A 72,089-nucleotide genomic window follows, 5' to 3' on the forward strand; every position below is an offset into this window, starting at 1 on the left:
CAGAATAATGAAGCGCCTTATTTTACTGAGATTAATGAATGTGATTAGAATGCAGAGACAGGGATTTAAAAGAGACAAAAGAGAAACAGGGGCTTAAAAAATATATAAACTAGATAAATGTGCCTGTACAATTTAAGGTAACACCAGCTACTGTTAGCATGAGTGAAACACTGAAATGCATAGAATGGTCTGATGTTATAAATGCAGGCTAGTGAGAAGTGCAAACGCATAAACCTAAGAGTTTAATTTACATATTTCTACTTGATTCAGAAAGCTATTGGTAATCTAATGGCATTGATAATGTTTATTATGAGTATTCTGCATATAAATTATTTTATTGTCATTTTTCCATTATTAAGCAATATGTTTTAAATGTGCATTTTGCAGTGAAAATCTGTGATATACACCGATTACCCATAAGATTAAAACCACCTGCCTAATATGGTGTAGGTCCCCATTGTACCACCAAAACAGCTCTGACCCGTCGAGGCATGGACTTCATAAGACCTCTAAAGATGTGCTATTCTGCTGAAAGAGGCCACTGCCATTAGGGAATATTGTTGCCATGAAGTGGTGTACTTGGTCTGCACCAATGTTTACGTAGGTGGTAGGTGTCAAAGTAACATCCACATGAATGCCATAACCCAAGGTTTCCCAGCAGAACATTATCCACAACATAACACTACCTCTGTCGGCTTGACTTCTTCCCATAGTGCATCCTTTTGCCATCTCTTCCCCTTCTCTTTCTCTTCAACTTTGGGAACTGACTGTTCACTTGCTGCCTAATATATTGCACACTTTGACAGGTGCCATTGTAACAAGATAATTGATGTTGTTCACTTCACCTCTCAGAGATTTTAATGTTATGGCTGATCAGTGTATATCAGAAAATCAAATCAATATTCGCTATTAATGTTTTATAAGTAAACTGGAAACTGTGCTCTATACACTGGTACCAATATGAACCAAATAAAATCGAAGGCCCACCACTTTGCTAAGAAAAAAACAAACAAACCAACAACAACCAAAAAAAAAAAACATTGACTTGTAATCTGTATTCCTAGCTATGCTAACTCCTCTGCAACAGGGTTTTAGCTTCTTCAATCCTAGCATAATTGTGTTAGCTTGTGAATAAGCTTTTCAACAACATATGTAAGTCTCTCTGTATAGGAATGTTTGTTAAATGCTGTAAAAGTAAACGTAATGTAGACAGTGTTTTTAAACCCCAATAAAATGTATGTATCTGTATGACACTGGTCTAGAACGCATACAATACGTGCTCAGATATAGTTCCTTTACACTGATGGTTCAAATGGAGGTGGGGTGACAAACTGGGCAACTACCATCAGCAACTGCAACTGGAGCTATACAGGAGAACTTAAAATAAATAATGAGTGCAGCTACAAGGACGGGATTGGGTGTATATATTCTTGAGACGAAAATATGATGAACATTGAAATTGTAGGATGAAAACTGTCCATATGAGACAGTTTGAGCAGCAAACAGAAATACAGTGCAATCTGGAGTCAAGATGATAATTAGGTGCACTTACAGTGATAATCAGCAGGATGCCTTTAAGGAGTGACGTGATTGGCTGGATTATAACCTGGGTCAGGAGAATACCAGGAGAAAACGAGAGCGTCCATGTAAATGCAGGAATAACACAGACGTGACTGCAAAGTACAAAAACAGGCTGGTAGTTACACAATGTTCTCCTTTCCACTCACATCGTGGATTTAAATAACAACAGGTCACAAGCAACAACATCTCAAAATTACATTTATTATGATGATCTGAACAGAATCTAACAGAGTAAATATCATATCTATGCTACAAGATCTATGCCAAGCTCACAGTGTTCCTGTAGTTAAACACATCATATGTACACACACACACACACACACACACACACACACACACACACACACACACACACACACAAACATTTAAATGATTGCATTTTAAACTGCATTTAAAAGAAACTCGATAGAAATTCAGGTCAAGAAATTACCATATAACACAGGCAGAAGATCTTAAAACAAGGCAAACCCAAATCAATAAGCCAATCATATCCTGCAGCTAAATATAAAATTCAGAAATGCAGTCCAGACTGTAAATAAAGCTCCTGTGATAGAATAAAAATAAATTGAATTGGTTCACTTTAACTTCAGTCCCTTTCTTCTCCTGACCTGTTTTAGAGCAAGCATCTGCCTACACTGCAATCTTAATAAACCATTCAAGCATTTAAGTCAGGCGCAGCCAGCCCTGTGTGAACAATATCCAGGTTAAGTGTTTACTGGGATGGAACAAAATAAATTACCTTTCCACAGTGATAAGTGCAATAACAGGGGGGGAAATCCACTGGGAAAAGAACGTGAGGTATCTGAATTGACACTGAGTATCTAAACGAGCTCTGGTGTTCCAGGCTTAGCTTCAGATCTGTTAATTTTACCAAGAGCTTTTAAGTTCTTAAGCCATCAGCATCCACAATGTCTGCTGCTTTTTTGTTCCCAGGGAAGCCTACATTCTGGCCATTATTGGATTCCATCAAATCAAGGCCATGTAGAGAGTTTTGTGTGTGTGTGTGTGTGTGTGTGTGTGTGTGTGTGTGTGTGTGTGTGTGTGTGTGTGTGTATGCGTGTGTGTGTGTTTACGAAAATATGCATAAATTTCCTATAAAGCCTTTCACTCTGATCACTATTGGTGCTCCAGCTTGCATTCACGCAATGATTTATTGCACTATATTACAGTAGAACAGTGCATGGGCAATTTGTATTTGATTTGATGGAATCCAATAATGTAAAATAATCAACAGCAGGGTTGCTGCTTAAAGCAAGGCATAGTTACCATTGCCGCCCTAAATTCAATTACTTTTCTAACATGTCTTGAAGTGGTTCATTCCTTTCAAACCACAGCAACTTGATGATTACAATTTATTAATGAGTGACACATCATAATTTTACTATCCTGTTATCAGCTATATTATAGCAGCGACAGTGCCCGCCACTAATACTAGCAACCTTGGTAAATATGAGCAAGGATGGCTGTGAAAATGTGTCTTTATTGTTTAACCTTTTGATCTTTTTTTATTTTTTATTTATTTATTCATTTTCATATGATTCATTTTCATGTGATAAATTTTCATGTGATTCATTTACGTATGATTCATTTACATGTGATTCATTTTCATGTGATTCATTTACTGATTTGCTTCTCTTTAAATCCAGTTTTAGACTGTGATATTACAAAGGTCTTCCCAGATTATTACTTGCCACACTGTATGAGATAACCTCAGTAAAATTGCCTGAAATCTAGAATATAATATGTTCACCATGTTAGGTTTAAATCCTCTAAAAACAGATTCGCAATTGAATAACATTGCTCTGTTCCAATTCACATCCTTCAAAGCATTGGCATGTTTTGTTTACTCTCACAATCCCCCAAACTCCCACACCCAAAGTCTCCATAAAACAAATGAGACAGCAGTGTATCCTACAATCAGTGTATCCTACGATCTTTTGTTTAAAAAATTCACAAAAATACTCTGCTCTCATGGACATCAAACAATTGCAAACAAACTTTGGAAAGTAATTGAGTCAATAACATGAAAAATGCGATAAGGGAATAAGCATTCACACTAGATATAACAATATTTGGTCAATTAGGAGCCACCAAATAGGCCATTGCATTGTTGTTCTCCTAATTATCATATTTTAGAATAAGAGCTTGGTCGAACCTGCAAATAGGCTTTCATATGAATAAACCAAATTGTCAGTGCACATTTTTTGATACTACACAATTAAATAGATAACATAATCCTATAGATTTTATATCGATGTGGCTGAGAGGATGGACTAATGCAGCCGGATCAAGCCTCCTGGTTGCCATGACCAGTCTCTATTGAGCTGAATTGTTTAGTGAATGGGATCTAAAACAGCTGCCATTAAAGCTTCATTTTAAATTGATGATGCCTCACCAGTGAAAAGCCTGACAGACTCGACTATAGCTTCAAACAAAACCATCCATAAATAAATAGTTCCTGAACACACACAATTAACTGACACATGATTGATTACATTGATTCTGCCCTTAATAATTTGTGCTCCAAAATGAGAAGGCCTGTTTTTACAAGCTTGCCACCTTTATGAACCCCAATGCTCTTAATATCACCAGGAGAATATCAAAACTGCTAATCAATGCACCTCATGTAAACATTTTCAGATCCATTTATGCCTTCATTAGTGCATTTGCTTAGCAGGATTTGGCACTAATGACCCCCAGTGGACTTGTAAAATGAGCATTGAGGACTCTGGGACTGTAGGTTGCTAGTGAAAGGGGAGGGGAAAAAATAAAAGGATTGATAGAAGAGCAAGGACTAAGTGAATAGAATGACACTGTTTGAGCAGTGAGTTCGAAAAATTGTCACTGCTAGAGCAAATGGGATTGAAAATGGAGTATTGGTATACTACATATTCATACTATTCTGTACATTGATGGTGCTATTGAACTGGTGGTTCCACAGAAATCCAAACTAATTACTCTTAAGACATTTGTTAACAGCCAATAATCTCATGTGGATGCCAAAGATGCAATCTTCCATTGATGTTTAAAAATAAATCTTTCTATCTTTATGTCTAGCCCATTTATACCAGCTTCACCTTCATCTTACAGACTTAGCTATGATGTGGAACTTACTACATGGATAAACTTGGTAGAAAAAAAACAAGCAGGTTGCAATTACAGCCACTCGTTAATTGAATTATGAGACCGTATGGTACTCTTGGAAAGGGCTCCAGAGTCAATTTATTCAATTTCCCTGTTTAAGCTTTAGAGCCCTGGACTGCATATTGATGCACACATAGAATGTGTCACTGCACCATCCAACACCTAAGTATTGTCTGACAGACCAGAACCAACCTTTTGCAGACATTTCATAATGGTTTAACAAGGGAAAAAATATTCATCTGACCCAGTTATTGCTGCAAATCTTTTACATTTGGAAAGCATGCTTGAAAAAAACAAATCCTCTATTCAGACAGCTTAAAAACATTGCTACTTTTCAAGACATTATGATGAAATATGCCTGCTCTTCAATTTGAGAGATTATATGCCATTGGCAAGATATAATAAGTTAATTAACTGCATATTAAATCAAATATGCAACTGCTTTTTCTCTTAATGGGCACATTTCTTGATATATGTCTAGCAGAAAGTGCAAGGTTGTGCTTCAAATAGGCTTTAAGAGAATAAAGAAAAGTGCATCTTCTTACAGTATATTCAGAAAATTAGAGAGCTAAAAATATCTCTCTAGTGTAACAAAGTAATTTTCAGTTACAATTTATTTTTAATACAGTGCCAAATAGATTTGATGCAGATTTGAAAACTCAACTTTTACATCCCATTATCTTCTGTGTGCTAGACATTTTGGCATAAATCAGCTATAATACTGACTCTGTGTGCTCACATATCCATTATGGCAGAATTTTAATAAAAGTGGTACTCCCGTGTATTCTGAGCGCTCGCTCTCAAAATGGTCTGGGTCAGAATCAATTATGCTTGTCCCTCTCATCCCCTGGGGATGTGTGTATAACTTTACAAGGACGTTTGCAGCCAAATGAACACTAAATCACATTAATGCTGCATCAAAGCAAAGCACAAGCTGAATGATGATTTGATCACTGAAGAAAGTATGCGTGCAATATATTCAGGACAAATTAGCTGACAATGTCCAGAACACCTGGAAGAGTTCAGTCTGTTCATGCATGTTTAATTTCTTGACATTAAATGAAAATGATGGAAGAGAAGTGTAATGCAAAACAGGGCTGTATTCCAACATTGTTTTTAACATGTCCTTGTCTGCTTACTGACCCTTGAAGCCCTCTAGGAGGGTTGTGAAATTTGTAAGTTGCAGACTACAGGGTTTCTGTAGGATTCCTGTGATAACAATGGGCTTTTGGGATCTTATTTTACCATCCCAAAGTCAAAACATTTAGTGTCTCTTCACAGCACAAAGATATCGTCATTGACTTCACTTATGCATTAGGGAGAGATACATGTTTATTGCATTTTAGTTATTTACTCAGAGTTTATAGCAGCTTAAAGTTTTGTTAGCATCACTGTTTGGTAAGTTTCTCAAACAAAAGTAATCCACTTCAGATTACTAATTACTACTTTAAAATTGTAATCCGATTATTAATTACTTTACTTTCAAGTTAATTTCAAAACCTATCAAAGCTACAAAAATACACTACAAAGTGAAACTCATAGTTCTTTCAGTAATTTTAGTGCGCGACAATGTATGACATGATCAGAAAAAGTTGGCTTTATCATAAAACTTGCCTTGGATGTTATCACTGTTTATAGGACTGATAAAATATAAAACTTTTCTAAATAGGCCCGTTTGGTGTCACTAGCCAAGAGGAGGCACAGCTAAGCTATCATTTAGCGACTACAGTACCATGCAAAGTATATTATCTTTCTTTATGCTCTGCTCATATCATGTTCATGTAAACTCAAACTCATATAGACATTTACACACCTTGTTTTCCTTCAGTTTCAACCTCTTTACTGGTTTAAAAAAAATTGCCGTATATCCATTCTTCCTCACACTAACTGTGTGAGCTAGCATTTGGCAGAATAAGACAAGTACTTCCACATATTTTCCTGTAAACCCTGTCTGAATGGTCTCGCCTCAGTTTGCTGAAGATATAAAATTACAACACCGCCAACTTCTTTTACTGACATTCAGTTACGTAGAGACAAATGTCTCCAAGTAGAGAATTACTCGGGGCTAAAGAAAAAATCTTAGTGGCAAAAATGCATTTTACTTAATATTGTTTTCTTAACAATACATTTGTAATGCAAATAACGTAATTTTACTGACATCAGTAACTGTAATCAAATTACCTAAATTTTCAAATGTAATTCATTAAATTACTGCATTATCAAAAAAAGTTATTAGAATACAGTAGTTACAAAGTAATGCATTATACCCAACTCTAGTTAGCATTAGCAATGCCGTTATCACCCAGTTCTCCTTGGAAGGGTGAATGATCAAGTCAGCATGACCATAGGCATTGGGATGACATGGGAGATTAGACTAAGAGTTGGCATACAATGCATGATTTCCAGTATGTTTATTGTGTTCAAAGAATGCACACATTATGAGTCCGTTTTCCTAAAAGTCATTCAAAGCAGTTATACATTACACCAGCTCATGATGTACTGTATAATGAAACTTTTGAACACTGCAAAACAGTGAGCTTTTATGAGTAATTTAGAGGATTGAAAAATCTTTACACCATCATCTTTAAAGGTCATTGATTCATTCATCTTCAGTAACTGCTTTATCCTGAACACGGTTGTAGTGGATGAGGAGCCTATCGCAGGGACATTGGACATGAGACTGGAATACACATTGGGTTGCCAGTCCATCACAGGGAACCATGCACACACACACACATTCACACACTCATTCACATCTAGGTGCAACTGCGTTGCCAATCCACCTACTGGCTTGTGTTTGGGAGATGGGAGGAAACTGGAGAACTAAGAGGAATCCCACACAGACACAGCGTGTACATATACAGAAACTTAAAGTTCAAGATCAAGATCAAACCAGGAACCCTGGAGCTGAGAAGCGTCACCATTACCCGCTGCGCCAATGTGCTTCCATATTTTTTAAGAGATATCAGGCTCCAGCAAAAATGTCTGAGTCTGGTTGGTTAGTCAAACGGCCTCTGTCTGAGAAAGTAGGCAGTTCTTACTTCCTACTAATGATGACATAGCACACTCTCTAATGAAAGCTATATGTCTCGTTTGCAAGCTTAAATCAGATAGAAACAGTTCATTTGTAACATGCAATCAGAATGAATTAAATTGGATTGATTAAAATCTTGTATCTATTCCATACTGGGTATAGTCTAGTTAATATGCCGTATTTTTACTGTGTACTAACACTATCTATGTACACTGACAGACCACTTTATTAGGAACACCTGTACACCTGGTCATTCATACATGCATCCAATCAGCCAATCATGCAGTAGCAGTGATCATAGCAGATGCATAATCATGCAGATACAGTTCAAGAGCTTCAGTTAAAGTTCAAATCAAATGTCATAAAGAGAAAAATGTAATCACAGTGACTTTGACTGTGGCATGGATTTAATGCCAGATGGGCTGGTTTGAGTATTTCAGAAACTGCTGATCTAGGATTTTCATACACAATACTCTCTAGAGGTTACAGAGAATGCTGATGAGAGAGATCAGAGGAGAATGGGCAGAGTATTGGGTTCGAGCTGACAAGAAGGCTATAGTAACCACTCTTCACAACCATAGTGAGCAGAAAAGCATCTCAGAATGCACAGCACACTGAACCTTGAGGCAGATAGGCTACAACAGCAGAAGAAGAGTGTAGAGCCTGTACTTTTATTCTGTATGCTATTATTTATTTGTATCAGTGATATTTCCCACCAACTTCTGTAGGACAGCAATAAAAATTCTTTGCTTTGTGCTAATTGTCTGAATGCTCATGACACATTTTTTAGCAGAGCTGAACCATTCAAATGTGGCTAATTGTGCAAAGATGACGACATTTGAATACTATTAACACATCCATGGTGTCCTTGGAGCCCCTCTACAAAGCACTGTTAAGAATCCACAAAGCTGCAACCTTTTTCGTTGAGGCATGCTAATTTTCACATCAATAAATTAGCTGAACAGTACTGTGCTCTGCACAGACACACACCTACATTAAAAAGTAATGACAATCGATCAGCTCAATGTATCAATGTCAGGTTTTGTAAAGTCTGAGGGCTTATAAGAATAGGCTAACTCTTTAATCAGAAACATGAGCAATTTCTATACATATTAAAAATGCCAGTTAAAATTTTTAAAACATTGATGAATGTACAATTGGTCACTGAACAAAATTCACTGGATTAACCATGGCATATATAAGACAAGCTGTTGGTTATGGCACTGATGACATTTAATGTGTAAATAAAGCTCCCCTTCCTGCCGCTCTTCAGGGCACGACATGGATTAAAAACCTACTTAGCACTCAAATCTCACGAGGCCTTGATCTTCTCTTGCCTCAATGCAGAATGCAGCTCAGCTCTATCTTTGTGCTTTCATTAACCTTTTTGTTGATTAAGATAAAAGGCGAACAGCCCTAGGCTGAATCTCTCTCCTTAACTGGAGGTGGGGGGGCAATGTTGACATTTTATTTCCCTAAACGTTCCCTCAATGTTGCGTGAGCTTCACGCTGTGGGAATGCCTCTGTGCATGACCGGTGAAGTCTGTGTAAAATTATGCCAATTTATGGCTTGACGTGGTCAGGTGGCATGGCATTTCGCTCACTGCGTGACCTTAAAACGCGCCTATCAGCTTCTTTGTCTTCAGTGCTGCATAACTGTTGTCTCTGTGAACAAACATTGCAAAAACTATTCACTTTCTCTGTATTTTTCTGCTTTCCTTAAGCCTATATGTACATTATATATATATATATATATATATATATATATATATATATATATATATATATATATATATATATATATATATATACACACATACATATATATATATATATTTTAGAGATGCACCGATGTATTGGCCGATAATAGGCATCAATAAAGGTTATTTTTCATGCTAGTTTAAAAACATCCGATGATCAGGGTTGATTATATCCTGTCAATCAAAAGAGGGTGGGAAAACACCTAGATTTTGTGATGTCTTGTGTAGAACGATGACAAAACTGCAGTTTGTAAGCACTGTACTGCTAAAATTTTACACCGGATGGTGCAGCAGTGAAGTGGGAGTTTTGGCGTCGAGTCTAATATATATATATATATTTTTTTTTGCTGAGCTGCTCATGCTGAATTAAAGTGCCAGTACACCGTTGAAAGATTTAAATGAACATGAGTTGACAAAAAAGTATATATTGCACAGAAAAATATATTTGTAGAGTAGTATATTTCATATCCAGTTAATGTTAATATATAAAAAAAATTATATTACATATTACCAGTTTGATGTCAGTGATGAAGTAGAAATGCTTTTGTTTCTGGTGAGTGAATGTGAGACTAACAGGAGTTTTTTTAGAATTCAGTCAATGTTAATATGAATTAATAAAATTCAATAAGTGAAGAAATCTTACTTTAATATTCAGAATTTAGTTCATGTGTTAATGTTAATTTGAGTAATGTATTTTCTGTTTATGAGACCAATTACTGTGAAACAACTTGGTGAAATGGAGAGAATAAAGTTTTTATTTGTATTTCTTTCAGAATTGTGGAATTAATTATTATTAATTTATAAGAAGGCATAAAGGGCAGAATATCGGTTATCGGTATCGGCCGATATCACGCTGAATAATCGGTTATCATATAGCATCAGTGTACCTCTTATATATATATCTCTCTCTCTCTCTCTCTCTCTCTCTCTCTCTCTCTCTCTCTCTATATATATATATATATATATATATATATATATATATATATATCTCTCTCTCTCTCTCTCTCTCTCTCTCTCTCTCTCTATATATATATATATATATATATATATATAGAGAGAGAGAGAGAGAGAGAGAGAGAGAGAGAGATATATATATATATATATATATATATATATATATATCTCTCTCTCTCTCTCTCTCTCTCTCTCTCTCTCTCTCTCTATATATATATATATATATATATATATATATATATATATATATATATATATATATATATATATATATATATATATCTATCTGTGTGTGTGTGTGTGTGTGTGTGTGTATATATATATATATATATATATATATATATATATATATATATATATATATGAAATCATTCCCTCTTCTGTCGCTATCCTGTTGAAGCGGAATGAGAGAGAGAATTCCTCTCTGAGTCTGAGGAGTCAGAGGGGGAGCCAGTGAGAAGGAGAGTGCTCACTCACACCACAGAAAACTCCCCTTTTCCAATGAAGTGCGCCATGAAGTGTCACACTTCTAGGGAAAGCTGTGTTTATAACCCCACAATGTCAGATTATCCAGCCATTGTGGGGAATAAACAGTACGGTTATTTTGCAATGCCGAAGGTGGAGGAGGCGCTTGCAGGCTAGCTCTCTCCATTGACAGCAGCAAAATCAGGGGGACTGGCTTTGCCATCCAAGCTGTGTAAGACCACCTCCGTGTTGGCTGGCAAACTCTATGCAGAAGCAGGTCTTTCTTGTGGGTCTCTGCATACAGTGGCAGTGTTGCAGGCCTACCAGGCAGACCTGCTGAATTAAGAGGGAGGCACAGAAGGTGAGAGTGGCGGCCCGACTCCCCCAATAGAAATCCAAGGGGACTGGGTGGCCACAATCACATTTTTCCCATCTGGTTCCTTCAAATGTATTATGCAGAATCCACAGTGTTTCAACTGATACTTTAACTAACAGAAAGGGTTGCTAAAGGGAACCCCTATCCAAGAAAGAACCCTATCCAAGAAATCTTTTACATTAAAAAAATAATAATTACCTTAACACCTTAACTTTCTCCACACATTTTCACCTTTAATATTATAACAATATTCAAAGACAGCCTACAAGCAGTATTTTCCCCCAAATATATTTTTAGACAGTTTTTCGGTTTCAATTTTACTCGTCCAAGAATTTCTTCTGGGATAAAGAATCTGCTACATGCTCAGTAACTACACTCACAATTTATCAAATTGCAGCTGCAAATTAGGCTCTTTACTAGGTATCCTACTAAATTTTGCATGGTCTGTGTATCATGTAGTCTGTATATCATGATCATTTATGCAGGGATAAATAAAGAATAGAATGAAACTTGGATACATTAAGTAAAATCAGGGCACTGCATATGCCCTGCAGCAGTTCCCTATAAACTATAAAAGTACTTTAATTAAAGACTTTTACTATAGAAAGCCAGTATGGCTTATGATCGGATTTCTATTTTAAGGAACAGTAAAGAAGGTTTTATGACTTACAGTAGCAGGGTTGAGATCACTCCATAGGGCACGTTTATTAAAAAACCTTTAAAAGCACTGTGTGTATGCTGAACTCCAAGGAGTTAAATACAGAATCATGAGACAAACACTCAAAAGAGAAGAGTCGTTTGTAGGCTGTGAATGCAAGTCAGAAATACACCATTCCAGATAACCATAATATGCAACAATTTTCTCATGTTGCTTTTCTTTGAAATTGTAGGATCAATCAATGCGCTGCACAAAACTGGTATGAAATTGGTCCAAAGTGTCAGTATCATTGAACTTGTTGACATTTATTTTAAATAAAAAATAAAATAAAAATAAAAATAAAAAAACATGATTACACGTGATTGTTGACCTGAGCTCTGTTCTTTGGACGATCAAATAAAAAGCCTTTGTTTAAGCAGTAATATATGAAATAAAATAATTAAGTACTAAAACTACTCAGGTATTATGGATAACCAGGTGCATATCAAACATAAGAGACATCAGGCACACGTTCCCCGCACTTTTGTAGGTAAATGAATCTGTCCCCTGCTTTTTTTTTTTTTTTTTTTTTCTTTGCACGTTGCACATGTCCTGACTAACAATCAAAAATCTCTGAGGGGGAAAATAGCATACAACATTTTTAGACAGCATTTTTCAAAAGCATTTACAAGGTATTGTTTATTTTGGACTGACTGACACTGTGTGCAATTAAAGCTGTGTGTGGCCCAATCAGAACTAATGCATTGCATGAAGTCAGTGGCAGTTTTATGAAAAGACATTCACATGAAGTTTTGAGGGAGTGAATTAGCTAAATTAGCTTTCAGACTGAACTTGACAAGAAGTTATGAACATGTACAATTTGATTATGTTCTGGTATAAAAATGATATTACACAGGGATGTGTTTGGCACAGAGCATGCCTAAATGCACAGATTGCTACCATCTTAAGCGCAATGTAACAAAAATCTCTTATTAGATAGAGTTAGTAAATGATAATATTTTAACTGCATCCATTTTTTTGTTGGATCATATCAACTGTTTTTTTTCCCCCTCAACCAAGCAGTGTCATTGGAGGCTTATTAGTAGATTTATTTCATTTGTTTAGGCTACAACATCTGTACTGTACTCCATACTTGAAATAAAAGTCCTCATTGGGATATGTCTACTACTAAAAAGCTAACTCCTAATCAGAACATACTGTACATTAGCCATGTACTGGTATAAGTGTAATATTTTAGAATAGGTGAAATATATTCAAGAAGAGTCATAATGGACACATAAGTTAATCATGCATAAACAAATTTCAATATAAATGAAACTATAAGCAACTTTAATTGAAAAGTAATTATCCTCTTGTGTATTTTTTTGGCCAAAGCTAGTTGTTATGATCTAAATTCATAAATTCAAACAGACACTGAAAGAATGCCATCCATGTTGTTATGATGTTTGTTCGATTCTTAAGGTTGGTGCTTTGATTAATTGGATCCTTGTGGGGATTAGTGTCTGGGTGTGGGTGTGAGGAGTGGAGGTGTGGGGGAGCGAATCATATACTGACAACTCTGTGTTCTTCACTGTTAAAATGCCTGTTACACCCCTGCTAAAAATAAATACAATTTAGCAAATTTTGTGAGTAATAATGTGCCAGTTTTACCTACCAGAAGTGGTCCACTCACTCTTGCATTTCACACCTGGCTCCAAGCAAGAACTTTCCTTGCACAGTTTCTCTGGAAATTTTGTGTACTTTGCCTAATTTGTACTACATCTACTACAAGTGCTTAGGAATATTTTAGTTTTATTTGAGTCATTTTAATAGGCACTAATACAGCACTTATTGGAGTAAGATTGGAGTAAGCTGGAGTAAGCTGCTCTAGGCACTTCTAGTACTATATAAATAAAAAGTATAATTATTACTTACAAATGAAAAAGCAGGATAAAGCTGAAGGCTGCTGTGTTTGCTCAGGAAGAGTACGCCAAGCACATGCAGGTTTGGATGAAGTTCCTCCTGAAGCTTCAGTACTGTGTCGCCCTTCTGCAACAGGCCTGCATCTGAATGCATACAAATCAGAATCAGAATGACTTTAATGGGGCAAATAAGATTCACTTCTGTGGAATTTGACTTGGCAGTTGCTAGTGCAACGGTTGGATTAGGAAAAGAACAGCAGGTTTACAGCGGTACAGCACAAGACAACGTTGCTTTTCTCTTTTTATTTGTCTCCCTTCGATAGCTGCTGCTAGTGACAAGTACATTTCAGACAATAAGCGTGCAGAATGGATGGGTCAGAGAGTGAAACGCCTCAATCTGGCAGTGAGAGTGCCATGGACGAGTGAAGCCATCCTTCAGCTGCGCACATCACTCTTCATCTGGGGCTTCGGCTGCGTTCAACCACTTTTATGGGGTAAATAATGAATCAGGGTGCAGATAAATGGAGGAGTGGTGAGAACACAGAGAGGACAGATGAATATGGATGGAGATAAGGGAGGAAATGAGGAAGCCTGTCAGAGCATTGAGAATAATTCGTACTCCTGCATGAGGGGGCTAAGAGACACAAGAGAGGCCTGTTTACCTTCAGGGATTCTGCTCCATATTTTCTACTTACTGTCTTGTTACTGCTTCATCTCGACCTTAAACATGTTCCCTGATCACTGATGTCATCTATCTGGGTATTGGCTTCATTATTCTGTCCATATGCAGCCTTTCTTGTGATTTGTCCTTGTGAAGTCATGTATGTTGTGGTATAACTGCAATTCCAAGCTGTTTTCCAAGTGTTTAAGTTTTCTAGTTCTTAGATTCTTGAGTTTATAGTTAACAATTTCCTAGTCTTTAGTCTCATACTAGTTCAGGATTGTAGCCAGCCACAAGCTTTAGATAACCTTAAATCATTTTGTAAACCTTTTTTTATTATTATTATTTTTCAAATAAACACAGAGGTGCCAACATTACTAGGAAGAAAATACTAGCAGGCAGAAAAAATCCCCTGAATTTTACCATAAAAATCCTAGCATATATTGGTGGAAGAGCTGGTTCCATGTTCACAGCACAAATGACAAACAGCACATTCTACCTTGTGCTTGTCACGTTTCGTGACGTAACGGAGATATGACGGATGCAAACGCAGTTTGAACAGGTTTTATTTAGGAGAGACACAGGCAGGAAAATCCAAAACGTGATCCAAAATGTAATCCACAAACATGCAAGAGGTCAGGCGATCGGCAAACAGGCATACACGGGGCAAGGCAGGAATCAAGGTCGTGGTCACGGAAAACAGGATCGAGACACAAAACATGAAACATAAACAATGACTATGAACTGGGAGCGGAGAAACCAGCGTGATCTAAACAAACGAATCGAAACATGAAACATCAAATGAACTATGACTATTATCTATCGTAAGGACTCTTAACTAATCTACAATACTATATCTTATCTAATCTATCCAAGCTACTCTATCTAACTCAATATTCCGCGTTGTGTGCTGGGAGGCGCGTGGTATATATGCGGACATAATCAGTGTTGTAATTGCTGACGGCTGAGGGCAATTCAGACACACATGAAACAACAACCAATGGCCGAACGGGGAGGAGACATAACAGAAACATAAACAAATGCACGTGTCGAAATGTCACGATCCTCAACAAGGGAAAAGCAGGTGCTCGGGCACCTGCTCATGCACGCCCGCTCGCTCACATGCTCCACAGCACGCTGCTTAAAGGGGAACTCGTGACAGAACCTCCCCCCAAAGGCACTCCTCCCGGAGTGCCATGAAACATCCATCTTCATTGGCGGCCCCGGCCCCCTGGGCAGAATGTCCCAAGCAGAGCCAGGAGACCGCACGGCGTTCTTGGCAAAACAAAAAAGCAGAGTGACGTTCATGGCGAAGCAGGAAAGCACCATGACGTCCCCAACGAAACAGGAAGGCAGAGCAACGTACACGGCAGAGCAGGGAAGCGGAGCGATGTTCTCGGCGGAGCAGGCAGGCTGAGCGAAGTCCTCGGCGGAACCGGGAAACAGAGCGCTGTACTCAACAGTGCAGGAAAGCGAAGCGAGGTCCCCTGCGAGGCCAGGGAGAGGAGCGAGGGCCTCCGCGAGGCCAGGGAGAGGAGCGAGGGCCTCCGCGAGGCCAGGGAGAGGAGCGAGGGCCTCCGCGAGGCCAGGGAGAGGAGCGAGGGCCTCCGCGAGGCCAGGGAGAGGAGCGAGGGCCTCCGCGAGGCCAGGGAGAGGAGCGAGGGCCTCCGCGAGGCCAGGGAGAGGAGCGAGGGTCTCCGCGAGGCCAGGGAGAGGAACGAAGCTCTCGTTAAGCAGGAGGGGGGAACGAAGTTCGCCATGGAGCAGGAAGGCTGAGCGACGACCTCAGCCGAGCAGGGTGGCTGAGCGACGGCCACAGCCGAGCAGGGAGGCTGAGCGGAGGCCACAGCCGAGCAGGGAGGCTGAGCGGAGGCCACAGCCGAGCAGGGAGGCTGAGCGGAGGCCACAGCCGAGCAGGGAGGCTGAGCGGAGGCCACAGCCGAGCAGGGAGGCTGAGCGACGGCCTCAGCCGAGCAGGGTGGCTGAGCGACGGCCTCAGCCGAGCAGGGAGGCTGAGCGGAGGCCTCAGCCGAGCAGGGAGGCTGAGCGGAGGCCACAGCCGAGCAGGGAGGCTGAGCGACGGCCACAGCCGAGCAGGGAGGCTGAGCGACGGCCACAGCCGAGCAGGGAGGCTGAGCGACGGCCACAGCCGAGCAGGGAGGCTGAGCGACGGCCACAGCCGAGCAGGGAGGCTGAGGGACGGCCACAGCCGAGCAGGGAGGCTGAGGGACGGCCACAGCCGAGCAGGGAGGCTGAGGGACGGCCACAGCCGAGCAGGGAGGCTGAGGGACGGCCACAGCCGAGCAGGGAGGCTGAGGGACGGCCACAGCCGAGCAGGGAGGCTGAGGGACGGCCACAGCCGAGCAGGGAGGCTGAGGGACGGCCACAGCCGAGCAGGGAGGCTGAGGGACGGCCACAGCCGAGCAGGGAGGCTGAGCGACGGCCACAGCCGAGCAGGGAGGCTGAGCGACGGCCACAGCCGAGCAGGGAGGCTGAGCGACGGCCACAGCCGAGCAGGGAGGCTGAGCGACGGCCTCAGCCGAGCAGGGAGGCTGAGGGACGGCCACAGCCGAGCAGGGAGGCTGAGGGACGGCCACAGCCGAGCAGGGAGGCTGAGGGACGGCCACAGCCGAGCAGGGAGGCTGAGGGACGGCCACAGCCGAGCAGGGAGGCTGAGGGACGGCCACAGCCGAGCAGGGAGGCTGAGGGACGGCCACAGCCGAGCAGGGAGGCTGAGGGACGGCCACAGCCGAGCAGGGAGGCTGAGGGACGGCCACAGCCGAGCAGGGAGGCTGAGGGACGGCCACAGCCGAGCAGGGAGGCTGAGGGACGGCCACAGCCGAGCAGGGAGGCTGAGGGACGGCCACAGCCGAGCAGGGAGGCTGAGCGACGGCCACAGCCGAGCAGGGAGGCTGAGCGACGGCCACAGCCGAGCAGGGAGGCTGAGCGACGGCCTCAGCCGAGCAGGGAGGCTGAGCGACGGCCACAGCCGAGCAGGGAGGCTGAGCGACGGCCTCAGCCGAGCAGGGAGGCTGAGGCTCTGAGGTCACCAGGTGAACCTTGGGCATGGGCGGATCTTGGGTGGCCGTGTCGGCAGACTCGGGCGTGAGCAGAACTTGGCTGTGCGTGTCAGCAGACTCGGGCGTGAGCAGAACTTGGCTGTGCGTGTCAGCAGACTCGGGCGTGAGCAGAACTTGGCTGTGCGTGTCAGCAGACTCGGGCGTGAGCAGAACTTGGCTGTGCGTGTCAGCAGACTCGGGCCCAGTGCTCACCAGCTGCTCCGCCCAGTCACGGGCCGGACCACAAAACCTGGACACCAAGAACCCGATCCACTGTCTCTTAGTAGGCTTGGGAAACGCCAGGCTGCAGAAATATTCCTGGCAGCTGAAGAAAAACTCCAGCGGGTAGCTCCCCAATCCCGCTGTCTCTGGTGGCAGTTCAACAGCGTACCGTTGAGGGAACTGCACGGACAAGAAATGTGGCCAGTAATCCGAACGTTTCCCAATAAGGTATTGTCCTTCTACTCCCATTGTAGTGTGATGTCTCTCTCGTCCTCGTGCTGCATCCATGGTATGGCGGAATATTCTGTCACTTTCGTGACGTAACGGAGATATGACGGATGCAAACGCAGTTTGAACAGGTTTTATTTAGGAGAGGCACAGGCAGGAAAATCCAAAACGTAATCCACAAACATGCAAGAGGTCAGGCGATCGGCAAACGGGCATACACGGGGCAAGGCAGGAATCAAGGTCGTGGTCACGGAAAACAGGATCGAGACACAAAACATGAAACATAAACAATGACTATGAACTGGGAGCGGAGAAACCAGCGTGATCTAAACAAAACATGAAACATGAAACATGAAACGAACTATGACTGGTTATCTATTGTAAGGACTCTTAACTAATCTACAATACAATTTCTTATCTAATTTATCCAAACTACTCTATCTAACTCAATATTCCGCGTTGTGTGCTGGGAGGCGCGCGGTATATATACGGACATAATCAGCGTTGTAATTGCTGACGGCTGAGGGCAATTCAGACACACATGAAACAACAACCAATGATAGAACGGGCAGGAGACATAACAGAAATATAAACAAATGCACGTGTCCAAATGTCACGATTGTCAACAAGGGAAAAGCAGGTGCTCGCTCGTGCACGCGCGCTCGCTCACATGCTCCACAGCGCGCTGCTTAAAGGGGAACTCGTGACAGTGCTTTTATTGACCAAAGACCACAGCCCCACCCTTTTGTATTTTATATAATAAACCCAGGGTTCACAAATTCACAGGTCAAAGCACAGTTATTTGGCTTTTCCACTGGGTAGATTTTATTCGCATTTGGTATGACCACAGCTTTTAGCTGAATAAGTGAGGTTTTCAGGGATTTTATAACAAAGGACTGCAAATGTTGGCAGCTTTGTCCCTGAGTTCCTTTTTTACACCCAGTTTTGCTGTTTCATCACAGCTGGTTCTCTACTGTAAATTTTCAATAATGGATGGATTGTCCGCTGTTTTTGACCATCATCAAGAATCTTGACAATTAACTTTTGGTTTAATTAAAAAATAAAATAAAATAACAAGAAATGCAGTAGAATTTTTCTGGCTCCAAATTATTCGAAGTGTGATGACATATGATAGCATTTTATAAGGAAGTCAGAGTAGCATGTTCCTCTGCAAAATACATGTTGTATGACATAACCATGTCATATATGTGTCATGGAGTCATGGAAGATGGAAGAGTTATCATGACAGTCATATCCAGTTCTATAGCGCTATGGTGTTACTATTACCCTACTACTATAGACCCTTTTCACAATGATATCAGAAAAGGGTTTCGCCTTTCCGCAAAGCAGTGTATTCATGCTTCCATTTTACCTTATGTTGCCATAGTACCATGGGTGGCACAACTAAAGTTCCACCTTTGACAACAAAACAATTCTTGCTGTTAAAATTAAACATTATGAATGGAAAGCAATTTTATATCAAATTCACCAGTGTATACATATGCATCATTTCCTACTGGATGAAGGAGAAGTGGTGTGTGCTCGGCTGTGTACCTTCAGCAAAAGCACAAGCGCCAATTAGCTTAGCTTAGCTTTTGGCCTTAGTGTGTTTAAAGCAAAATAATAATAATAAAACACACTCACTTTTTATTGCAATTGTCAAAATCCCGGTGTAACTCTTATCTCAGTGTCATCATCAGGGTGTCATTCATTATATGTCCCGGTGACCGGGAGTCAGACCGCAGCTCTTCGGCCGAGGTGAAATGCCCAAAATCATATTGATTTTACTTTGAGGAATGTTCTCAAAGCATTAGATTATTCGTTGTCGCATCTGTTGTCAGATTGGCGAGCCTCAACCCAGCCTTGCTCGTGAAGGACTAGGCCTTTTTTGGAGGCTCCTTATATACTATGATTAGACAATTGCCTCACCCGTTTCACATCACCTTCTTATTTCAACTTCCAATTGCCCCTGTGCCAACTTTTTTTGGAACATGTTGCATGCATCAATTTCAAAATAAATGTTTACCTTCAAAAAACTATGCAGTTGATTAAATAAAGCATCAAATACCCTGTCTTTATATGTTGTTGTTTAAATACAAGTACATTTACAAATCATTCCTCTTTTTTTATTAGCATTTTCCATACTATCCCAACTTTTACAGAATTGAGGTTGCATGAAAGATGTTAGAGAGTCTTGATCTGCATACCTTTTAAACTTCATCTAAGAAATTAGACACATAAAACAAGTGAAATGGGCTTACAACTTAATTCCTAATGGCACGCTAGTTTGTACCGTTCATTAAAATGATGAATAACTTTGTAAATTGTTTGTGTCAGTCAGCCACCAATCTTGTTAATGATACTTTGGTGGAGCAATCAGATTTGAGGGTTTTTTTTTTTTTTTGACATTAAGACTACTGTAAGAATGACAGGGGAATATGCATTGCAGAAATGAAAGCTACATCATTAATTTCTGAGAAGGGCCCATCTGCTCTGGAAAAAACAGACAGCCGAGTAATTAAGACAGAAAGCTGCTCAATCTCAACACCTGTCTCTGGATTTCTCACTTTGAGGCAGCAAGACAAAAGGAAAAAATCAGTGAGGAAGCACAATATAGTGCAAGAAGTGTTGGTAAGAAATCTTAAAATGCTGTGGTATAATGATAAGGCTCATTATGGCTGCCAGTGTGCCTGGAGGAACACCCTTCCATTAAATACCAGTTAGGGTGGCTTGTGCCCATGCAAGCTTTTTCTGTTGGACAAACTGGCACATCATACCACAAATTCCTTGCAACCATTCATAATTACTCTTTTAAGCAATTGAAAATTATTTTTCAATTTATATATAAAATGCTATGATTGATGTACAATCAATAATTGATGCACATACTGTATAGCAAGTGATAATTTGAGCATAAACATGTGGCTTTGTTTTTTTTGTTTTTTGTTTTTTTTCTTCAAGGCAGTGTGTTCAAAATGATCAGCAACCCAATAATTAATATTTGTTTAAGCCTTCATTGTAGAGAAAAACAGCACTGGCTCACTACATAACACTTATGTCTTGAAGGGTCTTGGACCATTCATCCATGTAGAACATTTAAAAATCCTTATTTTTCGGTTTGTGCATGTGGACACATTTTTCATATTCATGGTTTCAGTAGGATTCAAATCCAGAAACTGAGATGATCATTGCAAAACACTGATTTTGTGTTCCTGTAATGATTGACTTGGATACGTGTTTGAAGTTTAAAGTTAAACTGAAAGAAGCCAAGCCTTAACTATCTGGCAAAAGCAGCCTGTTTTGGCTAAATATCCAGTTGTTGAAAAAGTCATAGCAACATGAGATGGAAGTCATGCTATTTTGAGAATACAGTCAAAGCATTACGAGAATAAATTCAGAAATTTTGATAATAAAGTCGTTGCATTATGAGAATAAAGTATCATTTTGATAACATATATTAATCGTAGAAAAATGGCATGATCACAATGATAGAAAGCTGAGCCAGGTGATCATTTTCATCACCTCATCCTCTTGACAAATGAAATTCAGTAACGCGTTGCTGAGGCGTTGCTGGGGCTTGTTGCTGAGGCTCGTCAGTAGAAGACAGACGATCAACGACACAGAGAGACGGAGAAGAGTATATCCTGAAAGTTTTGATATTTCATCAAAGTCTGGAAAAACCACCATGGCTTCTAGTTGGAGGTTTTTATCTACTCAGGAAGTTTTAGTTGCGCTTTTTGATGACAAGGATGATGGAAATGCTTCATCTGATTTGGGAAGCGCATGGTCAGATGAAAAAAAATCATCCTGGAGAGGGAGTCGATTTACTCCGAGAAAAAACGTAAGTACACACACAGACACACACACACACACACACACACACACACACACACACACACACACACACACACACACACACACTCACACACACACACTCACACACAGCCATATCCCAACCTTCTAGGGGAAGAGGAAGGCAAAAAAGACCTGGTACAGCCAAAACAGCCAGCCATAAATATACAGCACAGCCCTGGAAAACAGAAAGGGACCCTGATGTTGCCACTATACTCCACTGGTTTCAGCCACAGAGAACTCCTGGAGTCCAGGTTGATTCATCACAGCACTCTACCCCACTGGACCGCTTTCAGTTCTATTTTTCAAAGGCTTCTGTGCAGACACTTTGCACAAATACCAACAAACAGGCAGCTAGAAATCTGGACAAGGGCAAAAAGTACGTATGGTCTGATGTCACTGTAGAAGACTTTTAAACTTTTTGTGTTAGCTGACTCCTCTAATGGCTACACAAATAATTTCTTTGTATATACTGAGTAAAAAAAAGAAGCAAGTGGGAATGGACTATTTTATGACAGCGTTATGGCTATAAATCCAGCTTACCTGGGAACTGGATACAACATATATGTGGACAACTTTTATACAAGTCCCAGGCTTTTCTCAGACTTGGCACAGGCACACTTTGTAGCTTGTGGGACATATAGAGACAGTCGGAAAGGCTTCCCCCACAACAGGCAGAATGTTCTGCACCAAAAATCCCCCAAGGGATCCATCAGGTGGATCAGAGAGGACCCTCTTCTTTTTGTCAAATGGATGGACACACGAGAACTGTCTGTATGCTCCACAATTCACCAGGCCTTCTCAGGGAATACTGTCCGAAGGACCATCAAAACCAGAGACAAGAACTGGACTGTGGAAAATGTTCCCTGCCCTGCTGCAACTGTAGCATACAACAGATATATGGGTGGAGTTGACTTGTCTGACCATCTGTTGCACTATTATACCATGCAACATATGACTTTTTGTTGGAACCGGACAGTCTTTTTTCACTTTCTGGATATTGCCACCACAAACTTCTGCAATGGGAGATTGCCCAAACAAAAGGTCAGAACCCAGTGACACAAAAAGTTTTTATGGAGGAGTTCATTGCCCAGCTGTGTGGGTCAGAGATTACTGGGTGTCCCATAGAAATGCCATGAAGACAGTGCAGCACCTGGCCGTGGCCATTTACAACCCCACAAACACAAGCACAAAGGCCACACAAGGATGCAGGACCTGTGAACGCTTCTGAACGGTGGATAAAAAGAAAATGTGGACACCATGGACATGCAAGGCCCGGGTTAAAGCATAAAAGCCATACAGGAGGAAAGAATTAATAGTGCTTACAAAAAAATTATTCAATTATTATTGTATATTATTTTTTATTACATTTTTAAATTGCTATGTCGGATTAGATTCTTAAACAAAAGCACAGTAAAGCACTCTGGCCTTGGTCACCCGTCTGGTCCCACTGAATCTAGTTATATTTTTTTCTCTTTCGCCAGGGACACATTTAAAACACACATCGGATACAATCAATAAAATCAGGGGGGCAAGCTTTGTCATCCAGGCTGTGTAAGACCACCTCGACATTGGTTGGTGAAGCCTATTCAGCAGTGGGTCTTGCTTGTGGGTCTCAGCATACAATGATAGTGTGGCAGGACTACCAGACAGACATGCTGAACTGTGAGGAAGGCACAGAAGACAAGTGTGGTGGCCGGCCTCCCCCCGCCGAAAGTCAGGGGGACCGGGGGGCCACAGTTGAAGCCTGATAGTAGGCCTGATTTAAAATGATAATCAGTACCGAAAAGGCAAAAGGATGCAGCCCTGAGGAGGCACAGAAGGTGGTATCAGGGGACGAGTGGTTGTTAGGGCAATTCACCCCCAGTATTACTGTAGGGCTCCCCTAGCCATTGTCATCAGTTTTCAGTTTCTCTGGTCAGTGTGCTGTCACAGGGCAACAAAAATCTGATGCTTTCCCTCCAACAAAATGTGGAAAGTTAACATCACTAAAGACCATCTGGCAGCATGGAAACTACTGCCAAATGTGTCTCCATGGGTTTTTTCCTCCATAGGAAAGGGTACTGGGTGCAATTCATAGCTCGACCCCCCTGTTACAGAGCTGTACTCAGCACAGCAATCAACACATTGCAGAGCCCGAGAGAAGCCCATGAAGTAGATCTCTCTAGGACAAAGGGGCCATAGAACATGTACCTCTTCTCTGAGGGAGGGACGGTTTCCAGCCATTATTTCCTGCTACATAGAAAAGACAGGGTGTGTGGCCAATTTTAGATCTGCATCATCTAAACCATACTCTTCGCACATGTTGACGCTCAAATGTATCGTTGCACAGACTCAGTTTAAAGATTGGTTTGTGATGATAGATCTAAAAAAGATGCATATTCCTCCATACAGAATTTCTCCAGATCCTTCAAATTTCAAGGTCCATGCTGGTAGACTCTCATCTTCAGTTCACCCCACAGGTTTTCTATTTTCATGTCAGGAGACTGGGATGGCCATGGGACCTTGATATTGTTGTCAGTAAAAAAAATAGTGTTGATTTTGATGTATGCTTTTGATCATTGTCCTGCTGGAAGATCTAACAATGGCCCATTTCAGTGATGGCTTAGTGGTTAAGGCTCTGGGTTTCTGATCGGAAGGTCGGGGGTTCAAGCCCCAGCACTGCCAAGCTGCCACTGTTGGGCCCTTGAGCAAGGCCCTTAACCCTCTCTGCCCCAGGGGCACCATATCATGGCTGACCCTACACTCTGACCTCAGCTTCCTGACTCGCTGGGGTAAACGTGCACTGTGCTCTACTGTATATGTGACCAATAGACCAACTCTATCATTATCATTATTTGATAGAGTCCATGATGCCATGTATCCTAACAAAATGTCCAGATTCTCTGGCAGAAAAAACAGCCCCAAAACATTAAAGAGCCATCACCATATTTAACCGTGGGGATGAGGTACTTTTCCATATGACTACCTCTCTGTGTGCACCAAAAAGCTCTATTTTGGTTTCATCTGACCACAGAACCCGATCCTATTTGAATTCCAGTGGTGTCAAGCAAGCTGAAGATGCTTGAGGTTTTTTTGGATGAGAGTAGAGGCTTTTTTCTTGAAAGCCTTCCAAACAACTTGTCATGATGTAGTTGTCTTCGGACTGTAGTTTTGGAGACTTTCTGACCCCAGACTAACCAAGTTCTGCAATTCTCCAGCTGTGGTCCTTGGAGATTTTTTGCCACTCGAACCATCCTCTTCACAGTGTGTTGAGGCAATATAGACACACGTCCTCTTCCAGGTTGATTCATAATATTTACAGTTGACTGGAACGTCTTAATTATTGCCCTGATAGTGGAAATGGGCATTTTCAATGCTTATGCTATTTTCTTATAGCCACTTCCCATTTTGAAGCTCAAAAACCTTTTGCCACACATCACAGCTATATTCCTTGGTCTTACCCATTGTTATGAAGGACTAAGGGAATTTGGCCTATGTGTTACCTCATATTTATACCCCTGTGAAACAGGAAGTCATGGTTGAACAAGGTCCTGTTTCTAGTCACCCAGGTACACTAAAAACAATTTAAAATATGAGAATATTCTTCAAATATACTTTTCTCATATTATAGGGCTGCCAATAATTGTTGCACACTTACATTTATAAAAGATATATATTTTTTTATAAACCTGTGTTTTGTTTGCAATTGTATGATATCCATGAGAGAGAGTATTTTTGTGATTTTTTTTTTAAACAAAAGATCAAAAGGTTAAACAATAAAGACAATTATTCACAGCCTTCTTTCCTCCAGGGTGCCAATATTAGTGGAGGTCAATGTGTGTGTGTGTATCAAGCAAATTCCGCAATTTTCAAAGGAGCTTGCACACAAATGACCACAGATTTGAGCCAAGATGCATTATGTGACATCATAACAACATGCATTCAGTCAAAGCCCTCTTCAATTCACATACATTGAATTCACATACATGTACTCAGGGTACAGGTAAAAGGTAACAATTTCATGCAATTAGAATTTCGCCAATTCAATTTCCTGCAAAAAAAAAGCACAACAAACTCTGCAAGCTGCATCACAATTTTGGGGGGGAAAAAAGCCACAGCAAAAGCAAGCGTTTTTGGCCGCACCAATCACAAAAAAAAACTCCTGTACAGTACAGTTCTGAAACTGTCGTCTTTGGGCTTACCAAACCAAACACAGAACTACAAATTCAAAAACAAAACAGCAAAACTAAAAATAATCAACAAACAAACAAACAAACAAACAAATATTAACTCACAACAGAAAGTGTAGGTCCCCACATCACATGCTCAAGCTAATATCATATGAATGCCCTTGATCAAAATCAGTGTGAATAAAAACACAATAGATTAATTTAGGCTCATATTTTCTCTTATGGTAAAGATCCTTACAGTTCTCTGTTTTCTACCATCTCTCACATGGCTATATGCTGTAGCCAATCAGCAACAAGCATGTGACATCCAATAAGGACCTGCCCTACCTCCATTTTAAGTTGATCTTGTGTTTTTGATTTTGCTGTTGTGTTTTTTATTTGTTTTGGGCCACTGCAGAATCCATGACAAGGTGCATTGAAGCTGTCCTGGTGGCTTGTGGTGGTGCAAGATTTTACTAAGACATTTATTTTAGATTTTTCTTTAATTTGTCACTCATAGCTACACGTGTTAAACCTGGTCAAAAGACAACAATTTCTGGTTACTAAGAGCAATGATTTATTCATATATTTGTTTGTTTGTTTGTTTATGTAATTATTCATTTATTTTAAAGGCTGAATTATTTTACATTCATTTTAGTTCCACATGTTCTTAGTTAAATATTTATTTACATATAGTATTGATTTAAAATAGTAATTAGCTTTTAATTTTAAAAAACGTTTCTGTTAGAATGGTTTGTGTTCATACATATTCCTCTAATACTTGTCATATTTGTATACTTTCCTCTTTCTGGTGTTGATTGTATTCATGGTTCTTCATCTATAATTCATCATCATATTCTTTTCATGGTTCATCACAAAAACTCATTATCCTTAGTAAATAATCAAACATACAAATGTGGTTGTAAATAAGAATAAAGAAAATGGTTGCTCTGCTTGATGGCACTTAAAACCTGTTAATGGTTGGGAGGAACATTATGTATAGTTTATTAGGGCTTTTCCAGAAGCCAGAGTCAGGCCAGGCAGTGTGGTCAAGAACACTACTAGGCAGGGTCAGAACAGGTAGATTCATAACCAAAAACACAGAGACAAGCAGAAATGTCACAACCAGAATAACACAATGCAAAAAAACTACAAACATTGCACTAGTGAGACTTGCAAAGAACTGAGACAAACTGGACAACATATCTGAGCATCCTAATGAGTCCACAAACAAGTGACAGGAGCTAATGAGCAGGCGAAGGCAGAACAGAGAGACCAATTAAAAACAGAAGGGCCAATCCTGAGACTTCAAAAGGTGCAGGCTAACTGACCGTGTCCGACTGAACATTCATTATCTATGGGTAATTAAGAAAATCAACACATGTGGTGGATAGTAATGAAGTTAAAGTACAGTCCCTGTAAATTTTAGTAACTCTTTTGTTTAACTTTAAGTGTTTCAATCAAGTTGAAGTACCACCACATTTTTAAAAACTATAGCTACCCTTTCTTCAATAAATGTTTCTAGATACATTTGTTACCTACTGCAATATTAACGTTTTCATGTCGTATTAAAGAATCTATGACTTTATGAGTCAGGTTATGAAAATAGAGAGATGCTAATGCAGGTATGCGTGTGTAACGGGTATGGAAAGTGTAAAATTACACAAAAGGAAATTTATACCTGATAGTAGCTGTCTATTTGTGTGAGTACTTTCCCTTTAAATAGTCATGATGTCGTTAGTCTGTGTAATTTCCTGTTTTGGCTCTTCCTCTTCCCTTTCCGCAACGTGTCTTCATGGGAGAGGTAGGATTTTATTTAGCTCTGATAAATCTAATTTCATCTTTGCCTTAAGAATTACTTTTAAACTAATATTCTTTTCCATCCATCCACCTTCTACCACTTACTCCTTTTCAGGGTCATGGGGAACCTGGAGCCTATCCCAGGAAGCATGGCACAAGGTGGGGTACACCCTGGACAGGGTACCAGTCCATCACAGGGCACAATCACATACACACTCATACACACACAACAGACACTTTAGACACATCAATCAGCCTACCATGCATGTCTTTGGACTGGGGGAGGAAACTGGAGTACCTGGAGGAAGCCCCCGCAGCACAGGGAGAACATTTAAACTCTGCACACACATGGCTTCCGTGGGACTTGAACCCCAGACGCTGGAGTTGTACACATGATTTATTATTTTCATATTTCTACTTTAATTAAGGTTATTATTAGTTTGATGCATCATCTGCATGTTCTTTTGTCATTTATGTTACGTCTTTATATTATTTTACCTCCTTTCTGTTCCCTTTCCGCAATGTGTCTTCATGGGAGAGAGAGAAGAGAGGAGAGAGAGATTAAATGAAGATTCAACCCAGTTGCCGTCCGCATATTTATTTAGTTAGAAGAAAACACACAAGGCAGACTACAACCAGTTACACTTGGTGCCGCGACCATTTCGGATCATCAGATCAGCGCTTCGCCGATCGCCGTGGTTGCATGACGGCTCGCCTGCTTTGCCAATCTTCTCTCCCAGTCGTCCTCCTCATCAGCGTCGTTCGTTGTCGCTCCGTGTTTGTGCATAAGGAGGTCGCGCATGTGAAATGAACAGCATGTAACATCACAGGACAAACTGTTGAATCTTAAAGGAATTTAAGATTTTCTAATTTACTTCGACTTTGACCTTTTTTTCCTCCGGAGTACTTTCTTTCATCGTTGGTGCATATTAAACAAGAGACTTTGTGATTAGCACACCAGGACGCTTCAGTGACCTTCGAGCATAGTATCCTTTATCTGAACAGTATATAATAAATGACTGTAGATGCATTTTAAATAAGAAACAGTGCCTAATAACTTATGTGGTGTGAGAGAAAAAATTATTTTTGTCAAGAAAAGGAGCGTTTCATTTTTTTTTTTAAAATTATTTATTTATTTATTTATTTATTTGATTGATGTCCTCATTCTGATAGTGAATAGTTTTGAGCTAACTTTATTTCATATATTTCCCTGCGTGTATGAAGTATACTTGAACATTTGCCAGCTGGTTAAGGTTTGCTGTTTGGGCCATATTCATTCGCAGTCATTTTTACATTTGATGTGTTTTCACTTTACATTTGAACACATGTTTGAGGATATTGTCCAAGACAATTTCAGCCCTGTGAAACAATCTAATGTCACTTTCCCATTGGGCAGGGGTGGTGGACCCGAAATATATCGCAATGAGGGAGTGTCTGAAATTACTACTCGTTGTTATTGGAGAAGGAGTGCCAAATCTAATGTGGGACTTGACCCACGCAGTTGATTCAGTGATTGGTGCTTCTGTAGGTCCAGCAGCTAGCTCTACCCCAATCACGTGCCCAGATACTGAACGTGTCGTTATTCCTGAGTCATTAGGGGGCATCATTTCAGATCTGGCTCAGAAAATAGGGGAGAGTATTTCAGCCAGCCTTAACCTTGCGCACCAGCCCAGCCCAGTGCAGCCTGATCCACCTTGCCAGTCTCAGGACTCCAGTGAGTGCATTGATGCATTAGGCCTGAAGGTGGTAGTACAGCAAGATCCGGCACCTCCACCATTCTTCAGGGGCAATAAGAGTGATTACTTTACTGTGCATGAGTGGGAAGATATGATGTGCATTTATTTAAACAGAATGAAAGGCAGAACGCGAACTGATGTCTCTGATCTCATCAGTAACAGAATGGCTGGCAAAGCTAGGGATGTGGTTAAGGTGTCTCTGCGAAGCCGCCCTGAACTGAGTGCCAGTGAGCTTCCAAGTGCAGTGTTTGACATACTGAAACACAACTTCAGTGAGTTGGCTTACTCAAACATGCCTATGGCTGACTTCAATAATGCGGCTGACTTCATACCTTCCTGGGACCCCATTTGAGCCCTTAGGGTCAGCCACTGAGAAGCTTCTGACTCTAAAGGTAGCTATTCTGTTGGCCCTGACATCTCTTAAGCGAGCAGGAGACCTACAAGCTCTCTCTGTTGCCCCTTCATGCCTTGACTTTGCCCCTGGATTAGCCAAGGCCTTCCTGTATCCTATGCCGGATTATATTCCTAAAGTGCCTACATCGGCTGCCCACCCTGTGGTGTTGCAGGCTTTCTGCCCTCCTCCATTGCCTACACCGGAACAAGAGAGAATGCACCTGCTGTGTCCAGTAAGGACTCTCTGTACTTACGTCCACCGCTTCGGCCAGTGGCGTAAGTTGGAGCAGCCGCTGGTCTGCTTTGGCGGCGACAGTAGAGGTGATGCTGTGTCAAAGCAGCGCATCTCTAATTGGATAGTGAAAGCAATCTCGATTGCTTATGAGGCGCTTCCCATAGTGTTATGCTAAACGCAACGTTTCGTTCCCTTCTCATCGAACAGGGTTACATGGTTAACCCAGACGTTTTCTAAACGTGACCCAGTAAGACTTCAGTAGCAGATGCTGTGTTATGACAGGCCTCAGTTGGAGATTTTCAGCTTATGCAATCACATGCATATAAGTAAATTATTTAGGCAGCTCATCAGACCAGAGAGTAGCTACAGCGCTAGATACATTAGCTCAGAAAGGGGTAACGTTTCACAGACTTTCATAGTTTTTTCATTTTATGTTTCCTCTCTGGTCTGATTAGTGAACTAACAACATGGTAAAAAAAATTATAATCAATGATGAATATGTTTAAAAGTGAATGGAAAAAAGGTGTTTTTTTTTTTTTTCTTCCATGTGTCAAATTCAAAATCAATGTCTCTCATCTGTCCATGGTGCTAGTCAAAGTGGTAATGTGAAGTACCACTAAAAAACGAAATGTAAGCACTTTGAATCGTCTTATTTATGCCTATGAATTAACAGTTAAGCATTAAAAGGTAACTGTTGTTGCCATTCACTCAGGTTAGTTGCTTATTTGGACCTTTGTAAGCAAAAAATGAACTGGACCATTACACATTTGAATGCTTAAACTGCTAAACCACCATACTGTCACAAAAACCATCCCAAGATTTTGCATAAGCAAATTCATATAAAAAGTTAGAACTGGTTAAGAAAAGCATTGGTCACAGCTTTCCATATGATTTCTTTTATATGACTTTTAATTAAATCTGTCTGATAAAGCTCAAAAATAAAGATCACATCAGTTAAGCTTTTTTGTTTGAATTGAATCCATATTATAAAAACTGTTGAACTTTGGTTCAACTATGTCAAGCAAATAAATACAATATATTTTAGCACAATGCAGCATAACTGATGCAAATTAATAAATTGTCAAAAGTTCTAAAATGTAATGAAAGAGGTACATAAAGATTTTGACCCACGTCATCTATCTGCCAATAGATTTCATCCATTCTGAAAAAAAAGCACAATGCAGACATCCTAAAGTGCATGTCATACCCAAAAAAGCACAGTCATTTTCTTGAGCAGTTGTCACTTTTCTACTTAGAGATGCTGGATGACATGCTGAATGTGATGTGGGGAATAAAGGTTGCCTAGTTACAAAAATAAGACTACAATGGAGAAACATGATAAAAAAAAGTGTTTATACACTCTGTGGGAAGATGCACTGACATTGCATCTGAAGTCATTTTTGTCAAGGTGACTTTGTTACAGATTTTACTTTTATTATTATCTTGAGACCTCAAACCCGAAAAACCCAACTGGCATTATACCTGACACCCAATATTCATCTTGCAGGTCGTGAGCCCACAAGATGATCTGACGGGATTATGTAGGTCACTCATTCACCAGCAGCCCAGCTATGGACACTACCCCAAGCCTGGCTCCAGGGGTGGGACCTGGTAACCCCAATCCAGGCAGGGTACACTAAAGCCACATTTCCACCGAAATTACCCCGAACATTTAGTCACAGGAACTTTTTTCAAGGGACCATTTGGTTCCTACAGACCCTTGCTGTTTGCATTTCCATCATGGTCTAAAGTATTGTATAGATTAGGGAAATTAGTCTGGTGCTGTTGATCCGCTCCTGTTATTTTTGTGATTTTTAATTTTTCTGCAGTCCTGTTTTAATTTCTTGAGCTTCTCTCTGCACTGTTTTCCTGTGTGAACAATGCCCAGCTCGCTTAACCGACTTAATATTTTTAAGTATACTTTTTCACACCATTTCCAGTTCCCTCTGTATTTCGTCCTCAGCATAAATACTTAATAAGGCCTCACCAAAACCAATCAAAATACTGCATGCACGCAACCAACCAGCATGTTCAGCGCCCAAGTCCCACCCCACAAAGTTCATGAACTCTGAAAAAGTACCACCTCCCGAATAGGGACCCTGGTCCCTGCGGTGGAAACACACTGAGTACCTCCAAAAGTCCCTAGTTCCTGGGAAAAGTTCCTGCGGTGGAAACATGGCTTAAATCTTTTTTGTACCTTTCATTGGGGTCATTAGGCTTGATATTTGTATGACCTCTCTCCTCAAGGTTCACCAAGGGTGGCCATACATGAAGCTCCTAGTGACATAGACATGGAATCTTGGCATATACCCTCTGCTCCTTCAATTTGAGAGGAGCCAGTTTGAACAGAGAACCCATAGTAGACTCAAGACCCACTGGAGAGAGTATATATTTCACAGCTGGCTTGAGTACCACTGGGGATCCCCCAGGAGGCCCTGGAATCTCTGGCTGGGGATGGTGAAGTCTCAGGCTGTTGCTACCACTGCAGGGAGAAGTGGAAAGAAAGTGAATTAATTAATGAACAGGTATAGTGACAATTTTGGTGGGGCAGCAGGGTGGCACAACAGATACTGTTGCCTCTATACAGCTCAAGGGTCTTGGGCTTGATCCTAAGCTCTGGTTACTGTTTGTTTAAAGCTTCTCTTGTTCTCCTTGTGTCCAGACAGGTCTCCAGTGGGTTCTCCAGTTTACTCCTACCTCTCAAAAACACGACATTTTATATTGCCTGTAGGTGAAAATAAGTGTGTTAGTGTAGATGCCCTGCAATGAACCTTGCAATTCTTTCCAGGGTGTATTCATACTTGGAGTGTTCCTGGTTTACTCTCTGGATCCACCATGTCTCTGACTAGGGTAAAGTGATTACTGAATGTGAATGAATTAGTAATATTTTGAAATGTCACTGATGACAATATTGCCCTATCATTACATATTTTATAATCAATCTGTATCTGTGTCCTTTCTCCTTTTTGACCACTGGGCAGCTGTTGGTCTAGTAGTAATTAATCAAGAAGACTTGATTAGGCATTTCATTACTCATCCATGGGCCTCAAGAGTTCCACAAACTAGTGGGAAGCTCATTGACATTTATATATCTGTGTGTGATTCACACCTATTATAGGTCACAGTCATTGATGATAATAAATGATAGGTTGTGGTTTGTTCCACCTCAACTCATTCTCCTTTGTAGTCCTTCTGCATTGTCTACTACGTTTTTCATGGGCAGTCCATCAAAATGGCACTTTTTTGAGCTTGAAAGCTCCAGCTACATTATTGTTCTTGACAAACCATAGTTTCTGGGACCTGCTTTAATATTCCTTTCAAACACAATTACCTACCAGATCTTTTTTCTTGCGCATTCTCCTAAAAGTCCTTTTTAAACTTCTCATATTCTTCATCTTAAAGTAGTGTTAAACATTTAAATCAATTATGTATTGATTATTATGTCAATTATGACATAAGAATAATATCATTAAACACACTATATCTAGAGTATGTACTTAGAGTGTTTGCTGTAGATACAGCCAAGAAAATATGCTTTCAGGTAGTTACTTTCAGGATGGTAATTCCTTTTTTTTTAATCTCTGCATGTTCTGATTAAAAAAAAAAAAAAAAAAGAGGGACTTTTTACAGTTACTCCAAAAATTCAACCCAGACTTGAAGGTAATTCCTCCAGTTGCAACTAATGTTTCTGTAAATGGTGTACAGAAAAAATTATTTATTTTGTCACGTACTTTGCACTGCAATCCCATGATGAATGAATACCTATTGCATATCACATTTTCTGGAACCTACATTCACCCTTACCATACTTAGCAGATAGCAGATGCACATTCTCTCCTCAGAGACATCCTTCTTTTTAATGGGATTCTTATCAAACTGCAACAAGCCGGTCTGTGCAGCCGGAGTGTGAACGCCTAATTGAATCATAGAATACCGAGCTGTTACGAAAGATATCTGATGACACTGTCAACCTGGAATATAAATTAAGCAGGGCTCTGGCAACAGAAAATAGTGGTGTGCACATCAACCGGCTGTAATAAACCAAATCTTTAGCATTAACTTTTTATTTAAAAGTGCATTAACACAGATAGGTTATCAATTTCAAGGATTTTATGAGTATAATAGGCCGCATGGCATGAAAGGCACCTTCATCATGTGCTAACGGCATAAAGCAGCAGAGAACAAGTAGACCTGCTGAGGATTTACAGGGATGTAGGTGACTTTGTGGATTGAAAGTCTATTCACTCCCAGTAGTGCAGCTTTCGCTCATCTTTTCAGGAATATGATTGCATTTGACTCACTTTATCTCCAAAAAGGGTACTATGAACTAACCACTGGTATTAAAATTCTTTCAAAAATGAATTTTAGCAGATTTGACTAATTTGACTAAAGAATTGACTAATGTTAATTACTTGAAGGGGCAAATATAACATCTCCAATTAAACCTTCCAGACTGCAACATGCAAGTCGTTAGTGTAGTAATTATTAAGAAGACAGAAACTAAAATAATGCATTTTTTCATGTTGACTCAGCCCTCCTCTCTTTGAATAAAAAGCTCTGCAAATCGCTCATTTGCTATAGTCACACTCACTTGAGGGGAAAAAAATGCTTATCCTTCTAAAATGATTTTCTTTGATAGAATGCTGACTCTCACACTTGAAGTCATTCATTAAGCATAGAAAAGAATATGCCAAGAAACTGGGACTACGTTGAGTGATATTATTCAAAGTTAATTCTGTACATGGCTTCAAAGCCGTGCTGATTTGCAAATTGTGCTGAGCCAACAAAAGATGTGCCATGGCCATCATCATGGTGAGGTCTACTGAAACAAAACAATAACACCATTTTCAATGTTCATGAACTGCAAAAAGCTCATATTTTTAATAATGCAAAACAATGCAGAATGTTTCACAGTAACAGAAAGATTAATATATGCAGACCACAGTGCTTGGCAAATCACAGCAATGTTAATGCTTTAGGTCACATAAGCTACCTTGACAGATATTTATACTTATTTTTGTAATCCTGATGCTTTGATTTCAATCACAGAATTTAGCTATTTAGTCCTGCTACTTTCTAGATCCACTGAGCCCATAGTGCTGCCAAATTAATTTGCTTGAGTTATAGCTCGAGGTGGGCACACTGAGTTGATTTATGGTCACAAGGTATATGCGGTGTATTTTGTATTCAATTAACATGTCAGGAGATACAGACATATTTAAATATGAATGCCAGGGAGAAAATGAAGGAGGTGAGCTATCAAACTGTCAAGGTGAAATATACGTATACAGTCAACCACAGAATTATTGGCACTCCCAATAAAATGCGCAAAAAATGAATATTTAAAATGGATAACACACACAGTGCGTCATATTTTACTGCAAAACATATGGGGGCACTATATTTTTATTTCTGCCAGAGAAAAAAACAACAATGAATTTCTTCCTGTAATGTTTAATAAGGTTGATGGAACTTGTAGAAGAATCATGGATATGTTCTTCATACAGAAACTTTTCAAGATTCTTCATATGCTAGGATTTGTTTGTGTGGATTTTCTTCAATTCAGACAGTCCAGAAACTGAGAAGTCATCGCAAAACACAGATGTTTGATGATTTGCAAAAACACAATCATAATTTTTTTGAAAGAGTCATCAATTTTAACATTTTTTGTACCTCATTGCAGAGGCAGTCTGGTTTTTATGGAACCCTCAAGAAACAGCTTGAATCTTATATATCAGTAGAACAACATCTATCGTTCTTGTGCATGTAGTTCTTGTGTCAGTAGAACAACATCTATTGTGCACGTGTATATAGGTGTGACCAGTATATACGCTGTTGCAATTGCAGCTCAAAAGTTAAGGCTCAGAGCTACTGCTGAGCCCTTAAACCATCATCTCAGCCCAACCTAAGTTCATTTGGACAGAAGCATCTGCCAGATAAAACTTATGTGCTGTAACCCACTGAGGTGGTCAGTGACCCATGATGCTCACCATTAAGTGTGTTATTGAGCATTGTTTGCCTTCTCTCAACTTCTAACATCCTTGATTGACTGATCTATGGCTTGCATTTATAACACTCCTGAATACTAGCACTTACTTCAAACCTTATAATTAATTTTAGCTTTCTCTTCTGCTAGCCCAATTTGTTGCTATTCAAAAGTATACTATCAATTAGCAAAGTGAGAACTGTTCTAAGTCTATGTACATACCTAACGCAAAGCTACAATTCTGGCAACCAACATTTGAATTGAGATTTTCTCAGTTCTCTTCAAATTAGTTATGACATGGTTAAGTGACAAATTTATGTCCCAGGGCACTTTCATGCCTTGTTACCTTCTAGTTCTCCCTTTTAGTTACACTGTCATAGTAAGTCTTAGCAAGCCCCTACTTGCAATTTTTGTACACATCCTCTTAAACCACTATAAGAGAAAAGCACCTAATAATCTGTTTTTTTTTTGCTCGCTCGCTCACTCGCTCGCTCTCTCTCTCTCTCTCTCGCTCTCGCTCTCTCGCTCTCCCTCCCTCTCTCAACATACACATGATATTATTGCTTCCTGATTTGATACCGGTACCTGACCCTAAATGCTTCTATCCTCTGGAATAGGGTTGGGTGATACAGCAAAAAAAATATATAAAAAAATTATCACAATATAATATTTCATATCATTCGGTATCAGTAATTACTGATAAATTTGAATCTTTTTTATACAAAGACCAATAGAAAAAAAGGTTTGAATTTAACCACTGTATTATTAATTTACCCACTTTATTAACAGTCAAACAAAATTGAATTTAAACAAATATCTTCTCTTATATCTTATATGTAGATTAAACAAGTGTTAAACAAACTCTTGAACTTAATAAATAAAATGTTACAAAATGTGTGCAATGTAAATGTGTAAACATTGAACAATCAAGGAAAACTTTAAGGAAGCTCAACATTGCATTATAGCGCAGAATGTGCTCTGGTTTGTGCTCAGTCTGTTAGCATAGTTAGCCTAGCCTCAAATAAAACTCCACTTTAACATTTACTTCCGCATAATACTGTGCTGAGGTCTGCGTCTGATGAGTCAATCTCCTACTCTGAGGACACTCACCGACATTTTAACAGAAAACACAAAAAGCGGCAAAATGTCACATTTCTGCACTGTACATGCGCAGACTACAAGTATCTTGGAGCTTGTTTCTCCGTACTTGGCCAGGACAGGTTTTTTCTTTTCTTTTTTTTTTGCGAAGCTTAATTGTGTTCTGATGTTGGTCAGACGAAAAGAAACCAAAAAACTGCCACACTGATGAGCTAACATCCTTTTTTATTCACAATCTCCTCGGCAGGCTCTGAACTCATTTTCACATGTTTGTGTGTTCTGAGGTCACATGACAATGGCACAACTAAACCCCACAGATATGCAACTTGTTATTAGCTGTTTGTTGTCACTCCTTTATCAAGGCATATGATAGGCTGTTTATGATTCAGGGATAGCGCACGCTTAAGGGCGGTTCATGCAACCAAGCTTCATGTCTGTTTACATTTTATCGAGTGTTATACCGAACATCTTTTCTATTGTTACTGATAAAGGTGTACTGTCAATAAATACAGATACCGTTTTACCGTTTTAACTCTACTTCTACATGGAGTTTCCTTCACCTGAGATTCACTTGCTACTGCTGAGGATGGCCCCACATGGATAGCATAAATATTGCCATGAGGTTGCTGTAGATTGTACCACATGGATACCTTAACGATGGCTGTGGATGGTTTCACTTGAATAAAACTGAATTCAATTGAATTGAAATTGGCTTCAGTGAATTTCTCAGACCAACCTAACAGTCCTAGTTGTCTGTTCCCCTGAAACTTCTACTCTTACAACTTTAGTAGCTACTTACATGTTTATGTGGTCCCCATTCAACCATACTTATACTTATTTTAATAGCATTAAAAGAAAAAGTTAACATGGTGTATAGAATGTGTGTGTGTACATACATTTTGGATACTATTATATCATATCATAGTATAACAAAAAAAAAGGTCGATAAATGCCCACAAATAGTACTGATAAGTATAAGGACAAAAGAGGCAAACTACAAATGACACTTGTTAGTGTGACTGAAGTGTTAAAAAGAGAGTTTACTTTTATAGGGTTTATAGCTTCCTACTATTTTTCTCTTATATGGAAACACACAAAAATTCAGTGGCATCCGGGGTTTATTTTGTAATAAAATGCTGAGCAGATTTTTAAAAACTTATTTCATCTACATGTGGAGTTTCCTGCATTACCAACAATGCTGCTTGACTACCTCCTGATAGTCAGATAAACAGATAGGCGCCAGTGGGATTTAACCCTTAAATTCTTCTCTACCTGAAGAGAACGATGCAGCAGTGCTTTAGTCCTTTATTCTGTCCAGCTCTCATCTATTCTTTTCTGAACACTATGCTCAAACAGATCAGCTTCCAAAGCTTCAACGTTCATGCTAATACCAACATCAGCTCATAGATTGCTCATGTCTATCATCTTATAGATTGCTAACAAGCTGAGATTCAAGTTTTTGCCATAACTTGGCGCAACTGCTTCGTGTATGTCAATGCATTCTGGAAGTTTGAGTCCAATGTTTGCTGCCTCCACTATTTCTACATTGGACTTCTCATTAATATGACATTCACAATTGAGTAATACTGATTCAACGTTAAAAAGAAGTTCTTGCTCTTTTGTTTTTAGAAGCTAACAGCAAGGCATAATTGTTATGATTAAGCGTGTTTAAATTTGCCTCCATTGTAACTGTGCAAGCAATGTACCCCTGTGACACCAGAGTGGCACATAACCACTAACTTCTCATAGGAATAATGAAAATACAGCATCAACAAATTAATGTGTCGCTAAGCACATCGCAAATGTTACAATAATAAGATTTATTTTGTTTCAGGGTGGATTTTTCCTTAAATATTTTCTCCAAAGGCGCAAATAAAGAGCCCTTAAGGGTTTTAGATTAAACCTTATTTTCTTTGTATGTTTGTTCCACTAACTGCTCTTATGCTTGGGTTGTATCTACTTCAGTGCTTTGTTGCTTGGGGGCAAATGCATCTGCCTAAGAAAAGAACAGAAAATGTAGGTTAGATTGTAACGAAGAATGCAGGCACTGCTTTTTAATCTTCATGTTTTTCCCTGACATTTTTCTCTGTGCCCTGGCATTAAGCTTTACTTAGCTGTTGTTCAAACTCCTACAAGGCAAAATGGACAGACAGCTTCTCGATAATCCCACTAATTATCACATTTAGCCTCTCAGAGTTCTGCTTAAATGATGTCATGTTGTGATGCTGCATGTCAGGTGAATCAGTAGGCCTTTGTAGAAACCTTACCACCACCAGTAGCTTATGATGGTATAAGAGGTTCTCAGGAAGCCCCTACTCTTTCATGCTCTCTCTCTCTCTCTCTCTCTCTCTCTCTCTCTCTCTCTCTCTGACAGCATAGCCCTTTCCCTCTGTATCATTCATCTTCATTAGCTAACTGCTCCCTCCATGGCATGTCAAAAATACTTATTGCTTCTCCTCTGTGGGCCTTGGCTGAGGCTGATTAGTTAGCACCGATACAGGGAAATTTCAGCTCTCGTGCTCTGGCGGCATGCTGTTAACACTTCCCACAGCCCTCTTAATGAAAAAACAATACAGCCACCATCTGCTTCTCCTGACGCCAGTCATGCTGCTTCTGTGTGACTCACTACACTCAAAGATGTTATGAGAATTCATCCTGTAATGAGAGATGTCAGACTTTTTTTTTTTTTTTTTTTTTAAGTAAAAAGAGAACAGGGACAAGTAGAAAACAAATACAAGTATTGTTTTATTTGGATGAGCAGTTGAATTGTTTAGCATATAATCCAGGCATCTAAACAACAATATCAAAGAGACTTTTTATTTGGATTTTAAAATACTAAAGCTGCTATATAAACAAATTAAAAAAGGATTACAAAGGATTAAAATTTTAGAATATTAAAAAAAAAAATAAAAAAAATTAGAGGTTGCCAAAACACCGGTATACAGCAAAAAAAAAAAGACATCTTAGCAAGTGGAAATACCTTAAATATACTCAAATGTATGCAGTATTTCTCATTATAAGATTAAAATATACCAAATATAAGATCATTAAACCTTAAGAAGGTTTGATTTCTTAAGAGTAAATAATTTTTTCTTAAGAGTAAATAACTTTGCTATTTAAAAAGGCATCAAAAAAGGCAGTCTTAATTTAAAATCTATTTTAATCAGTCCTGCTCCACAATACCTGAGCATACACTGTTATACATTATGCTCTACCATGTCTGCTCTTTTAGCTTGAATAATGAAAATTACATCAGGGGTACAGCTGTTTCTTACAAATCCCACCAGTTGAGGAATAGCCTTCCTGACTGTGTTCAAGATTCAGACACTCTCAGTCTGGCTGAAAACATGCTTGTTTAGTCATGTACTAGGCTTACAGCTTCTCCTGAAATAATGCAAAGGCAGATCTGGGGCTTCAAAGGCCAAAAAAAAGTATGTCCTTATGTATCTACTGAGCATACATAGCAAACACTGAACCACTTCATATGTTGTCTCCACCTTCAAGCTAAATCTTTATATCGGTTGAGAGAATGTGACATTTTAACACAAAAACAAACAGTATGTTATGAGTGAAAAACTTGAAAATGCAAAAAAAAAATTGCCTTGGGCATGGGTTTTTTTTTAGACATCTCAGCTGCATTATTTCCATTTGTCAACTGCATTTACTATAGCATAAGCATGGTATAGGTCCAATACCATGATTATTTATTCCTAATTGTAAAAAGTGCTCTGATACAACATCTGATAGTGATGTGATACTATGTGACATAGGCCTAGTGTATGTAGTCATGCTAATAAACAGATTGGAAAAGGCAGCAATCTGAACATATTTCACAATTACTGATCAAAGCAAAGCAGAGTGAAAACTGTGCTCTGTGAAAATATTAAGATGAGGTACTACTACATCTTCCTACAATACAAACAATCCTATAAAACTTATCAATGGGCAGTGTCAGCGATCATGGCGATGGTGATGGTAAAATGAGTGCATGGTGCTTTTAACGGCACACCCACAAATGTACGCGCAAATGTGGAGCAGTAAGCATGCACTTCAGTTCTGCTTTCCTTGAAAAAAATGGTATTGGTCTTCATCCCAAAGCTCCAGTATATCTTGATTACACACCTGACATTCTGTCTTTCCTGTTTATTTTTGGGGAAAAAGGCTGAATAAAACATTTACTGAATTAATTTGAATTTTATATATTCAGTAAATTTTAGGCACCCTATTTTTTCGTACAAATCCTGTAATAGATATATATATATTTTTTTTACATCAAGTCAGTACAAAAAAAACAACTATTTTAACTTCCCAAACATTAGTTTTCTAGCACAAAATTAAATGTTACAGAAAAATGTTTGTATGTCATTAAAGAAAGCAGCATATTAAATAAGAGACAAAAAACACAATGAAGGCTGCTGGGTTTTGTTGCAAAAATAAGAAGCAAGTACGACAGTCAAAATCTCCAGAATATCTGTGGCTGGTTCTGCAAGATGCTCAATAATACTTACAGGTCATTTCCTTATAAAACTACACTAATTGTACCGGAGACTACTATTGTTATTTTTTTGTCACACCAAATACTGACTTTGTTCCATTTACTACTGTTTACTTCTCTTTACGGTATTTTTTTAAAAAATGTAGACACATTTAATTTCATTATTTTGAAGGCATCTTTGCTCAACAGCATTTTTTTGCATGTGCATAAAACTTTTGAACAGTACTGTAACCATCTGTGTGCGTGTGTGTACATGTGTGTGTGTGTGAGTGTGTGTGTGTATATATATATATATATATACATGCACACACACACACACATACACAGTATCTCACAAAAGTGAGTACACCCCTCAAAAATATTTACACCCCTGTAAATATTTAATTATATCTTTTCATGTGACAACACTGAAGAAATGACACTTTGCTACAATGTAAAGAAGTGAGTGTACAGCTTGTGTAACAGTGTAAATTTGCTGTCCCCTCAAAATAACTCAACACACAGCCATTAATGTCTAAACCACTGGCAACAAAAGTGAGTTCACCCCTAAGTGAAAATGTCCAAATTGGGCCCAATTAGCCATTTTCCCTCCCTGGTGTCATGTGACTTGTTAGTGTTACAAGGTCTCAGGTGTGAATGGGGAGCAGGTGTGTTAAATTTGGTGTCATCGCTCTCACACTCCCTCATACTGGTCACTGGAGGCTCAAAATGGCACCTCATGGCAACAAACTCTCTGAGGATCGGAAAAAAAGAATTGTTGCTCTACATAAAGATGGCCTAGGCTATAAGAAGATTGCCAAGACCCTGACACTAAGCTGCAGCACGGTGGCCAAGACCATACAGCGGTTTGACAGGACAGGTTCCACTCAGAACAGGCCTCGCCATGGTCGACCAAAGAAGTTGAGTACATGTGCTCAGCGTCATATCCAGAGGTTGTCTTTGGGAAATAGACATATGAGTGCTGCCAGCATTGCTGCAGAGGTTGAAGGGGTGGGGGCTCAGCCTGTCAGTGCTCAGACCATACGCTGCACACTGCATCAAATTGGTCTGCATGGCTATCGTCCCAGAAGGAAGCCTCTTCTAAAGATGTTGCACAAGAAAGCCCGCAAACAGTTTGCAAGCAGACTAAGGACATGGATTACTGGAATCATGTCCTGTGGTCTGATGAGAACAAGATGAACTTATTTGGTTCAGATGGTGTCAAGCGTGTGTGGCGGCAACCAGGTGAGGAGTACAAAGACAAGTGTGTCTTGCCTACAGTCAAGCATGGTGGTGGGAATGTCATGGTCTGGGGCCGCATGAGTGCTGCCGGTACTGGGGAGCTACAGTTCATTGAGGGAACCATGAATGCCAACATGTACTGTGACATACTGAAGCAGAGCATGATCAGTATGCAGTATTCCAGCATGTTAACGACCCCAAACACACCTCCAAGACGACCACTGCCTTGCTAAAGAAGGTGAGGGTGAAGATGATATGAAGATATTTCTAAATATGAAAAAAGCTATAAATAGCACTGAACACTAAGAAACTAAATCAAACCATTTTTTTTGCATGACCCTTGTTTGCATATGAATCCCATTTCTTTTATCAGCTTTTATCTTCAGATCAGATTCTGCCTCACAAGTATGTCATTTTGGATAAAAGCCTCTGCCAAAATAAATGAATGTAAACGAGATCAAGCTAATAGTGTAGTACTATATGTCCACAGTGTACCTGCATCTTCTACATCCTTACTCTCTTCTACCTCCTCAGGGGACAGGGGATTCCACCGGGCTCACATTCTGCATTAATATCCGGTCCATCTCTATAGACTGCAAGAGAAAGCACCTCCTGTTCAGCCATTATTATTCTATCAGGTTTCAGCTGCTGCTAATAAATCAGAAAAGCATAACTCAGAGTAGTACCTTTACTGACTCCGTTTGAGCGACTCGACATCGTTGGAGCAAATCCACAAAAAGGTAGATGAGCAAAGCCTGGTCAGAGTAAGCAAACGTGACTGGAAAGTGCACATATATTCATATGATCTTGTAGCTCTTTATCAATGAATTTTTAAATTGCTATATAAGATATATTTTAATCTTTTGCTTGATTTCAAACTGTCTGATATTACAATAAAGGACAAGGTTTATAACAGAGAAAAGTCAAACAAAAATGACAATAATAATAAGTAGTAGTAGTAGTAGAAGAAGAAGAAGAACAACAACAACAACAACAACTATTATTATTATTATTATTATTATTATTATTAGTTAATGATTATTTATTATATTTATAATAATTATTTATTTATTTCAACATTTTGTTGGCTTTTCTATCTGCAACAATAGGCGCTACACAATTATATCTGATATAAGAATAATGGTCTCTCAAACAAATGAATAATAATAATAATAATAATAATAATAATAATAATAATAATAATAATGATAAACTCACTTTTCATACAAAAAGCAGATCAAAGTGCTTTACAAAATGACGAGTATATACCTTTTTTAAATGGCAAAGGATGTAGCATTTTATATAAGAAAAGCTAAACTAGAGCAATGATGAATAAACAAATAAACAATGTGTATATCTTCAAACATTATTAACAGTCATAGAATATATTAAATTGAATTGTATTGAGATAATGCAAAGAAAAAAAAATATTTTACTAAGGTAAAGAATTCCATATTATGTACAGTATGTCATAAAATGAGATCAGTTTAGACTATTATCTTCTTACCTACATAAAAAATCCAATGAGGAATGAGAACAAGAAGGGAATCAGTCCTGCACGAGCAATCATCACTGGCAGTCCTATAAAATCCCATCCATTTCATCAGCCTAGAACTTATTGCTCAGATTGTACTGTATATCTTATTCATACAACAGTGCTGTTAAATTCTAAAATCTGATTGGTCAGAAGGTGTTAATTAATTTTCTAATTAACACACTCATTCTAATATGCTAGCGTTTCTGTAGTAAATACTCATTCACAGGGACTTGTATGGCAGATGCTCCATATAATCTAAGTCTAATAATAAACTGATCAAAAATGTGTTGATATTTAGCAAAGAAATATATATTATGGTTGATATGCTATGTATAATGGTGAATCATTTTGTAAGAAGTAGGGATGTCAGGAGAACTGATGCTTCGGTACCAAGTTAGTACCAACATTCTCAAAACGTGACGGTACTTGTTTTTCTGGAGTAGCGTTGTTACGGTTCTAATGGGGGTACTGATGTTGCAATTCTTCCGGACCTGATGGGGGCAGCAAATACACGCAAGTGTTTTAGTCGGTCCACAAGTGGTGAAAAAGAAAAACAACAACTAGAAGCACATGGGAAAAACTACAGAAGTTTAGTTCCACCATGACTCATTGAGAGGAAAGGTGGTATGGAATATGGAAATACTTCGCATTCCAGGTGGATGACAACAAACATATAATTGATGCTCTGAAACCGGTGTGGAATCGATGCTATTGTTCATTTCAAACAAAGCGAGGAAACAGCTGGAATTTGGCGAAACACCTGAACGACGGTCCCTATATTATGTTTGTTTGAGGCAGCTGGCATTGTGGCCGTGAAACCAGCTAATGTTATGCTCCATGTAATGTTTGCGATAGCCAGTTCTTTGTTAATGACGCTAACACATTGCAGTGTTATAAACTACCTCTTAATGGGCCACCATGTAACGCCATTCAGCCCATGTCCTGTCAGCTAAATATAGCCTAATGTCACTAATAATTATTCAAATGTTCATGCTTTTAATAAATCTTTTTGGCCTGCCACCATATCAGTGAATTTAAACTAACGCTTGCATTCAGAATATAAGTTGTGTGTGTGCGTGGGTGTGTATGCGCTTAGGAGTGCTGCACCTCCACTGTAGCCTCCACTCATTGTCAGACAGTGTTTGATAACTTAAATCTCTCTCTCTCTCTCTCTCTCTCTCTCTCTCTCTAGCTCTTTTTGCCAGTATCAGCCAGAGGAGGAGAGTTTTTAATGTCATTTTTTTAATTTTATTTTTATACCACACCATGGTATCAATTTTTGGTATCGTGACATCCCTAGTAAGGAGTTTATTTAACATTTATGTCACAACAGACAACTTTTCATGGTAACTGCGTTTGTCTTATTAACTTCTAGAGAGAGATTAAAAGAGGGACCGGTGAGTGAATGACTGTTTATAGTTTCTATGACACAAGTGACAACAGGAAGTAACTGGACGTTCCGCATTAAATGTAATCATAAGCAATTAAAAAGTAGGACATGTTGTTCGTTAATACATTAAACATTGTAATCATTGGCAAATTGCTATTATATGAGATTAACAAAGCATTGTTGTTATAGGAAAATGATCAACTTTAGTTGACGTTCAACACTGACCAATGATCAACACTGACGTTGATTATTCTCCTTTAACAGCATGCTTCATCATGTTTTATTCCTTACATAAAAAAGGACATGGTGTCTCTGGCTGTGTATATTGTCTACCAATGGTTTGTACATTAAGAAACTTCATAGACATTGAATTACTTGCACTGGGACAGAATGGGAAGTGTCTTATAAAAACTATTAAAATCCTTCTGAATACAGAATGGCTAGAAATTGCCTAAAAATGTGGACATTTTATTGTGGCAATACCTCTTTTATGGTGAGAAGAACATAATGCAATTATGTCAGAATGAGAAGTGTCCTATATGAAATATTAAATCTTCCTGAATACAGATGCAGTGCACCATGAAATTGCAATCCCTTATAAATACATATCTGGTTTTCCACAGCTCATAAAACTCAGAATATATCATTAGCAAAGGAAAACACTGTCTTGTGCACTTGGACATTTTGTTGAACATTCAGTCTGATGATTATGTCCATTTTGCCATAATTGATTAAACTTGGCACATGAATTATAATTCATGTCAAGCGGTTTATTATAAAAGCAGGTGACAACTGGAGTAAAGACCAGAAGTCATGTCAGATGTGTCTAAAGATAAATATTACCTATAATTTTATCCAGTTATTATTCTTGTTCAGAATGGTGAATCATGACATCTCATTGGATGATTTAAATGTCGCAGTAGGAGGTGAACACATCCTGAGATGTAACGTGTAAAATTTGTAAGTAATGAGGCATTTTTCTGCTATAATCAGCCACTTCTGATTACCAATCAGACTTGATGTTGATGAGTCTGTAAGACATAATCAACAATTCTTTTTGTCCTGGAACATACAATCACATTTGCTGCGTTTATATTTAGGCCCATAGGACTTATTTAGACCCAAGGACTAATTTCACATTGTGACAGGAAGGAGGGAGGGGCCAGGCTGTGAGGACGCACACCTGGCACTGAACTGTTTAATCAGTGGAAGAGAGCGATAAAGGAGTGGCTGGGGAGGAGACAGGGAAACAGACAGACAGACAGAGAGACAGAGAGAGAGAGAGAGAGAGAGAGACACACACACACACACACACACACACACACACACACACACACACACACACACACACATACATCCACCCACTTCATGCTGGTGTTTCGGTTGTGTTTTTTGGCAACATTTTTGCCGTTTTTCTGTGAGCCCTTGAAGGTACATTAGCTAAAGCTATACATTTTTAATGTTTTATTATTGATTCTATCAATTAACAACTATTATCTGGCCTCTGAATGTAAAATAGGACATTTTGGGGGGAAAACAGAAACTTAATAACTGTATACACTATTAGGTGATAACACTTATTAAACCATTTAAAGTTGAAAGAAAAATGTTTTCTTCATTTTGGGACATTCTAAAATGCTTAATGTGAAAAGTGCTTAATATGGCTTAATGTACTAAAACAACAACCACGGAAAATAATTTTTGTCATGAACACTATCTACAGCTAAGATAACGGTACCATAATCCAAATGGAAAGGCAATATATTTACGTTGAGTTTTCCTCCCACAGACACCTGTTATAAAGGAAATGCTTAACATGATTTAATATATTGCCATTTATATTAAAAGACCAAATTGAGTATATAGCTATTAATAAAACATACTATGTACAGGCAAGCAGATTAACCCAGAATCTGGTGGCTTAATGACCTAAGATAGTGATATTGGATGACCAAATTTAGTTCACATAGTATGTTTTATTAATAAGGTATGTACTGAATTTGGTCTTTTAATATCACCGCCTTAATACATTAAGCCGCGTTAAGCATTTCCTTTTTAACGGTTTTAAATGGGGAGAAAATGCCTAATGTCAGAATACTGCCTTTACACTTGGATTACATGCCATTGTCTTATCAGTAGATAATCTTCAGTACAAGAGAAATGTGAGAGAAAAATGTTTTTTCCTTGGTCGTTGTTTAGTACATTAAGCCATGTTAAATTTTCAACCCAATTCAATCATCTGTCAATTCCCACCAACTACGAGGAAGCCTATCACGTTTTTCCTCTGAAACACATGAAGTCAGCCAATCACATCTTTTAAAACTGCTTCTCATGCTGTGTCATGGGGAGGGTAACACACTCAGTTCTATCCCTCCTCTTCTACATTCCTTAGCTCACAGATGCTCATGATTGACTAGTATCACTGTGACTGACAGGGGACAGAGTAGGCCATCCATCCCATCCAGAGAGCATAGCCAAATTTGCTCCCTTGGCTCCCTGCCGTGGATGGCTGTGGATTCTAACTTGTGGTCTGGTGAATGCTTTTCTGTTCTGCCACTTTAGAACAGTTAGTTTGAAGGTTCTGGAAAGGGACCTTCAGTCACGCTGAGTAGGCACTACTAAGCATCAGTCATTAACCGATCGCAGATTGAGGTACAGTAGGGGGGTGCTGTTCCAGACAAGGTATTGTATGTGAGCATCAAGGCCTTGAATTTGATGCAGGCAGAAACAGGAAGCCAGTGGAGGGAGATGAGAGAGGGGTGTGACATGGGTTCTTTTGGGCTGGTTGAAGACGAGACGTGCTGCTGCATTCTGAATCAATTTGAAGAGGTTTGATGGAGCTGGCTGGGAGGCCTGAGAGTAGTGCATTGCAGTAGTCCAGTTTTGAGATGACAAGAGCCTGAACTAGTAGCTGTGTAGCCTGTTCGGTGAGATAGGGTCTGATTTTCTTGATGTTATACAGAATGAACCTACAGGATCATCATGCAATTGTTCAAATGTGGTCTGTGAAGGTCAAGCTGTCATCAAAAGTCACCCCAAGGATCCTGATTGGCTTGAGTGTGGTTGAGCCAAGCTGTATGGTGAGGATGTGGTTGATCGAGGGGCAGGCTGGAATAATGAGAAGCTCAGTTTTTGCCAAGTTGATCTTAAGGTGGTGTTCCCTCATCTAGTTTGACATGTCAGACAGGCAAGCAGAGATTCGTGCAGAGACAGATGGATCATCCGGCCAGAAGGACAAATAGAGCTGGGTGTGATCAGCACAGCAATGATATGAGAAGCTATGAGATTCAATCACAGGCCCCAGAGATGTAGTATAAATAGAAAAGAGCAGTGGACCCAGAACTGACCCCTGGAGAACTACAATTGTGAGTTGCTGAGTTTCAGAAGCCCCTCCCCTCCACAATACCTTGAAGGATCTGCATGTCAGAAATGATTCCACCCAGCGCAGAACCGTTCCGGTGATGCCCAGGCTGGACAGATTTGACAGGAGGATCTGACAGTTCACAGTATCAAAAGCAGCAGAGAGGTCGGGTAGGATGAGGACAGATGATCTTGGGTTGATCTTGCTAGTCGTAAGGCTTCAGTGATAGAAAGCAGAGCAGTCTCCGTGGAGTGACTGCTTTTGAAGCCAGACTGCTTGGTGGAGGTTGTTCTGTGTGAAAAAATTGGAGAGTTGATTAAAAACAGCTATTTCAAGGATTTGGGGGGGAAGGGGGGAGGGGGGCAGGTCTGTAGTTGTCAACTGCAGCAGGGTTAAGTGTCGGGTTTTTAAGCAGTGGGGTAACACATGTTTGTGGAAGTGTATCCTGGCATGAACAAAGGAGATTTCTGAGGACCTTGTTGTTGATGCTCATCAGGCTGGAAATTTTTTTGTCTCATTTGCTTAAGTGGGTTGTCCTTGTATACTTTTAGGACTTTTGTGAAAATCTTATTATGTTTTAGGTCGTATTTATGCAGAATTATAGAAAGAAAAAAAAAGGTTCATAAACTTTCAAGCACTACTTTATATCCACCTTCCAATTATTGAAAATATATTACGTTAAGTAGGAGATTTACAAAGAACTCTCTCTACTACGAACATACAGTATACACATCCTTAGTCTCCCATCTCTCTTGTATTTGCATTCTATTAAATGCTTTTTTCAACATATTTGTAGGTCTCTATGCTGGGTGATACATTTCAGGATTTGGAATCACACTAAAGGCCAACACCCAACACATTTCTGAATCTTTTTTTGACACTGGCCTCACTTGCATCAAACACAGCAGACAGGCGCCCATTTATCCAGCGTTTCAGCACTGTGAGATGTGAGTCCACACACTGTACAGTGGCACATACAGAACACAGGCAGTCACTACAATACAAGTCTGGTGTGAATTCTAGGTATTATTAGTTTAGTGTGAAAATGTTGAGTAGTAGGTACTATGGGCTATTTCAATATTATTTTTATGTTCTGACTAGATGAGTGACATGAGGCATTGGGCCACATTTAGCCAACAGGCCATGAGACTTGTGATTTTTTTGCTTGTTTTAATCACCATTTTTTCACTATAGGCAATTTTGTTGAAAAAATATATAAATAAAATAATAAAAATAATAATAAACACTGTCACAATATAATTAGACTTTAAGACCAGCTGACATGAAACTTAATGGTTTACCCAGACCTACTGCTTGACAAAATGTTTGCAACATGTGCTGTGTAAGGTAAGTGATAAATATATATATTTTTTTTAAAAAACCCAGAAACTAGATTTCTTTTACTCTACTGATCAGTCTGACACCAGTCAATCAGTTCATTTTAGATTTTTTTTGTGTCACTAAGTATATAAATTACAATTGAGTATAAACAGTTGATAATGACAAAGCAAATTTATAGTAATGAGACAGTGTGTCAGATATTTCTTCATTCTGACATGTACAAAAATGGTCAAATAGTGTGTGTTAAGATACAAATAATGAAAAAAAAAAAACCCTAAAAGAATAAACAAAAGTCAATTGTTTTCAAATTCTGCATTACCATGCCAGATCAACTGCCTTCTTTAAATCGGGTCCTTAAGAAGGTTATGATGCTGAATTTTTCTTATATTTTGAATTGCTTTGTTACAGGATACACCATATATTTTATTTTACACATTTTAAAACACAGGTACATGAAACCCCTGGTTTTAATGGTTAATGTGTACTATAGTATGTGACATGCATGCTTGGATTCTACTTGCCTAAAATTCCAGTTACCAGAATAGTTGCAACAGTTATAAAATCTGTAAAGAGAGAGAAAAATTTTCACAGAGTATATGACATGTATTCCAATAAAACTAAACAAAAAAACAACAACAAACAAACAACAACCAAAAAAAAAACTAAGACCTGAATGGACACAGCTGAAGTAGGCATATTATTCTAAGAGCTGATATGAAAAGATTGTATTATTTCTGCAATAAGAATTAATTCATCTGTTAAGTAAATGATTTATTTTGTATTTGGGGAATGGAATATATTGTATTACTGAATGAACTTTTATTTTGATGGGGAGTTATGGTTTTGGGAAAAAAGAGAGAGCGGGGAAGGGAAAAAAAATAAAGACATGGAAAAGTATTAAGGAAGAGCTTGTTATAGTGTCTTTGTATTTTATTTAGGGAAACAAGCCCCATACCACCCACACACAACTATTACATAATTATTGATTCTATTGTATAACAAGATATCCAACATACACAAGGATAAAACAATGTAATACTCTCATATTCTCACATGCTTACTGACAAATACTGCCAGCTAAAACACTGAGCCATTTTTCTGTGCTGCTAAACACACCACTCCACAGACAAATGTGTGTCTGCATGGCTTTGTGTCTGTTCTCAAAGAGAGAGAGACAGAGAGAGGGAGAGAGAAACTTTTAAAATATAATTTATTCTACAATTAAAAAACCTTAACATACAAAAGACATTGTTTTAACAACCCAATACCAGTTGAAAAAGAGATCCTCGTCTCCTATAAAAGTCACCCCTTTGTTTACGCACCATTTCTTCTCAAACATTGGAAGATTACAATTCATTTGATAAAATTCATACTCTAATCTAATCCTAGACTCAACCAAGGCCTTAAATAATTTAACCATGTTGACTTCTTTTCCTTGAACAACCAAAAAATTTGAATAGTTACAGATTTCCTCCCTGTCCTGAGAATATCTACACCCATAAACACTGTTTTCGAGAAAATTATCCCTAAACTACAAAACATTTTATCGAAAAGATTAAAGAGCGGAGATAATTTACAACATTCACAAAAGAAATGAAACACGGTATTGAGTTCATTACACAAAGTGCAAAGTGGGGAGGTTCCATATTTACATTTAAACAAAAACACTTTTGTTGGTAAAGCACAATGTAAAATCCGCCACGGTAAATCACCAGACCGTTTTGGTAGAGGGTTTTTATACAATAGCCGCCATGAAGGTACTTTATATCCCGACGTCAAGAGATGAGTCCTCCATTTTGTATCCCTCCTCCCTCTTAGTTGTCCGACAAAGTAGGACTTTACACAGGAAATATATACATTTTGTTTGTTCACCATAGAAACCGGACGATTTTGCAAGCCTTTAAAAGATAATAACATGTTTACATTGTCTCCATTGTTATTTTGAGCTACCTGTGGAGTTATATACACTTCTGGAAAAGGAACCTTTGTGTTTTTACCAGACATAAAATCAGTTATATATTCCCACAGAGTCGTCGGAAAATATGTTTTCAAATTCTTTAATATGTTCCTGACTATTCTCTCTGATCTACCTGCAATCTTCCTAGTTGTACTGAAAAACACTCTCTATTTGTCAAATCAAACAGGTTTCCAATTTTAGTTATCCCAGCTAAAACAAAGTTAGAAATATTGGTGTTAGACATAGTGCATTTTTGAGAAAACCAAGGATTGTGCAGAAGTGGTTCATCAAAACCAAAATGTTCTTTCCACTCTGACTTAAAGTAACCCAAGCTTCAAGAACTGATTCATAAAACCTTATCTTAAACATGTCTTTTACCACATTTCCTGAAATCAGAAACATTTGTTTATCAAAATCCATCTTGTTTTTTCTCCGTAGAATGGCAAGGCCAAAGCTGATCCACGGTACAGAGTCCGACGAGTAAAGCAACTTTTGGGCGGTTTGTAACCTCATGGCTTTCACCTTAGAGGCTAAATGAATTAATCCTTGACCGCCCTCAATGACAGGGAGACACAGTACCCCCGGGGGAAGCTAATAATGACCACCCCAAAAGAAGTCTACAAAGGCTTTTTGAAGTTGTGACAAAAGCTCTTTCGGAGGATCCAACACTGTTAGACGATGCCACAGCATTGAGGTGGCTAGATTGTTCACTACTAACACCTTGCCTCTGTAGGAAAGCTGGGCTTGAATCCATTTCCATCTCTGGAGCTTGCCTTCCCAGTTCTTGTTCATGTGCTGTTCGGTCCCCCAAAACAGCCCCAGTATCTTAACCCCTTCTTTATTCCAAGGGCACTGATGTGGGAGCAGAGGTGGATTTTGGTTTGACCAATGGCCTAATAACAAAGTATCAGTTTTTTCCCAATTGATCCATGTGGAAGAAGCACTCTGAAATACGCTGAGGCATGAGGTTAAATGTTTAACATCATCTTCAGATCTAATGATCACTGTGATGTCATCTGCATACGCTGTTAGTTTCACCGTAGGTGTGTTTGAAAGGTGAGATGTTGGAACTGTAAATCCTTGCAGCTTCTCTCTCAGCATCCTCAACATTGGTTCAATGGAAATCGTGTACAAGAGACCAGATAAACTACAACCTTGTCTCACTCCTCTACCTACAGAAAAAGCTCTGGTCAAAATTCCATTTATTTTCAGCATACTATAGACATCTTTATAAAGAAGCCTTATCCACGAAGTAAACTGTTTCCCAAAGCCAAAGCTTTCACGTATTTTGAACAGGTATTCATGGTCAACTTTATCAAAGGCTTTTTCTTGGTCCCAACAGACAAGACCAAGATCTAATTTATGCAGTTCCATTAAGTACACAGAGTCCCGCACAAAAAAAAAAAAAAATATATATATATATATATATATATATATATATATATATATATATATATATATATATATATATATATATATATTAATTATAGATCGCTTTGGTACACAGTAGGACTGATCTTCATGGATGATGGATGCTATAGATTTTTTAAGACTATTTGACTATTTAGATAATATTTTATAGTCAGTGCCTAAAGAGAGACCAGTCGCCAGTTCTTTAATAAACCAAGATCTCCTTTCTTGGGTAAAAGAGTCACTACAGCTCTTCTACAACTGAGGGGTAGGATTTTTGATTCAAAGCTTTCAAGAAACACCTCATACAAATCCTGTCCAATGAGGGACTAGAAGGCTTTACAAAATTCAGAAGTCAAACCATCTAATCCTGGTGATTTTCCTGAAGATTCCTGCTGGACAGCTTCCGTTAACTCCGGAAAGGACAGAGGTTTCTCCAGCTCAGCTTTATCTTCTTTTCCAAGATGCAGCAGTCCATCTAAAAGCTGATTAATTGCTCCAAGGTTACAGTATATAATTCTTCATAAAAAGATAGAGTTTGCAAAAAAAATTTATTTATTTTCCGTTATTTCTTTCCCATTTGACAATTTAAGATGATGTATATTCTTTTTTTTGTCTGATGTTCTTCTCCAATGAAAAAAAGAAAGTTGTTGAAGAATCCATGCTGTTTAACTGAAAATATTTTCCCCGTATGGATGTACTACAACTTCTTTCTTCATGCAAATTTTTCAAAATCATGTTGTACTCTTCAAGCATTTTTGGCAGTTTTCATACCTTCACCATCACTGATGGAGCTGCTTAGCATTAGAATCTGCTGTTCTAAAACCTTGACTTTTTTCTTTTAGTTAATTCAGGTGACTCCTTGTGTATTGTTGGCACAAGAGCTGGATCTGTACTTTTCCAATATCCCACCACTGGCTTAAAGTTTTATACTGTGATTTTCTTTCTCTCCACTCTCCCCAAAACTGAGTGACTAATTGTGCGAAAAATTTATCTTGTAATAATCTATTATTAAAACGCCAAATCTTATAATAAGAGTTACTCTGTGTTATAGTCATAGTTACCGCAGTTAAGTGATGGTCAGAAAATGGTGTTGGCAAAATATTACTATTGGAAAATCTACCTCTATTGTTCATCTGAACCTAAAATCTATCGAGTCATGCACCAGAAACCGTATTAGAATTAATTTTCACCCACGTATATTGTTTACTGCTAGGGAAAGCTTCTCTCCATACGTCTACAAGACTATGATACTGAACAACAGTTTTGAGAGTCTCAGCTGAATTTAGATGAGGTTCAACATGATTCTGATCCATAGTGTAATCGAGGGTACAATTAAAATCACCAGCTAAAATTATTATTCTGTTATACGAAACTTTTGAAATAACGTCTTTTTTTAAAAAAAAAAAAAAACTATTTCTACCCCCCTTGTCTTTTCTTTTGATAATGTGAGTCACAACAACACATTATCTTTTCTTTTCATTACAACAAAATATTCAAACCTTCTTCACCTTACAGTTAATCATAACTTTTACCTTTGTTATTATTTTCCTGAGGCGATAATGCTTCTGCATGCTAAGTTCTTCGTCAGTTGCTTTATTCATTTCAGTTTTACACGACACAAAAAAGTGCTTTAAATCAGGGAAAAGGTCTCAATGTATGGTTTCCAAGCTCCTTTAGTTTCATCTAGAAAGTCATTAATTTGCTTTATTGTGCACAGTCTAGCGCAGAGAGACTCTGTCCTTTCAGCATAATCCACATCAGAAAGACTCTCTGTGCTCTCTAGATCAACATCTGATTCATTTTCAGAGTGAGCATACTGTGAACTCATGGTGGACATCTGAGTACAGCTATCTTCAGCTGCTTCACCTTCACCATCCGCTTTATTACTTCAGTTTCTGTCTGTTCTTTTTCTGATGGTTGATCATGTTCATTTACTGTCAGAGTCGATGTTTCTCCACTACTTACCTGACTTACACCCTCCTTGTCATTATCATGATTTTCTACATCTGCTGCATCAATATTTCCTTTAGGTGCTGTTTTAACATCTGAAATGAGATGGATATTTTGTCCGACATGTCGCTCAGTTGTTTGCATATTAGACGGTTTGTCTGACATGTCCTAGTTCTCCGCACAAAAAAAACTGCATCTGATCCAAACTAATAAAGACTGAGTTATCTTTGCCTTCATTAGTTAGCTTTACAGCCAAATTGAGCGAGAAAAACAACAGCATTATTCATCCTAGAAGCCGACTTGATATTTGACACACCGACCTGTTCACTGACTGCAACCAGCACATCTTCCACAGATATGGAGTCATCAGGTGTACATTTAAATCCATGTCTCATAGTCAATCGTGAGAAATCTCCACTTGACCATTTGCAAAGTTTTCCGACTGAAGTTGGCGCTCAAAGAAGTTTTATGTCTAAGATTATTCTTTTTTCCACAAATCATGAAAAAGAACGAAGAAATTGATTAAAAGTAACAAACTCTCAAAAGCATGCTCGCAAAACTCTCGACTCCTCCCACTACCCACAATCATGAGAGAGAGAGAAAGAGAGAGAGAGAGAGAGAGAGAGAGAGAGAGAGAGAGAGAGACTCCAGGGCCAATAGAATGTCTTGGCCCCAATCAAACCCAACGAGGAAATTCATTTGGATTTAATAATACATGCCAGTCAGCATACACTTGAGGGAAATAAAGTGCACTTGCAGAGAAAGGGCCTCTAGCAGTTTGTTTTGGAAGCCATGTGGCCTTAAGACTAAAATATTTCACACGTAACAATGTCTCTTCTCTGACCTAATTAGAATACGACTCAGAACTGCTTTGATGCAAAGTAATACACAGCAAAATTGACAATGTTGATTTAACATCCAGAGTGTTGAATGTGCACCCTACAGTGTTTATATAAGTCCATTGGACTCAAATGAACACTCTGGGTGTTAACTCAACACTAGGGATTTTACTGTGTATAATTCTGCTGATTAACTGCTAACTAAAAGAAAAAGGAGGCCCTTGCAGACGAGAATGTGAAATTGACGTTGCTAACAGCACATGTACAAGAGCACAAAAAACTTCCTGAACCATCACCTGCTTTCACACTTTTTTTTGATACTGCATGATCTAATGCATTATCAAAAAATCAAAGAAACATCACACACTAAATTAACATGGTGAGATAACAAAGCAAACATTTTGTAAGGTAAGTGTGTATCTTTCTTTAAGAAACTCATCCATTGGGACCTCTAATTTACACCCACACTCTCAGTCAAAATGATTGATGACAATGTGAGCAGAAGCAAAGTAACCATAATGGAGCTTTAATGACACTTATATGGTTCCTCTGGCAAACTTCCAACTTGAGTGACATCTTTATAGCTGTTTAATTAAGATGCCATACAAATTTTGTAGGAGTATGTGGTTTCCCCACAAAGTATTTCTGAGCAGATCTCGATTGGATGCTTGGTTGACATTTATAGCACATGTCCAGAAAGTACGTGTCATTGTGGTGCTTACCACAGCGAGGTTGAATGTTCGAATCTGATTGGTCAGAAGGTCAGAGGGTCAGAAGGTGCATTATTTTCGTATAACAACACTGGTAGTTCTGGCTGTAACATGAATGTTAATATTAATCCGCTCATTCTGATGTTATTCTTTCTATAGTGACAGCTCATACACAGGTTCTTGAACGGATTTAAAATGTGTTGTTGCTTAACAAAGTAATTCTTTGTTAGGAAATGTGTATTTAACATTTATGGGAGCAGTCTCGGTTGTAAGCACACAGAGAAACTCTTTGGTTAAGATGCTAGACTGCTGATCAGAAAGTCATGAGTTCAAACCCCAGCACCACTGCTGGGCCCCTGAACAAGGCCTTACCCCTCAGCTGCTCATATGTATAAATGAGAAAAAATATAAGTCACTCTGGATAAGGACGTTGGCCATAAATATTAATTAATTACAAACAAAAAAATACCTTTGATTTAATCCATGTTTACTTTGTGCTCAAATCCAAATACAGATACTGATAGTAATATTTGGAGTACAATACAAATAATGGCATTGTGTTACACCCCAGGCCCCTAGTTGATTGGTTTACTGTGATTTCTCTGTATACACACACATACATACAACATACATGTTTCCTATGGAAAAATAAACTTCTGAAAACAGTGACAATGAGTGTTTTGTAGCAAAATATGAAATGCATTGAGCTAGTTAATGGAGAATTATATCCTTAAAAAATGGAGGGGGAGGGGTTGTTTAAAGGCATCATTTCATGATTTTTAAACTTCAATTATTTTTGTTTATTGGGTGTAATAGAATAGGTTAACATGCATTAAATGTTCATTTCAAAATCAAAAAACGCATTATTTATCACATACTGTACATTATTGAAGTACCTCTATTCCCAGGCTGCCTGAAACACTCCGATTTGGACAAAGCTCCTCCTTCTGAAAAAGTCCGGAGTGCTCTGATTGTCCAGCTGACCTGTTTTGTTGTTATTACCCAAAAACCTCAATCGTGTTACGGGAATATAACGCCCCTTTGGTTAGCTTCAGCCTCCAAGGCTTCTAAAACAATTCTAAGCTCCTAAGCAACATGTCGCTGGTATTGCTGTATCAGTTCGAGCCCGAGTCAGATTCAGAAAATGCGGATGATTTTGGATGAATGGAACCAACTTTGCAAACATGATTCACAGTGGTAAGTTTTTATTTTGTAACTCTCTTACCTTTCAGATTTGATGTAAATTCCGATGCCCCACTGGCGGGCAAAACTGTGCTATATACTATGCAATATAAGTGCAAAACTATGCTATTACACAGCTTCTGTGGGAACATAGGTACTTATGCGATATATCATGTATATACAGTATCTCACAAAAGTGAGTACACCCCTCACATTTTTGTAAATTTTGATAATATCTTTTCATGTGACAACACTAAAGAAATGACACTTTGCTACAATGTAAAGTAGTGAGTGTACAGCTTGTTTAACAGTGTAAATTTGCTGTCCCCTCAAAATAACTCAACACACAGCCATTAATGTATAAACTGCTGACAACAAAAGTGAGTACACCCCTAAGTGAAAATGTCCAAATTGTGCCCAATTAGCCATTTTTCCTCCCCGGTGTCATGTGACTTGTTAGTGTTACAAGGTCTCAGGGGTGAATGGGGAGCAGGTGTGATAAATTTGGGGTCATCGCTCTCACACTCCCTCATACTGGTCACTGGAAGTTCAACATTGCACCTCATGGCAAAGAACTCTGAGGATCTGAAAAAAAGATTTGTTGCTCTACATAAAGATGGCCTAGGCTATAAGAAGATTGCCAAGACCCTGACACTAAGCTGCAGCACGGTGGCCAAGACCATACAGCGGTTTAACAGGACAGGTTCCACTCAGAACAGGCCTCGCCATGGTCGACCAAAGAAGTTGAGTACACGTGCTCAGCATCATATCCAGAGGGTGTCTTTGGGAAATAGACGTATGAGTGCTGCCAGCATTGCTGCAGAGGTTGAAGGGGTGGGGGGTCAGCCTGTCAGTGCTCAGACCATACGCTGCACACTGCATCAAACTGGTCTGCATGGCTGTCATCCCAGAAGGAAGCCTCTTCTAAAGATGTTGCACAAGAAAGCCCACAGTTTGCTGAAGACAAGCAAACTAAGGACATGGATTACTGGAACTATGTCCTGTGGTCTGATGAGACCAAGATAAACTTATTTGGTTCAGATGATGCCAAGCGTGTGTGGTGGCAACCAGGTGAGGAGTACAAAGACAAGTGTGTCTTGCCTACAGTCAAGCATGGTGGTGGGGGTGTCATGGTCTGGGGCTGCATGAGTGCTGCCGGCACTGGGTAGCTACAGTTCATTGAGGGAACCATGAATGCCAACATGTACTGTGACATACTGAAGCAGAGCATGAACCCCTCCCTTCGGAGACTGGTGCCGCAGGGCAGTATTCCAGCATGACAACGACTTTTGCCTTGCTAAAGAAGCTGAGGGTGAATGCCAAGCATGTCTCCAGACCTAAACCCTATTGAGCATCTGTGGGGCATCTTCAAACGGAAGGTGGAGGAGCACAAGGTCTCTAACATCCACCAGCTCTGTGATGTCGTCATGGAGGAGTGGAAGAGGACTTCAGCTCTGGTGAACTCCATGCCCAAGAGGGTTAAGGCAGTGCTGGAAAATAATGGTGGCCACCCAAAATATTGACACTTTGGGACCAATTTGGACATTCACTTAGCGGTGTACTCACTTTTGTTGCCAGCGGTTTAGACATTAATGGCTGTGTGTTGAGCTATTTTGAGGGGACAGCAAAATTACACTGTTATACAAGCTGTACACTCACTACTTTACATTGTAGCAAAGTGTCATTTCTTCAGTGTTGTCACATGAAAAATATATAATCAAATATTACAAAAATGTGAGGGTGTACTCACTTTTGTGAGATACTGTATATATAAGTTAAGATTCTTTTGATTCGACTGATTTAAACCGTTTCACGTTTCAAGATACAATCAGAACAGCAGCTACAATCAATGTCTCTGTCAGACCACCACCATACAAATAAACACTTACAAAACTGAGGCAACTTAGCAAACTTTAGCTAGCACATTAGCAAAGGTCTACAATTGAGCTCTGGGCCACAACACAAAATTCTGCATTTGAACAGTCAATAGCAGACGCTTCATAAAATAATCAAACACATGCACAGATTCTGATTCAGAAACAAAATTTGTCTGAGCAAATTTGGAATCACCTCACTTCTCAGAAGTAGCCTTTGTATGTAGCCTGCCTTGTACTCGCCCAGGTTCAGGAAGCTGTCCTCTGTAAAATGTGCTGTGCACAAGCAAGTGTTCAGGTTGTACTGCTCAGGAACAGTGTTATAAATAAACAGTAACCATGTATTCCTAATTTTATCTGTTTTCGGAAGGCCAAACAAAGGAGTTTTGCTTTCACACCAAAACATACAGCATCTCCACGACATGGTGCCTGTATTCACTGAAGCCTTGCCTTCTTTCTTTGTGGCTGCCTTTGGGTGGGATTATGCTAATAGTTCATGCTGTGAGGTAGATGTTTGCGGAAGTAATATCTGGACTTCGAACTAGGTGTTTTGGGCAGGTCTGGAGCAGTGCTCTCTGGTAGATAAAATAAATCCCTTTTGGGTAGTCTATGAGCTTTGCGACTTTGCAGATCTTATACATGCACAAACAGATACATTACATACCCAAACAAAAGTCAAACATTAAAAGTCATGATAATGCTCCTTTAAAGCAGTTAGTAGCAAATTTGTCATCGTGCTTCCTTAATCAAATTAATAGCTCCAGGGTTTAAACTTTTTTTTTTTTTTAAATGTTAGACCTCATCAAAACTCAGAGGGCAAGGACAAAAGGTAGTTGGACTACCCAACATAATCATAAATTAAACTGTCATTTTTAATGGTTGCAAATCCACTTTAGTTAAGGTCTCTTTCAAGAATTCACAAAAAGGGTTTTCCATGCTTAGTGTTTTCCATTTTCTATACCACTTATCCTTCAGGGCCATGGGGAGACTATCCCAGGGAGCATCGGACACAAGGTGTGGTACACCCAGACCCTGTCCAATCCATTGCAGGGCATATTCGCATACACATTCACACCAGAGTACAAGAATTGAACCCCCAACCCTGGAGGGGTGAGGCGAATGCGGTAACCACTAAGCCACTGTACACCCCTCATGGTTTCCAGCTTTTTTGAAATCACCCCTTCTAACTGTTAACTTTTTGCCTGTAACCACGACCAAATATTATTCTATAAATTAATTTGCAGTTTAGAAAAGAAAATTTGCAATGAGTCAGTCAGTGGGACAACTATCATACACTCAGTGAGCACTTTAATAGGAACACTATACTAATACTGGGTAGTACCTCAAAACAGCCTCAATTGTTTGTGACATGTATTACACAAGATGTTGGAAACATTCCTTTGAGATTCGGGTCCATGTTAACATGTTTGCACTTTGCAATTCCTGCAGATTTTTCAGGTGCACTTTCATGCTGTGAATCTCCCGTTTTACCACATCCCAAATGTATTGTATTCAGATCTGGTGACTGGGAAGACCACGGAAGAATATTGAACGCTGTCATATTCATGAAATTAGTTTGAGATTACTTTTGCTTTATGACATGATGCATTATCACGCTGTAAGTAGCCATGAGAAGATGGTAAACTGTGGCCAAATAGTCTGTGGCATTCACGCAATGACTGATTGATATTAACAGGCCTAAAGTGTGCCAAGAAAACATTCCCCACACAATTACACTTCCTCCACCAGCCTGGACTGTTGACACAAAGCAGATCCTTGGATTCATGCGGTTGGTTCCAAATTCTGAAATGTGTAGCAGGCTATGTTTTTCCAGTCTTCAACTGTCCAGTTTTGGTGAGCATGTACCCACTGCAGCCTCAGGTTTCTGTTCTTGGCTGACAGAAGTGGAACCCAATGTGGTCTTCTGCTGTTGTAGCCCATCCAACTCAAGGTTCAATGTTGTGAATTATGAGATGCTTTTTCTGCTCATCACAACTGTACAGAGTGGTTATCTGAGTTACTTTAGCCTTTCTGTCAACTCGAACCAGTCTTTCATCAACCAATCTCTTGAACCAATCTCTCATCAACAAGGCGTTTCTGTCTTCAGAACTGCTGCTCACTGGATGTTTTTTCTTTATTGCACAATTCTGAGAAAACTCAAGAGACTGCTGTGCATGAAAATCCCAGGAGATCAGTGGTTACAGAAACACTCAAACTAGCCCATCTGGCATCAACAAACAAGCCATGGTTTATCATTTTTTGCCCCTCATTCTGTTGGTTGATTTGAACATTACCTGAATCTGCTGGCTTGTATCTGTATGACTTAATGCATTGGTTTGCAGCCACATGATTGGCTGATTAGGTAATTGCATGAGTGTGTAGGTGTAACGGTGTTCCTAATCAAGTGCTCAGTGAGTGTACAATGTAATAGAAAAGATGCGGGCTAGTTAACATCTATGAGGACTACATTTGTGCCTGGGGCCAGACTCTGGACACCCCTGTTCCAGATTAACTAAACTGTATATGCATTCCCCTGCTCATATGGCACTTCTGCCCAAAACACTGCAGCATCATTGAATTGAAGTGGATGGATCACTTTGGGTTAATCTCTCATTTAATGCAGCTATTGAAAAACTAATTTTGTTCGTGAATGAGGACAAAATACACTGAAGGTTGCCATTTGTCGGATATTTGTCGCACACATTGTGACACTTGATTCAGCAAATTAATTTTCAGACTATACTTCCACCTCAATCAAGCAAGCTATTAAAAAAAAAAACAATGTTAGACATTTGTGCTCCTGTTAAGCATTTCTGCAGTGTGAAATTGTGTACATTATGTTTAATGTGACCACTGTGATATGAATTGCTTAACACAAGCTGCTGTTCCAATACTCACAGCACTGCAGATAAATAAAGCTCCACTTCCACGGATGCTCCTGCAGTTTCCGTGCTCCTCTGTAATACACCACCGATGTTTCTCTCTTCTCACTGTTCTCTGCCATGGCACTGCCATGACACACTTCCTCTACAGATCCACCATCCTACAGCTTTCTTTTATTAATACTATTATTTTTATTTAAATGCCGTTGTAGTCCTGTCGCTTTAAGACAGTTTGCAGTGTCCTCAGTCTGTATGATGGCGGTGTCCCAAACCACATAAAGCTGTAGGCCTACTTAATAGCCTTTTTAAATAGTATAGCACTGTTGTTTTTCATGCTACATTGATTCTCTCTCTTTCGTTCTTTATTTCAGTCCGTCCTTCTTTCCTTTCTCAACTCCTTTTTCTGTATTTTTCCATCCCATCCTCTTTTATTTGACCCTTTCTTTTTTTTCTTTCTTACTCACTTTCTGTCTTTTTTTCTTTCTCTACTCCTTTTTCCCCTGTATTTTTCCATCCCATCCTCGTTTATATGCCGTTTCCTTCCTTCCTTCGCTTGCTAATGACCCCATTTTAATTGCCTGTTGTGTGTGTTTTTTTTTTAAAATATACTCCGCATTACTGTTATTAAGAGGACAACCCACAGAATACTACAGTAGGCAACTTCCTTATTTAAAAATTAAAAATTAATCCCTTGCTGAAAGAAAAAACACACAATAGAAAACCAAATAGAAATTTGTAATGGTTTTAATGGTTATAATGTAATGGTCCCTCTGGGTCTCTACTGGAATTTTTTTCCCTTCTTGGTGGCATGTTATGTCTAGTGAATACCATTAAGGACCAATAATGGTAATGGTTTCTAATGGATAGCTGATGGTTTGTAATTGTATTTGTAGTGGAAACCATTCAAATTTCTGTAATGGTTTGTGTTGTTTTTTCAGCAGGGTCCTAACAAGTATATTTCAAATCATTGCTGTTGTTTGCACATAAAAATTTAATCGTTCCAATATTATATTTATTAATTTTAATATGAACAACAACAACAGAAACAGTATGCAAAAAAATAACACAAGCCAGACCACATTTCAAACGACATAAATGCCTACATGGAGTCCACAGGTGGAACATAAATCACGTAAACAAGGGGACAGAAAACAACAAAAGATCATACTGTCACCAATATGAAAAAAAAAGTTTAAATTCAGCTGCCATATAAATGCTGGATGAAGAGGCCCCAGACTTCAGAAATTTTTTCTTAGAGGACTTTGCTTCATTAACAATATTTTTTCAAGATGTACGACTGAGATAATATACTATTCTTCTTCTGATAGTGATGTGCATGATCTGCTCTAAGTCCTAGGAATTAAAGCCATTTTATAATAATAAACTTGTTTTTCTCATCAAGTTGCCCTCCACATGTAGCCCACAATCCAGCATTCTTCCTTGAGTTACATAAAAACCAGCATTATAGAATGGATTATATGCAGTATAAAATAAGTAATTAGAAAATGAAAAACATATTTTCTGATTATTTTCCACACAAGCCATCTCTGAAAACACCTATGGAAACCACTATGGAAACAGTAGCTTTCCGTTTCCTCAATATAATTCTCTTAGCTACAGCCTTGCCTATCATATAGTGCCAAATGCAAATAATAAAGTAGAGAAGTAACTGTATTAGAACACCCAAAGATGGCCAGTTCCATTTCTGGTGGGATATCCCAATCATATACCACAGTTTAAAGGTGTACATCGACTTTCACCATAATATATAATTATAAGAGTAATTGCACTTTTATTTGACTAATGAATTGCAGTACTTTTACCACCTCTGCATATACAGTGGATATAAAAACTCTGCACACCGCTGTTAAAATAAAAAAATGAAAACAATATAAATCATGTCAGAACCCTTTCTACCTTTATTGTGAAATATTAACCTATTAATTAAAGTGAAAAACTATATCATTTTATGGAAATAAATAAAAAAAAATGAACAATGACCTGGTTGCATAAATGTGCACACCCTTAAACTAATACTTAGTTGAAACACCTTTAGATTTTACCACAGCATTCAGCCTTTTTGTGTAAGAGTCAATCAGTTTGAAACATCTTGACTTTGGAAATGGATATTTTGCCATTCTTCCTTGCAAAAGCATTCCAACTATGTCAAATTGGCTGGTCATCTCCTGTGCACAGCCTTCTTCAGATCACCCCACAAATGTTTTTCATGGTGAAAGATGAAATTCCTCTTCACTGTAAGTGTTTTAGCAGAAGTTTAAAGATTGTGCATCAAAATTCACTGGTATTTGGAGCTATTCATTATTGCCTCCGCCCTAATTAAAGAGCAAAACATCCCCAAAGTATAATGCTGCCACCACAATGCTTCCCCATGGGGATTGTGTTCTTTTGGTGATGTGCTTTGTCTTTTTCTGCCAAACATATCTTTTGGTATTATAACCAAAAACTTCAACTTTGGACTCATCAGATCATAACACATTATTCCACGTGTTTTTTGTAGATTGGCTGTATTATTACTGTTTGGTTTAAAAAAAGGCTTCCATCTTGCCACCCTACCCCATAGCTAGAGATATAAAGAATTCAGGAGAATGTTGTCACATGCAGGGAGCAACCAATACTTGCCAGATATTGCTGCAATTCTTTTAATGTTGTTGTAGGCCTCTTGGTCGCCTCCATGACCAGTTCCCTTTCAAAGGGAAGTCCACGTTGCATTTAGCATAACACTACGGGAGAGCCCCTTGTGCGCAACCAGCATCTGAAGCTTGTGTAAAATCATGCCTATTTATAGGCCTGCCATGATCAGGTGACGTGGCAATTAAGCGCATTGCGTGATATATATATATATATGGCACCTGTGAACTGTGCCGTCAGCCTTATTATCTTCAGCAAGACTGCATGTCAGTTTTTCGTGTAAAGAAACAAAAAAGACACTTCATTTCCTCTCTATCTTTTCTTAAAATCTCTCGACTTTTCTATCCCTTTAAAAAAGAAAGAAGAAGAAAAAAAGGAATGAGCGAGAGAGAATTCGGGAAGTGTGTTATGCCTTGCTCACGTTTCATCACAGGGAGTAGTGCACACATTCTGTGTGAAGTGTCTAGGGATAGGGCATGCAATGGCAGCCTCGAGAGGCTGCGCATTGTAACGCCTACATCAGGCAGCTCCGCTTGCGACTCGGTCTCTTGTTGGAAGTCGAAGCTTCAGTTACAGTTTGGGTTTCAGAGCCTCGCGGATCTGGGCTGGCCACTGCTGAGACAGCTAGTCCTCTCAGGTCTGGGGGATCTTTTATGGATCCAGAAGAGGAGCCAGAGACAAGCACTGCTTTATCTCTTGCTCTGTCTTCCGGGTCCTGCTCTCCATTGGATTTTGGGGCTCACGTCAGGACTCCTCCTTCCGCTATGGAAAGCCAAAAGGGAAAAAAGAAAAGAAAAAAACACACAAAAATAATAGTAATAATTCCTCTCTGACTACGAGGAGCCAGAATGGTGTACTAAAAACTGAAAGCAGCATATAAAGAGCTGCTTGAAGTGACTACTAAGGCTGGATGAGCTTTTTTCTCTCCACTGAAAGTAAATCCCTCACACTACAGAAAACTCCCCTTTCTTCCAGAAGTGCATGACAAAATATCAGGCTTCTGGGGGAAAACCATGCATAAGCCGTATTTATAACCCCACGATCTTGGTTTATTCAGCCACTGTGGGGAATGAATGGCATGGCTATTTAGCTATGCTGAAAGTGGAGGAGGCACTTGCGAGCTACCTCTGTCTGTCAACGGCAGGTAATTTAGGGGAAATGGCCATCCATTTAGGGGCTTTGCCATCCAAGCCACCGTGTAAGGCCACCTTGGCATTGGTGGGCAAGACCTATGTAGTAGTAGTCTTGCTTGTGGGTCACTGCAGACAATGACAGTGTTGCAGGCCTACCAAGCAGACCTGCTGAGTGAGCTCGACATATGGTGGCATTCAGCCAGTTCCTTCCCTGTTGTGTTGAGTTCACCCCGGCATCCACGGGTAGAGCCCGGGCCAGCACTAGTGCGAGGGAGACACAGAAGGCGTCCACGAGTGGAGCCCGGGCCAGCACTAGTGTGAGGGAGAGACAGAAGGTGAGTGTAGCAGCCCGCCAACCCCTGCAGACAGCCAGGGGAACCGGGCAGCCACAGTCATGGCCTGCTACTAGGCCTGATGTGAGAATGATCATAAAGGCCAAGCAGACAAAGAAGAGCCGTCCTGAGGGACCATATCAGGGGACATGAGGTTGTTAGGGCAGTTAGCCCCCAGTGCTACTGTAGGGCCTCCCCTAGCCAAGGCTGTCCCAAGTTTTCAGTGTTCTCTGGTCAGCGAGCTGTCACAGGGCAATGAAAATCTGATGCTTTCTGTAACCCGCTCGTCGAGGGCAGGTCCCTTATTGGGGTATCACAGCGTGTGATGACTGTAATGAGTAGTTGAGATACCTAGATGGTCGGTATTGGGCCAGATCAAAAGACTATAGATTCACTCACAAGAGCCACGAGTTGGATGACAACAGTGAAATAATACGCCAGGCACACAAATTAAGATACCTTTGTATATTTTATAAAATAACCAATAGGAACAAATATAACATTAAGGAAATAAAATAAATGAAATAAATAAATTTTAAAAAATTAATTGTACACTAAACAGTTATTAAGTTAACACAACATCCTTTAAACAAAGTGGTACTCAAATCAGATCACACTGAACTACTAACTTAACTAAACTCGAGTCTTGGTGAAACAGAGTTCATAGTCCCTCGGTTTACAGAGTACCGAGTCAGTGCAGTCTGAGTGTCCTCCTCCAAAAGAAACAAGTGTCAATGTGTACACAGTTCTACCTGATCCCTTGGGCCAAGGGAAAAATAAATCAAAGCTCTCGGACACAGTGTGCTGAAATTGCAACCTCCTAGCTGCAATCAGGTTCTAGGTCAAGTGGGGTTGGCTTGCCATCTATTACTGGAACAGTTTCTCCAAGGTTATCCAGAATCTTCGCCGACGGGTAGGACTCCGCTGTATCCGCGCTCAATCAACATCTGAACTCAACATTAAAACCTGACCTACATGAGATAGGTCACATAAAATTACTTAACAGCTAACTATTAACATAGTCAGCATAACTGGAGTTAATATCAATAACTCAGTAACCACATTCATAATACACTTAATAATTTAACTGCGTGAATGTAGGGCATGAAAACTAGCTATCCGCTAATATTCATTAACATCAGTGTTTCAACAGTTACTAGGCCTCAAGACATAACAGTTAGTACACTCAATTTAACATTCGACATAATATATAATTAAAACATACATCTCAATGGAGCTACTCCATTTACCAGTGGTAGCAGTCCTAAATACAGAATACCATGAAATATCCTGTTTTTATCAGTTAATATATACACAACATATTAACAAAGATAAGGCACCTTAGCCGTTAGCTTACAGCTCACAGCTAGCATACAGCAACAAGAGGCGCGGCGGCTAGCGCCGTTGATACACGAGGCGTGGCGGTTAGCGCCGTTTATACCGAGGTCAATAATCTAATATGGCAGATGTCGCATATAAGTTGACGGATATAAACTCACCAGTGCAAGAGAATGGCACATTACTCTAGCATGCCTTCCAACTTAGACCCTTTCGTGGCAATCTACACTGTTGGTAATTTACACCCATAACAGCAGCATCAACATACTGCTACGATGGCTCAGTTACTACTGAAATCTCTTCCTATCTCCCTCACTAGCTTAGAGGCGGGCTCAACCATCCCATTGGCTGGAATGTAACAACTCTCACTCCTACAGGCTGATGTCCTAACAGCACCCTGACCTTGTACTGGATGATACTAACATTCACTCAGGACTTATTTATTTATTTAATCTACTTATATCTAAGTTTTACCCCTGGGTTTCATTTCCCTCCAATAGAATGTGGAATAGTTAATGTCACTAAAAGACCGTCTGGCAGCATGGAAACTACTGCCAAATGTATCTCCATGGGTTCTGTCTACCGTAGAAAAGGGTTACTGGGTCCAGTTTAGAGTTCAACCCCCCCGGTTCAGAGGTGTGCTCACCACAGTAGTTAGCACAGACCAGAGCCTGACATTACCACAGGAAGTAAGATCCCTCTTGGACAAAGGGACCATAGAATATGTACCCCGTTCCCTGAGGGAGGGAAGTTTTTACAGCTGTTATTTCCTGGTCCGCAAAAAATAGAGGCGTATGCGGCCAATTTTAGACATGGACAACGTTTCTAGGGGTTATAAGGATTCTACTACGATGAGGGTGTTTTTATCCCCAACATGTGTAGGGTCAATCCTATCAACATTGAGCAAGATAAAGCTTAATCTTGGCATCCTGTCCACTCTCTATGGGAGACTATCGGAGCTTATGGCAGCAGCAGCCAACGTCAACAGAGAGGTCACCATGTGTTTACAGATGACACAGCGGTGGTCTCATATATTGACCACTAAGGAGGATTATGTCCGTGCCCCCTGTTTAGGCAAGCGCAAGTAATTCTTCTCCGGGCAGAGGGAAAGTTTTGGCAGTGAGTGCAATGTACATTCTGGGCAATTGGAATGTGGGGGCAGGCATCCTGCTGGGGCCCAGGGATTGGTGGCTCCATCCGCAAGTGGTGGAGTCCATATGGCAGAGGTTTAGCCAAGCGGGACTGCATGTGTTCGCCTCCGAGGAGAAAACACACTGCCCACTGTGGTTCGCCCTCACTCCTCCCGCACAATTAGGGCTGAACGCCATGGTGCACATGTGGCTGAGGTCACATCTGTATGCATTTCCCCCGATCGCTCTGCTCCCACAAGTTCTAGCGAGAGTTTGCCAAGACTGTCTATGTCTGCTGCTAGTAGCACCTTATTGGCCAGCTCGAATATGGTTCTCAGAGATAATATCCCTGCTAGATGGCACTCCTTGGGAGATTCCCATCCGCAGGGATCTACTGTCTCAACCCGGAGGTCTGCTTTATCACCCTTGGCCGGAACTATGGAAACTGTGGGTCTGGCCCCTGAGGGGCACCAGCTCATAGATTCTGGTCTCACAACTGAGGTTGTAGAGACCATATTGAACCCTAGAGCACCATCCATGAGGAAACTGTATGTGCTCAAGTGGTGGCTTTTTGTCTTGTGGTGTGAGGAACGCCAGCTAGACCCAGTGAACTGCGCAATAGCTACAGTCCTGGAGTTCTTACAAGGACGTTTCTCAGTGGGGTGGGCTCCTTCTACAATCAGGGTTTACGTGGCCGCCATTTCAGCCAGCCAAGCCCCTGTTGATGGAGCCTCTGTGGGGCAACATCCTCTAACTTCGAGGTTTATGCATGGTGTCAGGCAGCTGAGGCCCATCCGCAGGCCGCGCATACCTTCCAGGGACCTTTCTGTGGTCCTGGAAGGTCTGTCAGGTGCCACATTTGAGCCCTTAGAGTCAGCCTCTCAGAAGCTTCTGACTCTAAAGGTAGCTCTTCTGCTGGCCCTGACATGTCTCAAGCGAGCAGGAGATCTACAAGCTCTCTCTGTTGCCCCTTCCTGCCTTGACAATACCCCTGGATTAGCCAAGGCCTTCCTGTATCCTAGGCTGGATTATATTCCTAAAGTGCCTACATCTGCAGCCCTGTTCCCTGTGAAAGGGTAGGCCTGTGAATTGTGTCTTCATTTCAGATAATAGAGGCTGATGGTTCACAGGTGCCATATATATATATATATATATATATATATATATATATATATATATATATATATATATATATATATATATATATATATATATATATATATCACGCAACGTGCTTAATTGCCACGTCACTTGATCACAGCAGGGCTATAAATTGGCATGATTTTACACAAGCTTCAGATACCGGTCGCGCACGGGTGCTCCCATAGTGTTATGCTAAACGCAACTTCTCGTTCTCTTCTCACGGAACATGGTTACATGCGTAACCCAGACGTTTTGTGTCTTAAAAGAAAACTATCCATAAATTAAGTCTAATAAGACTAGTCATTGTGCCCTGTGATGGACTGGCACCCTGTCCAGGGTGTACCCGGCCTTGTGCCCGATGCTCCCTGGGATTGGCTCCAGGTTTCCCTGCGATCCTGAAGAAGGAGTAAGCGGTAGAACATGGATGGATGGAAGACTAGTCATTAAAGTAGGACATATGAAATGCTGCTTTATAAAAAGAAGAATTAGTGTGTGCTTATGGTAACTGATACGCTGCAATGGCTGAGCTGCATTAACAGAGGATTTCACGCATGCTCTGCTTAGGAGGAGCTCTTGATTTTGATAAATTGTGCTCCATCTGTCCAACTGGTAATCTGGTCATAAGCTGCTAAAAGATGACGATGAAATTTTTACCTCAAATGCTAGAATTAATTTCTTGTTAGTTACATTGATAATCTTAAGAACTATATGAAATGCTTCTTCTTCTAGACCATTATTACTTTTGACTATTCACATTGTAAAGTCTTAGTTGGCAAGGGCTGCCAATAATGTACTGTGAGCATATGTCCAAAATTGCTCCAAGCAGCAGTCATTGTGTTAAAAGTTATGTCAAACTATAGAGCTAGAGGTCATACTGATGACATACTGACGACTGTTTTGTTCAGTTTAATCCAAAAA

The sequence above is a fragment of the Ictalurus punctatus genome, chromosome 10 (assembly GCF_001660625.3).
Source record: "Ictalurus punctatus breed USDA103 chromosome 10, Coco_2.0, whole genome shotgun sequence".
Lineage (NCBI taxonomy): Eukaryota > Metazoa > Chordata > Actinopteri > Siluriformes > Ictaluridae > Ictalurus > Ictalurus punctatus.